This window comes from Pteronotus mesoamericanus, unplaced genomic scaffold (assembly GCF_021234165.1).
Source record: "Pteronotus mesoamericanus isolate MK-2021 breed Mesoamerican mustached bat unplaced genomic scaffold, CSHL_Meso_final contig_52, whole genome shotgun sequence".
In the NCBI taxonomy this organism is placed as follows: domain Eukaryota; kingdom Metazoa; phylum Chordata; class Mammalia; order Chiroptera; family Mormoopidae; genus Pteronotus; species Pteronotus mesoamericanus.
In genome coordinates, this window is record NW_026555189.1 from 14722773 (window position 1) to 14794861 (window position 72089).

Genomic DNA, 72089 nt, shown 5'->3' on the forward strand with positions numbered 1-72089 from the left:
TTGTCTCCTCCCAACTCGTGCTCCTCACGCTGGGGAAAGAAAGGCAAGGCTGCCTGCGTTACTCTCCAGCAGGAGCATGGCAGTGCCTTCAGAGTGCTTTTAGAGTAAATAACAGAATATCAATAATCCTAACAGGGCTCTGCAGGACCTGCCACTTCCCATGTCTACAGTGCTCCATGCAGCTTTCCTCCTGACCTCTGAGGCCCAGTGACATCAGCCTCCTTTTAGTTTCTCAAACACCCCATAAGCCCTTGTCCCCTCATATACCTACCCTCAGCATAAATCCCATCTGTCCTTTAGATCTCAGATCTGCCCTCCCTCCTCCAGGGACACTTGCTCTGAAGAACAGCGTAGGCCGAGGCTCTCTATCATGCACTCTCAAAGCACCCTGTACTTTTTCTTTATACTACTGAAATTCTGGTTAGGCAACAGACATATGTTTGTGTATTCCCCACATCTATCATAGTGCCTGCAACATAGTAGGCACTCAATAAATATTCGTTGAATAAACGTTATGGAATCATGGAATGTTATCTCAAAAAAATGGGAATTAGGGTCACAAGGGAGGCAAGTTGGAGAGTTACCATATTAATGACCAAAATTAGTCCATAAGAAAAAATGATCTATGTTTCTACATGTGTGCAAGAGCATGTTCGTGTGCATACGTGCAAGCGCACACACACCCCTTTCTGATTCTGCCTTGGTAGTCTCATCTATCCAGATGCATCATGAACATGTCATTAATTTCAACATGAATATACAGGAAACAGCCCTAATTTGAAGTCAGGGGACAGTTTTTAGATTCTGATTCCAATGTGACTAACTGCATGACCTCTGTTTAATTGTACTATCTCCCTGAGGTCCCTATTTCTCATTTATAAATAATATAGTCATCACCCAACGGCCTTAAGGAGTCCTGCTCTGTGAAAGGTTGGCCTATGTATTTAGTGAAAATGGAAGGAAGGAGCTCGATCTCAGCTTTTGGGAGCCTTCCCATTTAACGGGAAATAGGCATATAAATAAATCTTTAGAGTAACAAGGTAAGTGCCATTTCCAAGATTTGGACAAAGGGTTTCAGGATCCGCAGAAGAAAACAAAGTCAGGGTGCTGTCTGGGAGAGTTGGGGCAGCTCTCCTGTGAAGACTACCTGGAAAATTAAGTTAAAGGATGATCTCACCTACCACATAAAGAACAATAATGGGCACCAGCCCTGGGGCCAGAAAGTACTTAGTGGAAATTCTACGCTCCCTCTCACTTACCGAGAGCAGGATTCCTACTTAATCCTCTAGGGTCATTTTTCTTAGCCACAAATGGAAGTAATAAACTCTCCCTTGCCTTTCTGGGGTGAAATTTAGAGATACTGTACACAAAGCACTTCTTATCCCAAGACCAAAACTCATAGTAGGTGCTCAACAAATGGTAGCTAGATTTATCATTCTTGCTATGTTCCATCTCAGGGACTGGCAGGTCAGGGCACGTGCTTTCAATGGATTCATAACGTTTCTGTGGCAAGTGGTTTGTCTAACTGGGCTGAGGGGCGAGGTGAGACAGCTGAGTGTTGTCTTTTGATCTGCTTTTCCCGAGGTGATCTTCACAGGCTCCCTGAATATCAATTTCCTTGCAATATCAGGGAATTAGAGAATGTCAAGGGGGTTTTCCAGGGGGAAGCAGCCCCTGACAGCTTTGGTGAACCCAGGAGAGATTAGATGCATGCAGATTCCTGGCGGGCCCACACCAGGGCCGAGGGGAGGCAGTGAGGTCCGCTTTGTTTATTATCCTCAGTAGCTTGAATGGACGGCCTTGACCCTTTGGGGAAAACGAAGGATGGCTGAACGGGGATGCGGGGAATACAAAGGGTTTTCACAGAGAGAAGAGAAAATCAAGCAGAGATAACAGCAGTGTGCATATCAAGGGTCCAAGTAAATTTTTAAATTTCTGGGCTCAGATTTCTAAGCGATTTCATGAGGTGGCCATTTGGGCTGTAGACACTTCTGTATTAAAACAATGAGGCCTCAATTACCAGCGACTTTCATCCATCACTCAAGACTCACCTCAAGCATTTCCTCCCTGAAACACTCTCTGATCTTCGGGTCAGATTAGGCCTTGTCCCTGCTCTTGTCAATCCACTGTGTCATTTGTAGGCATCACACTGAAGGAGGAGGACTCATTAGGGTACTTCCATCTTTGTATCCTAGGGTCTCTCCAAATCAGTGCAACCTCTTTCTCTGATGCTATAGAAATAGGGCAAGTACCCCAAATTTTCTTGTAGGCCTTAGCCCATGCAAACAGTATCCAGGTTAATTCAATTCGCATGCAATAAATAAACAAATAAATAAATATCCCACTTTAACAAGCAGAACATCCAGTTCCACGGAATAATAAAAACTTAACGGTCTCTTATTGGGATTCCTCCCCTGCACAGCTGAGCTTCATTGTAGACTTGGAAACTTCAGTTCCAGGTAGGGTGTAGGTGGCCAGTCTCTTCTGTCTCTTCTTCCCCAGTGCGTGCACTCCCTCTCCCTTAATATGCCCACTGAGGTGTCTGAGCCTCACCAGGGTGGGATGATGGGAAGGGGTGTGGCATAGCCATCATGTGATTGACCTGCAGTCTTGTAAAGCTGTGGCATGTGTGATTTTCCTATTTAAAATCAACTTTCTCCAGAAACACTTCTTGGGTTCTTCAAAGACCCCCAGTCTCCTTTGGTGAGGCGCTCTCACCCACTTTCCCTGGCCAGGGAGCAATGCATCTCTGCTCTGGTTGGACAGTGACTCTTCTGGGATCTGCTTAATCCACCTTGGAGGCAGGCCTGGTTGGAAGTAACCTGAAAAGATCCCGCGTCAGATCCCTCTCCCTGTCGTGCATGCGAGGAAGGGGTGCAGGACATCTTCTAGGTTGTGACAAACACCCAGACAGCATTTGCAGAGCCCACGCAAGGAACATAGGCCACTCAACACACAGGTTTTCCCTTTGCCCCACTAGTGAAGCTGCGAACGGGCATTTCTATATTATTATTGTTGTTGTTATTGTTGCTTTCAAGGCAGGTGTCAGACACTAGGTATGTGCAAAGCCATCAGAATTTCAATAGCCAGTGTATCAATTTTCAGAGTAGTCCTGCCAAGGCCCCTCATGGAGACTTGAAGGAAGGCAATGCCCTCCTCCCCCTTCCATTGAGGGGAGCGGGGAAGACTCAGCACACGAACAGCTCTCTCCAAAAGCTGCTTCCTTTAAGTTCCCAACATTTCTTTTGTAACTGAATCATTTGGTGGTAATATCATTCTGGTTTCCTACCTTTAGAATACTTTCTTGTCTAGAGATCTCAGCCAAAGTTTCCATTTGGACATTTCATTTTAACCATGACCACTGATTAATAATAATTGCTCCGCACCAATGGGGACTTAATTATAAGGAATCACAGCATGTGAATCTGCACTATGTAAACTGCCTTCTTTTTTTTCCAAACTGGAGAATACAAGATTGAATTCCTTTGGAGGAAAATCATATTGAAAGGAAAAAAACCAGGAAAGTGGGGTTGAAAATGAATAAAACTATGCAAAGGCATTTAAGAAATACTCCTAGAAATGTGTTAAATATACAATTACAAAGCATCCTAATTATTCTGTAATTGTCCAAGGCTCTCGTAGTCAAGTATGTTCCACAGAATCAAAGTGAAATAGACACTTGGCAGTCCGGCCAGACACACTCTTTAATCCTCCTTAATAAGCTTGCATCAGTAACAAAGCAACATAAATTTGAAAGCATTTCAGTAACATTATATGGAAATAATTGTAAATGGAAAACAAATGCCAGCTTAGTACCTGAAATGGGAAAATTTCACTGATACCTCTTCTATTTAGTTTTCCATCTTAAATATGGGCTTTCCTACATAAAACACTACCAATTAATCCATTAGCATATTCTCCAAGCATAAGCCATGTTAGGTTTCAGGGTCATGACATTTGTTCCTGGGAACAGAAGTTTGGTCTTCTCTGTTTTTCTGACTAAGCTGGGCACTCTTATCTCTGTACCCCCAGTGCCTGGGAAAAAATATGCAGAATAAACAGTTACAGAAAAAGAAATGGATCAAATGAAGAGTGAATCCCTTAGTGCATCTCTATGTATGCACAGTGATGCATAGATAGAGACCCTGAACTCAAGAAACTCAAGTCTAAAGGAAAACAGAAGTAAGTGTTTTTAAATGATGCAAAGATAAGGCAGGTCAAGATGAGGCCTCCCTGCACGGAGCTCAAGGGCTTGCAAAGCCTTCGCATTTCTCGTGGACCCAGTTTGGCCCTCCACATGGGGCTTCGGTGTGGGAACACTGAGGATGACCCCTGCCCTTTGCTGCCGAGGGGCTGAGTCGACACTTTCCTGGCAGGTCTGGCTTGAGAAGGTGGTGAGAGCAATGATAGAGTGGTCTCCTCTCCAGGCGTCAGCACACAGCGTGGTGTGTGACCGGGGGGCGGGGGCGTGGGGAGGTGGATACAAACAGTGTAGCAAACACTTCAAACACCAGCATGAAGGAAAATTCACCATCCATCCATTCACTCAACAAACATTAATTGAGCGCTTACCATATACCAAGTTTTGTTCTAGGCCCTAGGGATACAAGTGAACAAAAGCAGACACAGGCTTTGTATGTAGGGAGTTTGGGTCCAGCAAGGGGGACAGGCACTAAATGAATAAGCATAAAAATTACAACTATAAATGTAAAATTGCCGCTGGGATAAATACCCTAAAATAAGTTTTTAGAGTGTTAAGAGTAGGTTTAAGTAGGTGGCTTTGAATCAGTCAGAGAGGACAGGCAGCAGAGGGAAGCAAACTTTCTGAACTGGAAGTCTGAACTGTTTCTAAAGCACAGTTTAGCAATATGTATACAGTTTGTTGCATAGTCTCCATTTTCCTTCTTTCCCCCCAACCCCACCTCTTTTATATCCTCCCATCCCCATTCACATATCTGTCTTCTGGGTCTGAGTAAACATTTTTATTTTTTATAATTTGTGCCAAACGTTGTGATGGTTGATCTCATTTCACAAAAACACCATGAAACAGGGATTAGAAAGGATGGTGGAATCAGGGCTTAATTCGAATTCTAGTGCTGTATGCCTTTGAAGAAATTGCTAAAACTCTTTGAGTCCATTTCCTTGTTTAGAATCACTTTTTTTATAAAATAATTTTTTGTGTGAGCCACATAAGAGCAATTTGAAATGGAATTTTGAAGAACAGAAAGGGAATCCAAGATCTCTTCTATGCCCGTTTTTGTTGTTACCTCTTTGCTGTGTATCTTTGTAGATGCAGGGTACGATTTGAGTATAATCTCAACGTGCTTAGCACTTCGAATTCTACATGCAAGCTTCTATATAAATGGCCCAGTTAACGTGGGCCTTAGTCTATGTGACTTTTGAAACTTTCTGAAATTCCTATTTTGGTAGAGGAGACACAATGCTAGAATCTCAAAGTGTGTCCCTGGAATGCTGAGACAATGAGTGACCTGGGGCATGTCCCTGGAATGGCAAGACATGACCTGGGTTCTCCCTGGATCTTGAGGGGGACGGTGGGAGACTCGGTGGAGAAGGGTCTGGGAAGGCTTCAGTTCTACAGGAAGGCCACGGATCGAGATAAAAAGAGCACAAATTGGGTCAGTTATTTTGGCTCCAAATGCCTTGCGGCTCTCCCCTGATTATGTCTCTACTTTTTCCTCTCTCAACAGTGAACTTTCCTCTCATAAGAAGGTAGAAAGACATGGACAAAACCAAAGTGGGGAAGGATTGAGGGTGGAAGGTGGGGGTGGGTGGGGTGGGGGAAAGTGGTGGCAAGAAAATGAAGACAACTGTACTCAAACAATAAAAAATAAATTTAAAAAATTAAAGAAAAAAGAAAGAGGAAAGAAAGAGCAAGCAAAAGAGATAGAGACAAGGAGACAGAGGCAGACAGAAGACTGACAATACAACCCTGGTAAAATACGGGAAGGAAACACAGACTTGGGGGCGGCCAGGAGTGAACGTGAATAACAGCATCTGTGGGGCTGGCCTCACTCCTCGGGATAACTGGGGCCTCGTTTGATTATTTTAGGTCTTTCCTCAGTTGAGAGTTTTTTAATTCATTGAAAATGAATCTCATATTTTTACTTTGGGGTTTAATAATAATACAACTAGTATGTTTGTTGTTTACTAGTATGTAATATGAAAGTTAGAAATTTGAGTTTAATTTAAATGTTACCATTGAAAAATGACAATAATTCCCTATTTCAAAAATAAAACATTATTGGTAGCAACAACATGAAGGAGTGAAAAAGACATTGATAGAAAAATGAATTGCATATATATTTATGTAAACATATATATGAACTTCGCAAATATGCAATATTTATCATTGCGTTATGGGGTATGACAATTTTACTTTTCTATTTATACACTTCTGATATGGTTATTGTATATAGATATACTTTGATTTGCAAACTTGGGAAATTTCATATATATACAGTTTATTTCCTCTATTTTCCTTTTGACATTACATGGAGAGCATTTTCCTCTGACGTTAAATATTCTTAGGGTATAATAACTTTAATTGATGAATTTCGATATGTTATTCTTTATTGAAACATTTACTGAATTTTTCCCCTTTTACCAAGGATTTAGGTTATTACCAACAGATCTCTGCACTAGGCAACACCATGTTGAACAGTCCTGCACATGTGACGCTACCTGCAATTCATTCTTGGATAAATTACAAACAGATTACAAATGTGGGTATTTAAGGCTCTTGTACTTAATGCTATATTACTTTTTGCAAAAATTTGTATTTCCATAATAAACATATGAATATCATCTCACGAGATCCTTACCCACCCTGGATATGTGTGTGCGTATGTTTGTAATCATCACAAATTGGTTCCTAAAGTAACATCTCTTATCAGTGAGTTAATTCTCATTGTTCTTGTGTATTTTTCACACTTGTGCTTTTATTTCTTTTGTAAGTCTTCTGTAATACCCTATGCTCATTTATGGAATTTCTTTTTCTACCTATATCATTTATATTCTACCTTCTTTCAAAAGGATTGTAAGTAACTTATGGTAAAAGACAAAGATGCTATCAAAACGTTAAACCCAGGCCAAACAAAGCATGCCTCACACACGTTGCAGGAATACTGCAGTTCCATCAGCCCTTTCCGCCACATCCTCCTATCTGGTCTTCACAAGCTGTCTGGGAGGCCTGGGTTTTTACAACCCTCCTTATACAGATGTGGAACCTGACGGTCCTGGCGGGGAGGGGCTGGCGCGGGAGCAGAGAGCCGCTGGCTGTTCGCACTAGCACTGCCGCTGCAGCCGGCTTGCTCGCACACCCACACTGTCACCAGGCCCAGCCTCTTTATTCGGTAAATGACTATTGAGGGCCTGCTCTATGCCTGGCACTGTTCTTGGCATGGGGGACACAGCAGGATACAAAAGAGACAAAGTACTGTCTTAAATGTTAGAGTGCAGGGGAGAGAGGCAACAAGCAAAGGTGTGTACTGTGTTGAGTGGATGAGAGCTAGGGAGAAAAGTAAAAATAGTAGGGAGAACAGAGTGAGGGGTTCAAAGCAGGGAAAATGCGGGCATTATTGATAGTTATGTGATCTTATCTGTCCCTCCAGGACGAGCAAAGTTTCCAAGCACAGGATTCTCCTGTGCAACCACACTGGGGCTCTTTTATGAAGACAGGGAGAGAGGACTAGGAGGCTGCAGGCTGTTGCCCCCTCAACCCCTCCCATGGTGTAATGCAGCCAAAATGTATTCAGAAGTCGGAAGTGAAATTGTGCAAATCCATCATCACACTGCCTTCAAGGTTGCCTCCAAGGGAGCTGAATGCACCCCCACAGGGGACGGAGAACAGGCAACCCAGGAGCATGATGATGGGGACAGGGGTTCTCGGGGAGTCAGAAATGGCAGCATCTGCTGTTACACGACACCTAATGGGAAAACGCCAGAGGAGGAGAAGGAGGTGGTAGAGGAGCCACTGCCCTCTCAGAGGGTTCAACCAAATAGCTTGCCTGCTCTTACATATGAAATGCCAGCCCCTCTCCCTGCTTCTGCCTGGAAGTGCAAGTCTGATTATGAAACAGCCGAGGGATCCCAGGGCACCTACTGCAAAGCTAAGGAGTCCCTGAAGGACCACAGCGTTGGCTCCACAACAATCCCGACTTCTAGCGTGAAACTGGGGAACGAGAGCTAAGGGGTGAGAGAAGGTGTGTGCATGCATGTCATGGAGCTGTGGCGGGAGCCCAGAGCTGTGCCCAGAGGCTGGGAGGTCAAGCGTGGAGATGCTGACCAGTGTCATCATGACAGCTCAGTCGTGCGGGGACACTGAGGCTCATCTCCATGGCGAGAGACAGAGGAACCCCCAGGAGGCCTGAGTGGTTGTCTGATGTTCTCTTAGGATACTAGGTAACCATCTGGTCCTCACCGGTCCCCAGCAGATTGTCTGGGAAGACAGGGCCTTCACTGAACCTCTCTGGGTCCGATCCACACAAAACAAAAGGTTTTATTTTAATTAAAAAAAACTAGCTTCTTTTTTTAATGGTGGTAAAAAAAAAAAAACACCACAAAATGAGATGCATCCTCTTTAAACTTTTATGTACACAGTACAATATTGTTAACTATAATTACAATGTTGTACAGCAGATCTCTAGAATTTTTTCATCTGGCATGACTGAAACTTTATAATCATTAAACAGAAACTCTCTATTTCACCTTCTCCCCAGGCCTTGGTAGGATTCCGTTTATATCTAAATATAAATATATTTAAAGTAGTCAAAATCATCAAAGCAAAAATGGAAGTCAAACTAGGCTCTGAAGCTTCCAGCTTTCAATTTCCAAGTCTTCTTTGCATATGCTGATATTTTAAGGAGCGAAAAACATTAATTGAGCACGTACTGCATGTCAGGCATTAAAAAGGGCACCGCAGAAATGTGTGTTACTTGCTGAGAAGGAGGGAACAGCTTCAGTGAGAGCAGCAGAAATAGCTACCACAGCATCACCATTATTACGCACAAAGGCCTCTCTCAGCACACGCACGCCTACATACTCACAAAGATCATCGAGTCAGGGCCCTGAGTTTGCACACCTCCCAGCAAGCTGGGCAGGCCAGCGGGACCCTGCAGCCAGTCCTGTCCCACCCGAAGGCGTTGCCGTCACTGCTGCCCTACAACCTGGAACTCTCGATTCAGCCAGGGCTTCCTTCCATATTCCATGTTTACTAATGTTATGCATTGGACATCTAACCATTACACCGCCCCTCGTCCTGGGGATACAACGTCAAATAAGTCAGAAGAAAAACCTCACCCTGTTGAATTTTCCATCAGGTTGGGAAAGTCAGTATCACATCACTCAGTTTCAAAGAAGATCCACCTTGCTCTAGAGAAACGCATGGTGCTGCGTGAATGGTTTTGGGGATTATCGGGGACCAAAGGAAGGATCTCTGAGTGAGTGTTGTTTAACCTGTTTCCTGGATGGGTGTGGGGGGGTGTGTGTGGGTGTGAGAGAAAGAGAGACCGTGCTCTGAATGGGGTGAGAGAGACAGAGAGAGAGAGACAGAGAGAGAGACAGAGAGAGAGACAGAGAGAGAGAGAGAGCACGCACTCGTCAGTGCTGGAGCTTGAGTGAAGCCAGACGCAGGGCCTATTTCCAATGTAAATTTCCCCCGCCAGGGCCCTGCCTCGCTGTCTGCTTAGCACAGGGCAGAGCCCAGGCCCCTTCGTCCAGGTGTCCCTGACCTCACTCTGATCGCCTCCTCAGCCTGGCTGGGGGTTTTCTCTAATACAGACGGCAGCCTGTTGTCTAAACCTCACACATAAAAACATTTGGCTGCACAATCTAGCCAGATTGTTATCTCCATCAAAGAGAAGGAAAAGCTGAACATGGAACTTGGTGGGGGAAAAAGGACGAATGTGGGTGTTGAAGGAACACAGATGGTCAGTGTGAAGTTTCGCTCCAGGAAGGCTCTCTGTTTGTTTGTGAAGAGAGATGGGGGCAGTCCCTGACTGCCAGGCACCCCGGCCAGTGCCAGACGGGTCTGCATCCACCTCGCCCTGGCAATTAGGCCAGAATCTCCTTGCATCTTGTGGGCTTTTGCTCCCCTCTTTCCATGTTTTTTTTAATAGCAGGACATAAGCTATAACATTATGTTTTGTAGTAAACAAGTTACATGCATTTTGTTTTAACCCTAACAACTTTCTTCTGTTGGAGATACTATCACTATACTTACTTTACACAAGAAGAAAATCGGAGTTAGCGAAGTGAGATCCTTACCCAAGATCCCAGTCAAGCCTTGTTGTGAGAATCAGAACTCAGATTCAAGCCCAAGTCTAAGTCCCCGATCTATATTCCCCTGGAATGGCAAAGTGGGAACGATGTTAAGAAATAACCCAGAGGTTTAGCTATTAACAGAGTGACACTTTTCTTTCCAGTCTTACATTTTTCTTTTTGCCTAATTTTTACATAGTAGATATTTATTTATTTGTGCATGGGTATAATTTTACATATTGCTTCCCCCCACCAAAACTGTAATGTCATGAACGTATTAGTGTCAGAAACTCTTGGTAACAGTAACTATAGAGGATTTCATAGTCTGCACAATATTGATAAGTAGTACAGATGTGCACACCATAATTTATTCATGCCAATTAGCTGTGGGCACATGTTGGATTATTTACCTCTTGTTTTCATTACTTTGGGACTATAAAAAAATGCAGCAACGAGCATCTTTCTCTCTCTCTCTCTCTATATATATAGTTCACTTATCAGAGTCCAAAAGTAATAATGTATTAACTATCTTGAAGTGCTTTCAAGAAAGACCTGATTCCCTTCTTAATACGAACCACATCTTAGCAATTGTTCCCTCAAAGGGAGAAAATAATAGTACTCAGCGTATATGGTTTATGATCACTGGGGCATCCACGTGCATGTGTGTGTCTCTGTGTATAAGTGCCTGTGTGTGAATGTGTCTGACATGGTAAAACTGCATAGTGCTGGCTGCTGTGAGGACAGTGTTGATCATGGTCGTTTCAGTCACACCCAGGGCTCCTGGCTCTCCCTGCCGTTCAGCTCTCCAGTCCTCTCCTCCGGGTACTTGACAGGAAAGACAGACATTTACAACAAATAAGCACCTTTTATGTACAGCCTCTCTATTAGACACTGCGCACATCGACTCCTTGACTTCCTGCCACTATCTTGCAAGGAAGAGCTTTCGAGGGAAACAGCTCAAAATGAAGGGACTGCTCCAAGGATACACAACCAGGGAGTATAATCCCGTTTCAAATGCGGGTCTGACGCCGTAAGCCCGCGGTTTCCTAGGATGCCAGAGCACCCTCTGAGAGGCCTTCGTGACAAAGCTTTAATGAGCTGCATGTACGAACCTGTTGTGTATATATTATAAACGCACTTCCGCTCCTTTTGTGACAAGTCTGACATGCTTCCTTCTTCAAGGCTCTTCCGAAACATCTCTGTCACATGTCAGGGGTGCTTCGTCTAGGCGGCCTGCGCGGTTGCCTTTCCTAGACGTCAAATACCCCCCGCCCCCACCTCCCACATCCCAGTTTGCTCCCAGAGATGTAGGGAAGGTCTGCAGCCTGCTGTGCTTGGCTGTGGTTTCTGGGGAGGGAGGTTAAGCCGAGAGGCGCCAGGCACTGCTTCAATTACACTTTGCCTGTTCCAAGGGCTTTAATCATGACCTCTTTCTCAATGGGTCCTTTCAGAAAAGCCGGTGGGGAGAATAGGCAATTGGAAACCCTGGTAGTAATCAGGGTCCCAGACCTCCAGCTCCACTGAGAAACACAGCTGGGACATCGGATTCATTAGGAAAAAGAAAACTAAGCGGGACTAGCCCGTCCTGAAGGATCCCTGTGTACTGGGGGCAGGATGGAGAGGGCATGGAGATCATAAACAATAAGTGGAAAGAGTAGGTGACATAATTAGTCTGCGGTTTTAATTAGGCGGTCTCTTGGGCCAGATGTTCAGTGACAAAGAATGAAGGCCCCTCCTGAGATATGTAATGAAACTTAGACCCCCATGGTGGAAAAAGGGTGAGATGCTGGGTTTGGATGCATTATAGGCTTCCAGGCCTTTAACCTGAGGCTTCCTGCGATGGGGGAAATGGAGGGGAGGGAGTGTGTAATGTTGGTGGAGCACCGCCGTCTAACCCACAGGCCCAGGCATCTGTACTCTCTCCTGAGCAGCCTGTTCAGCAGTGCATGCCTGCCTCTGGTTAACATAAGGGGGACAGCCAGGCCACCTGCCTCTCCGCCCGGCTGGGCTGTCTCAGGAATCTGGGCTTCTGTGCGCTGCCTGGGTCTCTTTGTCATGAAAAAACAATGGGTGGCAGTGGCACCTTCCTTGGCACTTCGAGCCCCTACCCCGAGCAGGGAGCGACGCACGGCCAGCCGTGGCCACAGGAAGAGGGGCCAGCTTCAGCTATAGCACTGCCAGCCCTCTTCCCGCTCAGACATCTTCCTGTCCTATAATTTAGCTTCTGTGCACCAGATCAATTATAATACCATGAGCTACCAGCTATTAAGTGCCAAGCCCCTAAATGAAGAAACATGGAGATGGACATTTACTCGCACAGAAGGATGGATGACAAAAACCACAGTCATTGTAACAGCAGCTAACGTCCACTTTTCTAAGCTGTTTCTAAGGAGTATCCGATTCAAGTCCCAGGATTACACTGCAACATGGTTGTATCCCGTCTCATTTTCTGGAGAAGGAAACTGAAACTGGGATAATTTATGAAACGTGCCCAAACTCACCCTTTTAGTGAGTGGCAGAACTGGGATTTGATCCCAAGCAGAATATGCTCAGAATTGGTCTTGAAGTTCTTGTAAAAGGAATTGAAGAAGAACAGTATCAAAGGAAAGCGAGAACTGGGCAAATGGACATGGATGGTGGAGGCAGAAAAGAAATTACTTTCCTCTGGGTCAGGGGTTGGCAAGCTTGTTCCGCCAAGGGTCAGAGAGTAAATACTTTATGCTTTGCTATACAGTCTCTGCTGCAACTCCTCAGCTCTGCTCTTGTATAGTATAAACAGTCAGGAACAGTATGGAGATGAATGGCTATGCCTGTGTGCCCCTAAATCTTTATTTACAAAAATAGACGGGTTTGATCCCTGGGAGGTAGTTTGCCAATCCCTGCTCTAGACCATTATCAGCATTTCACGTAGGGAAGGGCATTGAGAGAGGACACAATTAAGCTTCCTCATTTACAGGCCAATACAATGAGGTTCCTAGAACCCAAGGACCGAGATCTTGGAACCACTGCATTATTCATCCATTGGTAAGTTTGCCCAAGATCCCACAGCTGGCAAGAGGCAAATTCTGAACTTGAACCTACATCAGTCTAACTATGAAACCTTTACCATGGTCCACAAGATTCTACTGGCTTTGTTAATTCTAGCTGAAATAAATGCCTGATGGATCCGTCTCCAGCATTTTCCAGTGTTGGGCAGAGTTATGTATGGTGAATGATACTCTTGTCTTCTTCCTGCTGACCCTGTGACCTTGGACAAGGGATTAGCTTTCCTGGGAGTCAGTATTATCCTATTGTTACAAGGGATGTTCGGAAGATCTGTGACTCTAGGGAGAGGACCTTGTTCTATCAGCTTTGGGGTCTGTAGCTGTGAGCTCTCAGGGAATGTCACCTTCTCCTAGGGATGTCACCATTGCCCTCCTTTCTAAAAAAACTCCAGCACTGTCCCCACCAATACCTATAACCTGCAGATCTGCAAAACGCTGCAGACCTCACAGGATTGTTTTGCACACCCCTCATCATTCATAGCTCGTTAGACTTGACCCAAGGCAAACCATTCAACTGGATGAACTAAACCAATCATTTTTCTCTCAACACTTGCAGTAAGAGACATCCTAAGAGTGGGCAGCTGGATCATAATAATGGGGGATAGAGGCACAAGGTCCTAGAAACTCTTGATTCTGAGGTCCTTGAAGGCATACTGGCTCCCAACCTTGCCCAAGACTTTTATAGTTGTTTGTTCATTTTGTTTTTGTTTTTTAGTTTTGATTCTTTCATATTTTGGAACAGTTCGTTATATTTCTACTTTTTTTAAGGAGCAAACTAACCAAGTTTGTCCTGATGAGAGCTGATGTAAAGAGGCCAAAAGCATAGATCTGACATGTAGTAGGTATGAAAAAATGTTAGTTTCGTTCTTGCCATTTACTTTCTGAAATGCTGATTCAAAATCTGTTTTCAAGAATTGAAGTACAATGGTTCTCTTGGAATCACAGACCCAAGCAGACTTATGAACAGGAAGAGAGTGTGACCAACTGCTGACTCCATCTATTCCATTGAAAGCCCCCTGGCCGCTTTGCCTACAGACTCCCTTCCAGTTCGCGCTTGGATAACCCCAGGGGAAAAGAGCTCTTTCCCAGCATGGTGTCTGCCTCCATTGCTGGATGGCTTTGATGGCAAGGTCCCTCCTAATTGTAATGTGCTACACATGTGGAACCTCTTATTAGTAATGAGCTACACATGGCCTCCCTGCGATTTTCACCACTGGTCCTCTGATTAAGTTTTGGGGCCGTAAAGAGGAAGTACATGTGGGCTGCAACTACGCAACTATGCAACCCACATGTACTGCAGAACTAAAAGGGAGTATGTAAAGTACATAAATATGTTTCATGTTGAAACCACGAAGATCTATTTTCAAGTTCTCTAACTTGGTCAAAATGTCTCATAATTTTTAGTGGCAGAGACACTTTAAGATTGAAGGGGATTTTGCACTCTGTCTTTCTTAAGCTACTTATTGCCCAGTCAAAACATCTCCAAGTCTTGCCATTGTCTTTCATGAGATATAATTTCCGCCTCTGGATTTCATCTAGTTTATCAACATCTTTTGAAAACATGGAATTCAGAATGAACACAATAGTGAACCTATGAGTTGACTGGGGTTATCGCTTTTATTTATTTTTCTACCTACTTTGCACTAAGTCCACAGGACACGGGAAAGAGTAGTTCGCCCAACCCAACCCCCTCCTCTTCTGATTTCAGTGGGCTGTATCAGTAGAATCCAACCCAAGTTGAATAACAACTTGTGAAAACAGTACAAAGCCTTCATTTTAATGACCACCCTGGGAAGCCTGTGCCTAAGACATGATAGTAACTTCATTTCTTGTGATTGTACCCACAAAGGCTCATTGTCCTTATGGCATCTCTTTCTTAAACCATCTCCCTGTATCTCAGCCTATATGAAGATTCTGTAACTTTCATTCTCCCACAGGAATCGGTGCTGGCTATTGCTTGGAAACCAGCTAGTGTCCTCGGACTGCTTGAGCTGTTTTCAACTCAAATTTCCAGTTTCCTAATTTGAGGCCCCCCTCCTTTTTTCTTTTGACCATACTCAGGTAGAGATTTAACCTTTTTAAAGTCAAAATTGCCCTGTTTGATTATGAAAATTGGAAGCTTACATGTTCTAGTGTTGGTATTTCAATGAAGTTCTAAAACAACGATAAGTAATTAAGTTCCCAGTCTGACCAGAACTTCTTGCCTTAAGTTGGGCCCACTGTAATGATAGGAATAGCCCAGAGCATTGGTCCATGAGTATCTGTCCTTGGACTATGGCCCAGGATGGAGAGCACCCATTTGGATGATGATAGGTTATTGGAGGGATGATTTCTTTGAGATCCAAGTCCTAGGGCCATGATGGTGCCTGCTGAGAAGCCACTGAGTAAGGAACTCAGGATGTCAAGACAGGTTTTGGTTGCCTCAAAGAAACCATGTTCCACTCCCTTGTCTCTTGGCAACTCACCACCTGCAGCCGCTGAACCAGAGGAAGTCAGGCGGAGCCATGCAAAAAATTATTTCACTGGGATTTGTTTTAATTGAGGACAGACAAATCTCATACTGCCTAGGCCAGAAGACTCCTGAAGGGCTATTTCTCTGTTCCTGAAAACTAGAGCTTTAATGGAAAGGGACTGGAAGAGACTACAAAATCTCTAGAGACTAGTATCAGGGGCCGCTTCAAAAGACAGCAGCATGGTATAGGGCCATGGTTCTCGAACTTGAGTGTGCACCCATATTCACGTGGAGGACTTGTTACAGCTCAGAGCCCTGGGTATTTAGTAAGTCTGGGGTGAGGCCTGGGGATCTGCATTTCTAACAAAGGCTCAGGTGATGCTGATATAGCTGGTCCAAGGGCCACACTGAGAAGCACTGATGTAAAGGGAGGAATAAGTTCAATGTCAAGATTACAAAAGCTGAAGCCCCTCTGTTGCCACTTGTAACCATGCGTCCTTGGCCAAATTACTTCACCTCTTTGAACTAAAGGGTATTATTGTTCTTGCTGCTGCTGCTGCTGCTGCTGCTGCTCATAAAATGTTGAAAACAGATGAGTAGGTCAAAATATTTTCCCTAGGAATCAGTAAAATATTATGTGTCAAAGCACAATGTACACACGTTGAAACTTCAACCAGGGCTGGATCCCTCAGTTTCTTTTATCCTTCCATACCCGCAAAGGTGAGGCACAAGGACATGTTGCTATCACTTCATTTTACAACCACTTCCCTGCCTTTTTACTTAACAGAACTTCTTAACATGATCTCCATAAGCCCACATTGTCCACCACAGCAAAGAGCACTCAAAGCCGCTAGCCCGGCCAACGGAGACAGGATGTCCCTGTTGTCTCGACATCTGGCCTCTCCAGCACAAGCCTCTAATTTTCTGTGGCTCTCTGCTGGCCTCCCTTCAATGTGGGAGAGTGGTGTGGATAATGAGCCCCATCTGTGAGGCAGCTGGGTTCCGGAGGCCCCCCTTCTCCAGGCCTTTGAAGAGTCCATCCCTGTTCTGCCTCGTTCTCCCATTGTGGCCAGCACCTCTGCTCTCTATTAGCAGTGGGGAGAGCGTCGATACGCTAAAAGGAGGAAGCAAATTAATGTCCTATTCTGAGATGTACTGAAAAAATAAAGGCATGGAGGAGGGTACCACAGATGAGAATGTCTTGGACACAGGTATTGCTCAAGGAGGGGAGAAAGCCCATCCGAAATGCACTCATTTCTCTCCCATCACTGCGGAACCTGCTGGTGGTAGGAGAACCATCTGATTTAGCGTCAAACATGGGTTTGAATTCAAGCTCTACCAAGTCACAGTGACCCTTAGCCTTAGGGTAGTTGGAGAACTTACGGAAAAGTCTACAGAGGACTTTGAGTAAGATCCCCACTGTAAAATAACATTATCTTTAAAAGCAGAGACAAATAATTAAGGAAACTTTAGTTTAAGATATTAAAATCAACTGACCATTCTAGACATACAAATTTGAGTGCTTCAAAGGTGAGGCACACAAGTTAATTTCATTTCCTAATCTCTACAGTCATCTGTAAGGCGACTGTCTCTAAAATCCCAAAGAGGCTCAGCTGAAATCCTCTCTGAACCTGCATCAATGGTGTCTTGAGTTGTTTCCATCTCAAGGATTCTGGTAGGATTTTGTGTGAACTTGAGCACCTTGGTTTCATATCACACCTTCAACATTTGCTGATGGGTCAAAGACATTAATATAGGACCTTTCAGGCTGCTACTAAGCAGTGAATTTCTACCACTGAACACTTACGTAAGTTTGGGTGAGATATTTAATCTTGTTGAACCTCAGTTTCCTAATGTATAAAAAGGTGGATAAAACCTACCTTTAAAGGTGTAGTGAGGATTGCTTAAGAAAACATATTCCTGGTACATGGAAGAAGCGGAAGGCCATCTATCAGCAAGCCCATCCCTGCCACACTCACGCACACGCACGCACGCACGCACACACCTTCCTTGACTATGAGTTTATGTCTATTGAACGTGGGTGAGCTCTTTCACAGATGAATGATCTGATCTTTTCTTTTTAAAAGTATTTGTTCATGGTTATTTAAACTCAGAGAAGGCTATTTATGTCAATGCCTATTCAGAAAGTGGTCACAACAGGGGTGTGCTGGTAAATGATTGGCATCTGGCTCTTCTTGGGGAGGGGGTGATTGATCACCTCTGCTGAATTCCACAGTGTAAATACTCCCACCACAGCTGATTTCAAGCTACCAAGGACAGACATCAGTGATCACAGCTGGGAAGAAATGAGTACAATTGGCTCTTCCAAGCTCATAAGAGCCAGCTTTAGTACATCATGGGGTCCCAGGATAAAAAAAATTGACCATTTCAAGACAATTATTGGTGAAGGTAGGAGGGAAGGGCAGAGATAGCACATAAATAAACAAGAAGAAATAAGAGAAAGAAAGAACAGCAAGGAAAAGAAAAGGAAGAAGCACAGACCATATATAGCATTCCTTCTGGTTCTTCTATTCTGCCAAAAGGAAAAGGGAGGACCAGAGAGAGGAAATAAGCTTCCTACGGTCACCCTTAAACTCAATGGTGGACTTGGGACACTAAGCCCAGAGCTTAAAATGTGTAATTAGAGACCAAGCATTCCAGAGGGGAACTAGAATTAATGAGTGTAACTGAGCAAATAACATGATAGTTTGAACCAAATAAAACATTGCCCCACAGTTAAATCTACAATGTTATAATGACTTCCCTGGAGAAAGCCCATCACTCAGTCACTTCAGACTCAACCGGGCAAAAGACTGATTTCAGGAACAGTCTACGTGGGTGGAGAATGGGCAGAGTGATCCGGCAGGTATCTCCAGCCCCTAGTGCCTGTAATTCTGTGACCGAAGGCCCTGCCATTTGGTACTTAGCCGCCACACAGGAACCAGTATCATTAACCTGCAGCTATGAGCAATTAACATGTGCAATCTTGTGAGAATTGCGGAGAACTTGGGCAGAATGACTCTGTGATTTCTCCCTCTAGCATTCGTTTTGCAAAGGGAATAATTTCTGTTGTGTTTCAGGTTTTATTTCTTGTGATGTCAACATGTATTTAGACCAGATGTTCCAACCATCTTAGAAAATCCAGAGCTGCAGATCCTTCTTTCCCAAATTGAAAAGCTCAGCATTCGGTTAATGACACCAGACTCCTGTCACAATGGTGTGCAATTATTTTGAGTGAGAAAAAGAACTTAGTTTTAGGGATCCCCAAGAGGAAGTCCCCTCAGTTGGCCTCAGCCGCCCCAGAATTCGTGTCTCTGTCACTTACTAGCTAGCTAATCTCTTATAAGTCTCCTAATTTCTCTAAACATTCCCCCCTCTGCTCATTTGTAAAATAATGATATTGAACTAATTGCCAAATAGTTTAAAGCCAGAATTCCAGAGCGAGAACATGAAAGCCTGAATCCTGGCTCTGCCCCATAAGAACCTTAGGTAACAAAATGAACATCTCTAAGCCTCAACTTCTCATTTGTAAAAACAAAACAAGATAAAACAACAACACAAATAAACAAACAACAACATAAAAACAACAAAGGAAGGATAAAGATGCTAGAAAAGAGGTTTTTTTTGAAGATTAAAGGAGAAAATATGCATAAAGTTCTTTGCATGGTGCCTGGCACAGAGTGAACACAATAAATGTTGGCTTTAAAATCTTAATATACTTATGAGAAAACTAAAAATTTGTGACCCCATTATGTGGTTGAGAATACATATGTGAAAAAGAGAACTGACTTCCCCAAAGACATAGGATAGAAGCTCAGGCCTGACTCTAAATGCTGTATACTTAGTGTGAACATATGTTTTGAAAAAGTTATCTCATAGACAATAGGGGAGTATGTATTCTTAATAACTGTTACAATTGCTCTTCTTTCTATATCTTTATGACTGGAAATCCCTAAACCAGGTGGTAAGTCAAGCAGCAGGGCAAAAAGAAAGTTGAAAGTTCTGGGATAAATTACCTAAACATTGTCCAGGCAGTAGATTTTGCAGGAAGCTGGGAGCCAGTTTTATCATTGTTATTTCTGTCTTTCTCAAAGGGAAAGGGCGAGAAGATTAGGGAGAATTCTCAAACTTAAATCAGTTTTTAGGATTCGAATGACCAGTCTCATATTACAGACAAGTATAAAAAATGGTAACAAGCACTTTGTGAAACAACACTAAGCAGTGTCTTCCACAGCCTGTGAAGTTCTTGAACTGGACCAGCCGTTTATTTAGAGGGGAGAAAAAAAATATTCTGATGAGAACCATTTTCTAGTTGGCCAATTTTATTTTAGTGTTACTTGATCTACTTTGAAGCCTCCTGGGAAATCAATGCTGCATTTGACTTCTCTTCATGTCATCGTGTTAGCTATTAGATAGCTAATTCGCTTCACAAGATATGCCAATATGAGAGGCACTCGGCTCATATTAGGAGTAGAATTTCACCACTCAGTGGTCAGATCTTTTATGATTAAGGCAGAAGAGCAATCCAAACACAGTAGCCAATGAAAATGCTCTCCAATCACCTGTAATCACTGCCCTTGGGTTTCTAATGGAAGTGGTTTCATTTAGCACCGATCATGCCGCTCTAATTTATCCCAGAAATAATAATGTGCTTTGGTTAGGAAGGTAAGACTATGGAAGCTCTGTTCTTTCTCTCTCTCTTCCTTTCCTCCTTATTTTTTCTACATTTTCTTCATATAGTATAATGAGGACATACCATTACTGTAGAGCATAAAAATGGCACAATGCAAAAACTAAAACACTATTTTCCAAGGAAGTTCAGTGAAAGATGCCCATTTGGGGGTCATATAATAATCAGAGATGCTAAATCCCTAATTTGTTATTTATTAGCCACGCCTTTTTAGACTAGTCAATACATTTAATTATGAGCCTTAGTGTCCTAATGTGTCAAAGGAAGACAGTTCAGAGAGTTTTCTCAAGGGAGAATTGGAATAGTGAAGGAATAGCATCGCAGACATGATGGGAACTATTAGAGAATTCCTAAGGAAATATACTGCCTTTACTATTCTTCACTAGAATGACATGACAGCAGGAAGGCGAAGCTCAGCAAAAATCAAGTTCATTTTCAGATTGTAAGTCCTCTGGGAACCAAACACCATGCATTGTAGACCTTTGCATCCCCTTATTTGAGAATTGGAATTAGGAAGCATGAGCCAAACCTCAACTCTGTGGTCTTAAGATGCTCTCCCAGAGACTGAAATAGAAGAGAAGTTCTGTGTGTGTGTTCTGTGTGCGCATGTGTGCATTTGAGTCTACCAGGGAGGAAACAGTTGAACACATAGCACTCCATTCCACTCTTGACCCAAGGCAGGAATTGCCTATGAGGTAAAAAGGAAAAGAAATAACACAAAAAGGGAAAAAATGACACAAAAGGGAGAAGTCTTGGCTTCTGAAATTACACAGTTCTTATGGGACAAGAGATGAGTTGTCTACCTTTCATTGGCCTTGGTATCCATTTCCTAAAATCTTAAGGATCACCCCGACAGTCCGACTGTCCTTCCCAACTGTCCAAATACCCACTTTATCCATCCTAGAATAAGGTGAGAAAAAAGTACAGAAACCATTATGAAACTTGAACGCTTTTCAAAGTAAATTCCATAAAGTTCATGGCTGAGAATCCAAGGAGGCAAAAGAGGATAATCTATACCCTTCACACACGTCTTTATCCTCCCTCACCCAAGCTTTGTGTGGAGAAAGTCCTTGGTAAGCAAGAATAAAGTGACAGAGACTTTGTTAGGATGGAAACAAAGAAGCCATTCCCCTCAAAAGATGGAAAGGTAAGTTTGTCTTGTAGCTGCTCTAGTCTGAAGCTCCTGAAAGAGTGAAGCCCTTAAGCATGACTCGCAGCACACACAAGGTGGGAACTGTTAGAACACTCCTTGGGAGATACACTACCCCCACTACTCTGCAGTGAAATAGAATGCTGCGGCACAGGGCAAGGGCATGCGTACTGGGAACCGAGTTCATCTTCAGAATGGACCTCTGGGAACTGGACAACTTGCATTTTGGAGCTTCTTATCCTCTTGTTTAAGAATCGGGATTAGCGCAGGTGGGAACCTCAACTCGGTGAGCAGGGCCCAGGGTGGGGGGCAGACAGAGGCATAGAATAAGACCCAGAGTAACAATGGCTGAGTAGAAGAGTGAGGGAAAACAGGAAGAAAAGGAGTTTGGAGCACATGTCTAGGTGGACCTGTGTGGGCTGAGGGGAGATGTAAAACGGTATATATTCTTAGGTCCTTTGTGAATGAAAAATGTATTTCAGCTATTAATGCATCTTTGCTAATCAAACATACCAGCAATGTCCACCCAAATGTTTGGGTATCATGAAGGGATTCGTCAGAATTTACTATAATAGCTGTTGGCTCAGCCACCAGATAGGTGGGTAGCCGGGGGAGGGAAGAGGCCAGATGGGCAGAACCGGGTCAATGGTCAGGCAGCCTTCTGAAAAAGTGCTCAGCAGAACACAATGAAATAATGGTGGCTCTGTCCTCTGTGTGGGGAACCCCAGGGAGACCTGTGCTTGTATTCACAAGCTAAGATCGTATACCAGCCATCACTGGGTAGGGGACCGGGGTAGGGTGGCATTTATTCAAGCATTCATCCATTCAATTTATTCAATTTTTGAATGAATAAAATAGAGTGCCCTACAATCAGCCAGGATATGAAATGGGTGAAAGGGATGGCCCCCCACTTGCCATGGCTTGGTAACTGCTTAGGAAGTGGAGTGTATACCAAGCAGACTTTATCCAGGGAGAGATAAGACTGGAATTAGAGGTTGTCGCCAAGACCAAAGGGGGAAACGCAAAGCAGCTGCTGGTGAAAGAATGCAGAGAGGTGTGCGCTGAGGCACCCTCCTCTCCTGCCCAGAGACAGGGCACACTCTCGGGCAGCAAGACTAATTCCGAACTCCCTTCGAAGGTGGCTACCAGTCTCAAAGGATCTTCTCAGCCTTCCTCTGCATTGGCCTAAAGAGTGGGTGGGACAGAACCCCAGGGTCTTCCGCCCCTGAAACTCGGCCAGTCTAGACTGGTCCACAGAGCCAATGACCAAATCATAGATATTGATGCATCTGAATATGTCCTCTTGCCCCCAACCACCAGAGAAGACGAAAACAAAGCAAAACAAAACAAAAACCAGAGTAATGTGTTTACAAAGAGAGGCTGTGCAAATGACCATGCCTGCTCTTCATCTGTACGGCTGCTTGTGGGGAAAAATGGGCTGGTGGTGCAGAGACGGATGAAGGAAGAGGCACCCGCGCCGAGCGGGGGAGAAGTCCCAAAGAGGCTGCGCGTGACAGTGTCCACCCATTCGGAGTGGTTGTGAGGAGGAAAATAAACAGACCAGTGTCATTTTAGAGGTGTTCGCTCTCTCCATTCAGCCACATAATGCAACTATTTTGTAGTTCAGGATTCTTTTAATTCTGTTTGAAGAACTTCAGAGGTTAAGGGCTTGAAATGATAAATGCATTATTAATGTTGCCTCATAGAAACATCTAAGTCTATAATTTCTGAGGCAGGGAAAAAAAAGACTAACAGGTTTTTTTATTCACTTTTTTCCCCCCTGGTAAATTAACCTGCAGAACCTGTGAGAAATGTATAAATTAGACATTATTAGAGAGAGTAATAATGGACCAAAAGCCATCATTGAAGGTTTGATTCATTAGCAAGTGTGATGCGTACAACTTTAGTTTGTGAGCCTCTTTTCCTAAACATGTATAGCTGGGAAGAAAGGGGTTAACAGCAAAGGAAGGGAATGAGTTCCCACCAGGAAGGCTATATTCTTCTGTATGGTCTGATGGGATCCCCATGAGGCGGTGTAATAATTACAGAAGAAAAGCGTATGGAAACAAAGAGCATGGGCTTTGAAATCTAACAGACGTGCATTCAAAGGGCAACTCCTCTGACTATAGATTGTGTGACCTGGGAAAACCTACCCTTCATTTTCCCCACTTACAAAAAGAGATGTGGTAATTCCTCACAGGACTTTTATGAGAATTAATGGAGATCATGTATGTAAAGTTAAGCATGTGCCTGGATTATTGTAAGCATTCAGTAAATGAAAACTACTAGTGTTACTATTAGCATTAGAATTAAAGTTGGTATTAGGATTAATATTAGTGTAGTATCAGCATTATTATTTTAGAATACCTCTTACAATATGCAGTTGCAGCTGAAATTTAGATGAGAGAAGTGATTTACCCAAGATCAGAGGGTTGGTTGGTCTGTGGCATCACCAGAAATTTCTTGCATACCTTTTACAGTATGTTTACGTTCTATGGACTTCACCCATATACATCTGCAAGGTCAAATTCCTTGTTAAGTCCTTTCTTTAAGCCTCTTCTGGACAATAGTAATGCAATGTTCACTATGATTTTCACTAACGGTATTTCAGAAAAATTGGCAAAACTCGTTATGAGGCGTTATGTTTTAATGGGTAGCCTTTTCCTTCCCATGACAGTGTGACAGATACTGGGCTCGTCTCCCCAGTGTAAACAACTCTAAGGCTGGACAGAATAATGGGGGAAAAGTTTTCAGGCATAAGAATAGAGTAGAACTGTGATCCCTTAGAGAAGATAAACACTAGTCTACCTCAGACTGTAACTGGATATTTATTTTCATCCTGGTTTGTCTCTGGGGTAACCAACCTGAAGCTAACCCCATCCAGAGACAGTGGCAGCTGCTCTTCACCTGAAATTTACATGAAGAAACTTGAGCCTTTGGGTCAAACACCCAATTTAGATTACAGCCCAATTTCTATAGTCAGGCATCTTTCTACTGCAGGGGAGTGCCATATAACTCAAACAATTTTCAAATTAAAAAAAAAAAAGGATTTATTTATTTACATACCCAGGAAGTCAAGGTATCCCTTTTGCAAAGAAGGTAGAAATGCATGAAGAAAGGACACACAGTATGTGGTTGACTTTCTCCCTGGAAATTCCCTTTAAGTTTGACTTCAATGCCACATCACTCTGACCATGTGGTATTGTGTTCCATAAACTTCTCAAGTTAGAGAGGCACAAATTTTGTGATATGATTAAAGGTTTAGGAGACAGATGAAAATGAGTCCAAATTCTTATTTCAGTGACTTAGTAAAACGTGAAATAATGAAGTAATGGCTGTTTGGGGCTGAACTAAGGCCCACCAAAATTCGTATGTGAAGACCTAACCCCCAGTACCTTCCATTGTGATTGTTTTTGGAGATAAGACATTTAAAAAGATGACTAAGTTAAGATGAGCCCCTCAGTTTGGGCCCTAATCCAATCTGACTGATGTTCTTATAAGAAGAGGAAATGTGGACACAAAAAGGGATACCAGAGTCCTATGCACAGAGAAAAGATTTCATGCAGACACAAGAAGGCGACCATCTGCAAGCCAAAGAGAGAGGCCTCAGAAGCAACTACCCCTAGCAGGCTAACACTGTAGTTCCTGGTTATTAAACACTTAGAGGATTCTAATGACTATATGCACTAAGTGCTCTTACTGAGATCATTTAAGTCTAATGTCGCTCTTTAGAGGCATTATTAATATACACATTCATCATATTTTACAGATGGAGACACTGAGTTTCAGAAACATTATCAGCAGTCTATTCAAGGTCATGCTGAGAGTACATGGTTTGGATGAGACTCCATCACTGCTAACTTGAAATCTTCCCTTGATCACCTAAACATGACTAAAAACAAACTCAAGGTCTAGTCGCCAGACCTGGTTTTCTTATCCAATGTTCTCTAATCCAAAGAATCTTTTTTTATTATTTATATTACCAAATTCTGCCTTACCCTTCAAATCTAATCCACCATGAAAGTTTACTTATTTGACTTCATCTTCTCACACAGTGCCCGACGCAACAGACACACAATAGGAAACTATTAACTTTGTGGAAGTAGAACTGACATGCTTGGCAATAGAATAGATGGGCACCAGGGTACACTGGAAGGGAGATCAAAGATTGTGCCAAGATTTTAATTCAAGGCACAAAAGGGAGTCTGTGGGAACTACAGTGAGATTAGCCCTAAAGGAACTCAGCAGCCAACACTACCCTTCTCCCTCTGTCCCCACGCAGGCTTCCCTACTGCTCTCTGAGCCCAGGGTAACTGCCTTGGTCCAGCTCGGCATCCCTTATCTGGGTCACTGCAGTGCCTCTCCGTGCCTTCTCGCCCTGTCTGTTCTCATTTCCACTGTAGCCAGAATAATCAGTTGGACCAAATTCCCTCTAAAACCCTTCATGGGCTCCTCCACTGGATAAATGTTAGGCATATGACCCACAATGATCTTACTGACTCCTACTCTGACCCAAAATAATGCTCAGATGGGGACAATAGGCAAAGACCTTAATTTGGCCAAGGCGGAAACCCCAGTTGTGTCCCAGTCACAAATTGGCAGGTTGTTCTTTCTTTGTCACTGGAAGCCTGCTTGCACACAGCAGTGATATCCAGAACAGAGGCGTCTTCACCTGGGCCTGGAGGACATCGGCAGGACTCTCAGAGAGCAGGTCTTGCCTCAGCAATGACCTCAACTGTGAGTTTTAAGACGAGCCAGGCCCCTATAGTTTAGTTGTCTCATCTGTAAGACGTAAGGTTTTAGGTACTGATCTCTGGGAGCCTTTCATGACACACAAATTATTAAATCACTTGCCATATTGTTGAGTAAGATCCATCTCAGGATAACTAGAGGCAGAAAAAAAACAACATCGTCATGCAGTGGGGAATTTGAGAGAAACACTGGTACTGAAACAGGACTGTTTGGATGCATTGCCTCAGAAACCAGTGATTAAACAAACTTGGGTTTTCCCGCACCCTCCGAGCTTTCTGTACACTTGTCCAAGAAATGCCAAAAATAAGAGCTGAATTTTCTCCAGAAGCAAATGGGATAGAAACCAGGACTGAGACACACCTCTTCCCACCCAGAATCAGCCAGAATCCACCCAGGAGTTTGTGGCTGTGAGGGTAGGAAGTTGGGGCCAGAACCCTCCCTATCCATTAGCATGGCTGTCTTGGATATCACACAAGGCATGGCTAGTTTAAAAAGAAGAAGGAGAAGAAGAAAAAGAAGAAGAAGAAGAAGGAGAAGGAGAAGAAGAAGCACTCACTAAAAACAAACAAAAAACTACCATCAGATTCTATGAGCAATAAGCTAGCTTGGAAAGCAGCTGGAACTACACACACATTTCTCAGATGAGAAAATAAAGGCACAGGAAGGTCAAATAATACATCCAATACAGCTGGGGAGAGGTAGTCAAACCCTGGTCTTTTGGACTCCAAAATGTGTTCTCTTGTTGTGATGCAGTTTCCTAAAGATGGATGCGATGAGTGTCTGGCTGACATCTTTGGCCTTTTCAGAGTGGAGACAGGTCACATTCACGGCTGCCTTAGAGTCTCTCCTGAGGCAGAGGCAACTCTTTACCCCTTTGGAATTGAGGGGCCACATGGGGAATTCTGGATTTCTTGTCCCAGTTTATGAGTAAGTTATTTTTGATGTTGAGACCCAATTCCCTACACTGTTCTGGTTCTTTTTCAGGGTATTGGTGTTCAAGATTAATCATCTCCCACTTGAGAATCGTTATCTCATTTATCAGGTGCTCCACATGTATTATTTTAGGGAGTCCCTTTCAACCTTATGAAGTGGGTTCTTCTGTGATTCCTGTCTAACATATTAGGAAACTGAGCCTGAGAGCCCAGGAAGTGCTAGACCCAAGAGTCAATCTTAAATTGATCTGACTCCAAAGACTGCTCTCTAAAACACTCTGCCTTCTTAAGCTACCTGAAAAGTTACAGGCCTTTAGGCGTAAAAGGCATTCTCCTCTTTGGTATACATATTCTTTTTGGAATTATATTATTGAGTCATTCAACTCACTTTGGCCAAGTTGGGCAAGACATCACATTTCCTGACCTATGGTTTTGCACACCTGCCTCTTCCCCCAAAAGAAACCCCTACCAAGTTACTCTCTCAGAGAGTGGGATCAGGTCCCACAAGATGACAACTACAGCAGCTGTTGAGACAGAAGCTCAGATCTTCAAGAGGCTGATTTACAGCTGAGAGGCCAGGAGGATCCCAAAGTTGGGAGGAAGGAGCATGGAACTCCTCAAGTCACATCATGGATCCAAATCCTACAGGCTTGATTTTTAAACCTGTATCATACCATATCAAGCCACAGAGTTTAGAGGAGAGGAAAAAATGAATGCTGATGGAGTTCCATTTATAACTCACTGGCCAGAACGCTGTCTTCACTGGAGACTGGGAAATATCTATAAAGTAGCCGAAGCCAATAGGGAGAAGGGGACCAGAATAAATACTGGGTAACCAATCTATAGTTCCTGCCCCTATCTTTGACAGCTACCCTGATAAAATCCTCAAATAAATGATATACTTATGTAAACATGCCCAACCCAAGGAAAAGTCAGAAATTGGGAGGCAAAGAGAATGTTGGAAGGTATGAATTTATCAAGATGACCAGGGTGGATCTGAGAATGACATAACCAGGTTGGCATATCTAAAACTTTAACACAAGCTACAGGGTGACTCACCACATGAAGCAAATGCTTAACTCAATCACTGACAGTAAGGAAGGGCAGAACCCATTGGCCATGGTTTATTCCACGTGGCACTGAATGCACAAAACCCCATATCCTGCAACAGACAGAATGTGTTCTGCATGAAGAGCAGAAGAAGGAAGATGAAGGCAGTTCAAATGGTGGGTATCTTTCGTGGAATCGAAACTGACCTGGAGGACCACCTCATTCTATCATCTGGGACACATACTCTGATGTGGGGGAGAGTTATTTCACAGCCCCCCGACCCCCGCCAAGAGCCCAGGAGAAACAGGTCACAAAATTGCCCCATTAAACTACTTGCTGAATTTTAGGTTGACTTCTCACATGCCTGAAATAGCATATAGGTGTTTCTTGGCAATGTATAAAGAAGGTTCCACAGTTAAAATGATCAAATTTACATGCGGGTATCCTGTAAACTTAGATGGCATGAATTACTTCCATAGGTGTAGTCAGCTCTGAATGCCAACACAAGGCCAAACACAATTCCTTGGGCCTTGCGGATCCCATCACATGACATCCCCCCTGTAACACCGCCCCCCCCCCCCGATATACCGCCCCACCCCACCACACACACACTCGGTGGCTTTTTCTGTATGGTCAGTTATACACTTGTTGCCTTTTCTAATTGCAGCAGAAGGCAGACTGAAGCTCAGGAACTGAAGGGAGGACTCTCGCAGTCATAGGCACCCCAAGGTGAAATGCACTGCCTGGGGAGGCACTGGGTTCCCCATCCCTTGACATAGACAGGCATGGTTACAACACTATAGAAAGATTCTCAGCATCACAACAAGAATTGACTTTAAATCCCTTTTGTCTCCAAGGTCCTGTGGTGCCCTGAACATTGCTATGTCCATATTTTTTTGAGTCCATGTAAAGCTTAGACACAATTAGAGGTGTGTTCACACATTCATTGACTTGTTCCCTCATTTTTTAACTTATTCAACTAATATCTATGTGCATATAATTCACCATGGGTCATGCCATGTGCTAGGGCTGAGAGAATGGAGAAAAACATTAAGCATGCTGCCTCCCAGAAGGGGGTCCCTGGCATATTTGGTGGTGCTACGCAATGAACACACACATATACATATATACACACTCAGCTGAAGTTAGAGAAGAGTTGCTAGAGAAAAAAACATCAACAGTTTTAAGAAAAAGGATCTGTTATCTAATCTGAAATATTGAATATCTCAAGGTGTTTAATAAAGTTCATTGTTACTGTGCTTTTTCACAGAGCAGTCATTGGTGGCCATGCAGGCAAGGAGTAGTGTATATGTGAACATCAGTCTTACTCAGGAAACTACAGGCTGTCAGAAATAAAAACGTTCATAGACAGATCGCTGAATCTATTCCCTTCATCTGCCATGGCAGGAAAGTGAGGCCAAGTGAGGTCCAGTAATCTGTACAAAATCCACTGTGATTTTTTTAGGGGAGCCAAAGCTGGAATTAGGTGCTTATGACTGTCAGACTTGAGAATTGTCAACTTGATTTAATGTTTTATTTTTGACGTTGATGATGATGATGATGACAATGGTGAAGATGATGACTAACGTGTCAGACAACTCTCAAGATGCTTTAAATGCCCGCCCTGTTGAATCTGCAAAATAAGTTGTGTAGTTAGGTGTTATGGTCCTCATTTCACAAAGGAGGAAACTAAAGACTAAAGAAATTAATTGCTTTGTAAAGAAACAGAGTCAGGAAATGGCAGAGTCAGGATATGAACCCAGGTCTGCTTGACTCTCAGAGCTCATAACTGGGCATTATGCCTCGTGACCATCTGGTCTGCTCTGATGGACTGCTTGTTGATTTGTTCAGGACACCCAGGACTACAAGGAATCAAATATAAGTCTTAGACCCCAGCTTAAAGCCAGCTAATGTTTGTTCATCAAATCTTAGTGAGAGAAGGTTAGCTGATAGTGGCATTCCCATCCTTGTCTCCCTGTGATGAGAGCACTGTCCAGCCAAATGAAACAACACTGAGCAATGGAGCAGAGATAACTAATCTAGGGGCATGACCCACCCCATTGGAGACGTTTACAGCTGCTGCCATCACAAGAGCAGAAGCTGTGATAAGGAGCTGGGAAAATGTGTTACAAAGAAGGCTACACCCAAATCAGACTACAGACACAGACCAGAGTCAGCCTTGGGGACTCACACAGTGTGGGAGGGCAGGTGCAGATCCCAGGGTGCAAACTGTGTTTCCCTAATTTTTTTTTAAGAGAGAGGGGAAGGGAAGGGGAAAGAGGGAGAGAAACATCGATGCGAGAAAGGAACGTTGATCAGTTGTTTCTCGCATGCACCTTGACCAGGGACCTGGTCAGCAACCCAGGCATATGCCCTGACTGGGAATTGAATCAGTGACCTTTCGCTTTGTGGGACGATGCTCAACCAGCTGCCACACCAGTCAGGGCTGTGTTTCCCCCTTCAAAGGGCTCCTGATTCCTGGCTGAGGCGTGGTCTTTGTAACACCAGCCACACAACTTGGGAGGGGACAGGGCCCCTTTTGCATTTGGCCCCTGGCTAACTCTCACTTAGCTTTTGCTCCTGACACCTTCACTGTATTTGGAAGCCACAGAGAGCTGTATTTATAGGTGCCAGAATACTCAGTGCTATTCCTCAGCTCTGTGCTATTAGATATGCTTCCTCTGCCACTTTCTTTCTCCTTCCTCTTTTTTTTTTTAATTTGAGAATGTCTATTCATTTTCCAAGATTGATTCAATATAGCACGTTCTCTAAGAAGTCCTCTGTAACCTATAATCCATAATGCTCTACTCATCCAGATAAGAATAATTTAGTTCCTCTCTCTCAAGGGAAGTCATTATACCTTGGGCACATCTATATCAGAACACTCCCCATATCACATTAAAATTGCGGGTTCACATTTTTGTCTTCCTCTGTAGACCTTATGGAGAGCAAGGACTATGTTGTATGTATTTACAAGATGTAGTAAAATAAACATCACATTGCAGATTCTCCATAAATATTGCATGAATGAATATACAAATGTATACATGAATAAACTGATGGGCTCAAGTTAATTTCACAAAAGATGATCCTTTTATTGTTCGTAGTGTGATGATTGGGTGCTCGCACTCTTTTGTGACATGTGCCCCCCACAAATCTTGTTATAATGTTAGCATATTACCCATATGACATGAATGAATGAATGAATGAATGAATGAATAAAATAAAAGCAGCCCTGGTCTAATAAAGGGAGCCAAAAATAATTAATCTCATCCATCCCTTCTGTGGGTCTGATCCACAATATCAGGTATAGAAAGAATAGTTCTTGAATACTCATGATTCAGACTAGCTAGGAGGAGGGTCCATAAAGATGATTCAGCTCAAGCCACACTGAACGCATGGGAAACTAGGGTCTGGGGAGGTCAGGTGACTTTCCAATTACCATACATCTCAGGGAAGGAAGACTTTCAAGTGAGCATCATACCTACCCTTTTCCATCAATCAGAGACATGCTTTTGCCACCATTTCACAGATGAAGCAAGTATATTACTGAGCATTTATGATGGACCATGCTCTGTTTTGGAGGTGAGGGTCTAGTGGGAAATAAGGCAGACTAGTTTTCTGTGCTTCAGTGTCTCCCATCTGGGTAGGAGAGGGGACAGATGAATAAGCAGAAATGCAGAGTGTATGGATTAGGGCCACTGCACCTGGAGCTGGAAAGTCTAAGTTTTCCTGGAGGGAGATCCTGGCTAGACTTTGGGGGACTTAGGCCAGTGTGATTACTGAATTCAGTAATGGCTGTCTATGTTTATTATCAGTTTTTCTTACCCACTCATAATGAACCTTCTAAACTGCCAGGCCTGTATGGAGTAAGTTACATAGTTTGCCTTTTTAAACCCCTCAATTTCTCCTAACGTTAAGTTTGATTGTTCCCATTTAACAGATGAAAAGACTGAGGCTCCAAGCGGATAAGTAGTAATAAAGTCCCCAAACTAATAAGTGGTAGAGTCAGATCTGCCTTTGTCTCACTGTGCCCCTCCCAGTCTACCATGCCTTGTTTCAAATGTGTGCTCTAGGTGTTGAAGAATAGCAATTTCCAGATTTCAGTGAAAATGCTGCATTTCCCACCAATATGAAACATCAGCTAAGTACAGAAATTGGTGCTGAGCTCCAGAAAGAGACATAAGGGAGACTAAGAAGGGGTCTGATTGTTAATGGGCAACAGTCGAGAGAGAAAGGGAGCGAGAGAGCAATTAGAAGGCATAATTGCCAAGAGAGGTGGGCCAAAGAAGTGTGAGAAACATAAAAGGAAGGGACTCACTCTTCCTAGGGAGGCCAGAGAGGTGCACCCTATCATGATTGCTCCTTGTTGAGGTCTAACTCAGAGATTTGACATCAGAATAATCACCAAGACCTCCTGGTTAGCACAAAGTCAGAAAGTACAGAACAGAATCCAATGGGTGAGCTTTGCCAAGACTCGTTTGTTGGTAACCTCTGCATTTTCAAGAGCTCCCGCCAATCCCGAGCAGCTAAACTATTCAAGAAGTGGGTGAACTGACCACCTAGTACCTGGGTGGGCCTCACACTCAGCTGCACAGTGGAAGCCCCTGGGGAGCCAATGCACAGGCCATGCTTCAGACCAATTTAATCTGAATCATTGGGAGAGGAGTCACAACTGTTACCTTTAAAAAGTACATACACACCCCCTTATTGTGATTTTAATCTGCAGCCAGTTGGGAAACTTACAGCTACATGGGAAAAAAAACATCCAGTTTTGGCAGCAGAAAAACAACAGACAGGCCAAAAAAAATCCCTAAGATAAGTGAGGTAGGTAATGGCCCTTGTTGTGCAACCCCCCTCCACAGAGCCTTTAAACATCCTTTCTCTTCTGAGTGAATCATTTCCCACTTCTGCCCACCCTTCCTTCTTTTAATTAAGTCCTTACCCCGCTAACTGTCATCTCAGGATCCCTTCCCCAATGCAGGCCACCGAGTCAAGTCCCTTTGTCATCTCTCCTCAAAGGATCCTTGCCTCAGCCTGTAATCGTACAACCAGGAGTTAAATAGCAAATGAAGTCTTCTTGCCCACTAGACTGGTTGGTACCTTCCAGAAGCAGGAACCATACCTACTGAGATTTCCTATGTCTGAAATCCAGACCTAGTTCAGTTACTAGCACAGAGCGGGTATTCAATGGGTATCTGTTGAATGAATGAATAGATAGATGAATAAATAAGTAAAGGGAAGGATTCACCTATACTCTAGGTAATAAAACAAAACCTGATCAAATTTAGTAGCTTTTTTTGGGCATTGTTGTCTTTTTCTTGCCTCCAGGCTTCTGTTTTTGCTGTTTCCTCTGCATTTTAACATTAGCCTCTTCCATTCTGCATTTCAAAATCCCACTCACCTTTCAAAACCTCACTCCGCAACCTCCTCCTGCATCATGCCTTTCCAAATCACCCGGCAGGAAGGGAATTCCCTCTCCTCCACACTACTTGGAATCCTAATTGGAATGTGTTACTCTATTTTGTCTCAGACACATATTACCACTTTCAAGGGATTACAAGCAACCTAAAGGTGGTAATTGCCTAATTCATTTCTGGCCTTTCCCACTGGTGCCCAGTAAAGTGCCTGTCACACAGTAGGTATTCTGTAATTATTTGTTTTAATGACTGTCTGAATGAATGAGTACATATCACGGGTAAGTGGGCAATAGATTTCTGCATTCATTTTTTAAACGCAGGCAAAAGAACAATCACATAGATTTTTAGCTCATATGTATTCCAAGGATTTAGTCTTGGAAAAAATTACTAATCAGCCTTCTTTTTTTCTCTTTCTTTGTAGACCACACTCATTCCCCCCCCCCCTCACTGGAAGAGAGAATGAAGATAAGACAGTGATTCTGGATGAGTTTGAATAAATGTATTTTTCACATTGTTTAACAGTTAGAATTGATGACAACTGGTTATCTGAGGCACTGTGTGTTTTTTAAGAATGATTCACAGCACAAAAGTAATAATTGGATATAATTGTAAAACCAATTGGTATAGTTTCAGCACACTCTTCAGTTTATGGACCTCAGTTTCCCCATCCATAAAATAAAAGGGGTAGAATAGATCAGTGTTCTTCAGTGTTTACTTCCCCAAGACATACATCATAACTCATTCAAGACTCATTCATTCATTCATAAAGTAAATGTTTAATGAGCATCCACTATGGCAAGCCAAAAACATCTTCTAATGGAGGAGACAGGCAATTTTCAATAGCCATATAAATCTCTGTACTATTGCTATGTCTGGGAGGTAAAGTATTTTAACTGGGCACAGTATGGAGGTTTAAGCTAGTCAGAGGGGTCAGGAATAACTAAAATGGAAAAACCTCTTCCTGGAGTATGAGCATGGAGTAGTCAGAAAAACAGAAGCAAGAAGATATATGAGAAAAAGAGCTATTTTAAGTAATTGGCTCATGAGAATGTGGGGGCTGGCAAGTCTAAAGTCTATAAAACAGGCTGGCAAGCTGAAGGCCCCGAGAAGAACTGATGAGTTTCACGGTAGTCTGAAGACATTTCTCTCTTCCTCAGGGAACTGGAGTCTTTGAAAGCTTTCAACTGATTGGATGAGGCCTGTCCACATAATGCAGGGCAATCTGCTTGATGCAAAGGTCTGCTGAGTTCAATGTTTATCTCAGCTAAAAAAAAACTTCTTCACGGTAACATCAACATGGGTACTGACCAAATTATCTGGGAACCACAGCCTTGCCAAGTTGACATATAAAATTAACCACCAGAGGAGGCCAAAAAAAAAAAAAGTGCAAAGAAAGGCCAGGGTGGCTGTGGGGAATGCCTGGAGAGAGGATGGTGGGGGAGGAGACCTAGAGCAGAGAGGGGCATGGCCATGCACCTCATGAGCCACGGAATGGATGTGTGTCTTTTTCCTACAAGTAGTGTGAAGTCTTTCAGGAGTTTTAAAGCAGAGGTTTGGCGTGATCAGATGTGATTTGCAAAATCAACACTGTGATGAAGTTATGAAGTTATAGGGTGTGGGGAGACTGGTCTGTTAAGTACAGCAGAGAAGAGATGAAGAACTAAGATGGCGGTGTGGCAGGTGGGGAGATGCAGCATGAAGTTAGAAGCATCAGGTGATAAATTGACAGGTAGGGTGACTGACCAACAGTCCCAGTTTTAGCACTGAAAGTTCCTCATCCTGGGAATCTCCTCAGTCCCAGGAAACTGGGATGATTGGTCATCCTAGAAGGAAATGCCAGTGATGATATTTAGGTTTCTGGGTACAAAAGGATCATCCTGAATACCTTCTATCTTGCTAAGTATTTTGTATAGAAAAGCATACATGGATGGATGCAACTTGTTGGACAAAATGTCCTTCAAGTCCCCTTTAGCTCTCCTATTATGGCTCCTTTAAACCTAGAGAATGCTTGCAAAGGCAACATCTTTAAAAATATCATATTGAGACTTGGACCTTCAATGGACAAAGCTCTTCCATCTGAGATACAAATTTGCAAATCCTGCTGACTTCATTAAACTCTACAATGGCTTTCTCAAACCAGTCTTTAGCTAGCATCAGAAAGGAATTATTAATTCATTTATTTTATGCAAAGTTAGTGTTGTGGAAGTACCAAGAGTTATATATCTTTGTCTTCACTCAACAAAGGACAACTCAATAAAAAATTTTCCTTTATTTTACATTGTCTCATTTGTATGTTCTATTGCTCTCCCTACCTTACCTCATCCTCTCTCTAGCTCTTAATATATGTATTTTTCCTAAAGGTTTTGAGAGTGAGTTGAAAACAATTTGTTTCTTTACCTTTACATATTTAAGGTGTTTTTTACTAAGAATAATGACATTCAACATCGATACCATACTATTATCTAATTTATAGTCTACATTCAAATTCCCTCAGTGGGCCCGATAATCTCATTTACATGCCTTCTCCCCATACCTGCTACCTCCTGGATCCATAAGGCTTTGCTTACATATTAATTTATACATTCATTTATCATTTATTTGTTAATTTCAAGAAAGTATTTTTTTCATTATAATGTAAATTATGCTCACAAGAGAATGAGAAAATAAGGTGGCAAAGAAACACAAACTCTGTACCTGATCTCAGAATAGCTTTATTCATTTTTTTATAAATATCTTAAATAGCTTTACAAATCACTATATTGAACGATACTGCATATACACAATATTACACATATTATTTAACTTCACATCTTTATTTCATCTTTCAACATTGGAATATTATATCCTGTGTTGTGTCAAACTCTTTAAAAAGTGTGCTTAATAAGTGCATAATAGCTCAGCAAATGGCTGTTGCAGTTTACCGAATCATTGGCCATTGAGGAGAATCCACATTTTCATGGTTATACAAATCATACAATTAACCTATTTGTGCATCAAGCTGTGGTGTATTTCTGGTGATTCCCTTAGGTTATATTCTCAGAAGTGGAATTGTGGGGGTCAAAGGGCATTGGTAGTTTAGCTCCCAATACATAGGGCAAAATTGCCTTCCAAAAAGGCTGTAGCTCTTTCTTCACCTGCTGGAATGTAAGGAAGTACCTACGGGACGTGTGAAAACCTAGACAGGAGGGCACCACAGTTAAAGGGAGTTATATGAGGCTCTCCTCACTTGTCTTGTCCCAAACAGCACCAGAATTTTCATTTTTCCAGCCAGATGAGTTCTCACCAACAGCAGCATCATTTTAGAACAATTCCTGAAGGAAGTATTTTGTAGCAGTTACTGGAATCTGAGGACAACTTTCATGGAGTCTTTGACTTCTTTGATTCCTTGGGTAACTTTTGTCTTTGGTTTTGGCTTTGTGTTTTTTTTTTTGTAAGCTTATTTCCTAGGAAAATGCTCAGTTTCTTCAGATTCTTGGGAATATCTGTGGTTAAAACTTTGTTGCTTTTGCTGCCTATGATTCAACATTTTTTTCCTAGTAAAAAAGTACTCATAATTTTCTTCAGGAAATAACCATTCCCCACATTCAGCCTATTGGTTTGAATACAGTTGACCTGTCTTCCTGGAAAGACATTATTTGGTATAAGGATATTGGTGTCTTAAATTTTCCTAGGCCAAGTGATTGGATTAGACTGGCCAAGTGACCCAATTCAGGGCAATGAGATTTAGGCATGGAGTGCTTGATTCAACTGTTTGCTGAGAAAAAAACTTTTTTTCCTAGATGGAAGCTTTGGACTTTGTGTGCTCATCTGACCCTACTATGGTATTTAGAACAGAAACCTACACATCTTAAGAAAGGGCTTATAAATGGGTGGGGGGGTACTAAGCTCTGATGACATCATTTTTGTCCCCTGGACCAGCCATACCGAGATGTAAATCTATCCTTGGGATGTTCAGGTCATTGAGCCAATGATTTTATGTTTCCCTTAGTGGGCTGGGTTCTGTCCCAATGTGCCATCAAGAGAGACTAACAAATATAAGACACATGAAATAAATAAAATTAGGATACATTGAATTTCAACTTTCTTATTTTACATGTAGTGATATAAAGGTCCAAAGAGGGTCACTGGCTAGGCCAATGTCCACCTAGAGATGGAATCAGGATGCAGAGCCTCCTTCCTTCCAGTACAATGCTTTTATCAAATGTCATATTACCCAAGAAAAGATCAATACAGGCACACCTGAGATATTACAGATTCAATCCCAGACCACTGCTCTAAAAAGAACATCACAATGAGTCATGCAAATTTTTTGGATTCCTAATGTATATAAAGATTATGTTTACAGTATACAGTAGTATACACTGAACAATGCAATTAGGTCTAAAAAACCAACTCATATACCTTAATTGAAAAATACATTATTGCAAAAAAAACACTCATCATCAACAGAGCCTTCAGTGAGCTGTAATCTTTTTGCTGGTGGAGGGTCTTGCCTCCATGTTGATAAAAATGCAACATCTGCAAAGCACAATTAAGTGCAGTGCAATAAAACTAGCTACGCCTGTAGTTGTAGTGGCAGTATTTTCTTTATTTCTCTGTTATCTTCAACGCAGACTGGTCACTATAGAAGGTTGTGCATCTAGAAAATGTGCTATGCAATTACAATTATTGGAAATACAGTATTTTGAATTTTTGTGTCTTTTTTATAATCGGAAAGTTTTCTTTAAAAAAAATTAGAAATTCATCCAACTGCTCAGAACCAATTCAGAGTGTCTGTCTTTATGGGCTCATCTTAAGTTGGAGAAAGACTTTTAAAGGGAAACTCAATCGTTTCCTTATGTCTTTGGCAAAAGCCAGGCATTTTTAGGCAGTTGGCTTGGTTATACATTCAGTCAGTCCCTTGGGGCACGCAGGTCTGTCTCGAGGACACCATTCAATGGGGCTCTTCTGGAGCAGCTTTGAGCACATGATTCCAGTCTCAGGAGGTTTCCGGTTTCTGGTGCCATGACTTAGTGCTGACTACGGGAACTTTAATTTTCAGTCTAATCTGGAAAACTGCATTAGTTACATAACTCACAATGACTTTTTGGAAGGTGTTCCAAGGACAGAGAAGTTGACTGCACTTGTGAACAAGGGGTATAGCCTGCATTCTCACACACCGATACAATTTTAGAGTTGGAACGGCTGAGAAAACACTATTAATAAATATTCGGAGGTGGAAACTGGGGCTCCAAAATAAGAAAGTGAGTTCCTCAAGGGCACACAGTGAGCCAGTGGTAGATCTGGGGTGATTCTGCCTTTTTGCCTAACACTCTTTCCGGGGAACTGGCTACTATTTCTTACTGCCTCCTTTGTTAATTGGGGAAAGAGAGACTCTCCATTGGCTTCTGATGATTAGTTATATAGCTTACTGTCACTGTCCCATGGGTTATTGGTTTATGAGTATTATCACCTCTTATTACAATTTTTTGAAACCAGACTTAGCCATTATTAAAGATTATAACCATTGTTCCATCCTTTAGTCCTAAACCTCTGTGAGTGCCATTTGAAATAGGACAGCCCCAGCAGCTGACCAAGATTCTCATTACCCAGCTCTTTGGGGCAGACTTTTGCCAGCCTACACGACTAGCCTGTTGTGATTCATCAGACAGGAATACAGGAGGGCCTCCCAGCCAGGGCTGCTCACATTAAAGAGGCCCATTGGGGATAATCTCTGCTGTTGTTCCTGGCTAACATTCTCCATTCTCTCTTACTGCTGCCTTAAATTTCAGGATTGCAAATTTTAGTGCTATATCCCAAATGTTGTAGCTATGCATCCTTCATTTGCCTAGTTATGGTTGAGATTGGTTAAAAACACAAACAAGAATGGGAGAAGCAGCAGGTGATAATTTGACATGCAAATTTTACTTACCATTAAAGTAGCTTTGCCTTGTGCTGCTCTTCCGGGGAACTAATTCCTGAATCAGTGGGGGTCTAGTAGCCCTAAATTCCAAGATGACTGATGAATTGGTATCTAAGCCTCTTCCTTCCTCTGAGCCCACCTGATGTGGGTGGTGGCAACAGAGATGGCTTTCACAATTTTAAACAGCTCCTTCTAGACACTCTTTCCAAAAGTGTTGATAAGAGACCAAAAGACAAGATGTGGGAAACACAAAACAGAATGATTTTTAAAGCCTTTTCTGTTTGGAAGGCTCGAGTCCATTTCCAGGCTTGTGTTGACTGGCTGTTTCAATGAGTAAGAATGTCAGCCCTTCCGAGTTTCCACTTTTCCATCTACAATAAAGACTCTTGGTAGGCTTTTGTTAACGTTAAAATAATTGATTTTGAGAGCTAGAAAGGACATTGAACTCCACTGCCTCAAACTAAAACACAAAGCCAAAAGTGTCAGCTTCTTCAATCTCATTCCAGAGTAGCTGGGCAAAATGTGTCCTGCGAGGCTGAGGGAGTGAGAGTCAGGACCAGGGAAGACCAGTTCACTCCCTAGGGGCTCAAACTGGGGGTGACGTCCTGGGGACTAGGATCAAATCCAGCTGAGGGAGCGGAAGAGAAGGCAAAGGTCTCAACCAAGAAAGGCAGGCTTCCTAGTTTCGTCACTGCCCTCTCAACCTTGGGGATAAGGGCTCCAGCCCCTTCAGCGAAAATTAGCTTTGCGCCCAACGTCAACAACAGGGTTCATTTCTCGTATCTCTTCAGAGACAGCCATACTGGGGGAATTCAATGAGGCTTCCGCTGGCAAAAGAATTCTTTCTCTTTCAACTGGGGGAGATAGAGAGGATTCAGATCATACGTTCGATTGGGAAGCCAGAGTGAAACAGGTCAAAGACCTAGCTTTCACACAGACTGTCATACTCGGAGAGGCTAAAATAAAGTGTAGATCTCGAAGGTCCAGAGCTAAGATGTCCAAGGTGGAGAGAGTGGGTGCACTCATTCTATACCAGGAGGGAGCAACCTTCAGAGCAGTCTGGGGGGCTGCTGATGTAGTCACAGTGTCGCAGGCGTAGATGGGTCACTGAGTTCTCAGCACCTAAGATGAAACAGATGCTGACAGGATTGTCTGGGACTGTCACTGAAAGCTGGATAACCCACAAAAGATGTGACCAAGCAGAGCAAGACAACAAAATCTGTAACTGACTTGAGGGGAACAATTAAAAAGGGCAAGCAGAGATAGCGTTGGTGAACTATGGCTACTGGAGGGTGAGTTTATTCTCTATTTTCTAGTGTTTCTCATCGACTCAATTCCAAGCCGTATTCAGGATCACTTGCCCAGTGTATGATTCGCTCCCATTTCAGAGGAAACCCCTTTTGTCTTCTTCCCTTCTCCCCTGTATGCCCGGGATCCCTCCTTCTCAGTCAGCACTTCCAGCTCTTAAGGGTTTGATTGCCCTGTGATTAAGGAGGTTTGTTGGGGTCTAACATACTGAGAAAGGGATGGGGAGAAGGCAATAAATATTTAATGAGAATTTTGCTTCCAAGACTTCCTCTTAAAGGGGAAAATGGAAATCAAAAATCTTCACCGGAACCCCTGTTGTTGGAGGACAAAGAAATGTTCTTGCACTGCTGTGAAAATGAGCTGCTGGCACCTCAGCAAGAGGCAGCCCCGAGAGGGGGGGTCTTAATGAATCACAGAGCAAAGAGCCCTTTCCTGGAAGGAATTATCCCCAGTGCTTTCTCTAATAACACTCCCAGGCCTCCGCCTGATGGATGTGGAGTTACGGCTTTGCAGTAAGGCTCCCAGGTCGTAAGGTTGAGATTTATGCAGCATTCTTGGCCAGGGCTCCCCACCTCATTCTAAAAGCAGGGCCATCACGTTGGATCCTTGCAGTTTGCTGGCCCACACGGAGGGGCTGCTTGGGGCCTCAAACTCTGACAGACTTAAGGACAAAGCTTTCTCAGAGGAAGCCTCAGAAATTGTGGGGAGACGCATTTGTGACTTTGGACAAGTCAAGGAACCCCTCTGTTCCTTAGATTTCCACACGTACAGAGTAGAGATAATGCTAGTACTTGCATCATTGCAATATTCTTGACAATTTAATGAGATATTTTTAATTTTAATTTTTTAAGTTATTGATTTTAGAAGGAGAGAGGAAGAAAGGGAGCGGGAGAGGGAGAATGAGAAAGAGAGAGGAACAGCAAGTTGCTGCTTTCCACTCATTTATGCATTCATCAGTTGATCTTTGTATGTGCCCTGGCTGGGGATTATACTCACAACCTTGATGTATTGGGATAATGCTCTAACCAGCTGAGCTACTTGGCCAGGGCATGAGATATTTTTTAAAAGCACTTACAATGGTTGACTTATAATAAGCACTGTATAACTGTTAGCTATTGTTTTTCTTGTCATTGTAGTGGTGATTTTGGAGGATGTTGGAGCTTGAAAGCAAAGTGGAAAAGAGCTATGTGGAAAAGGGTAGGAATGTAGTTGATATGGGGAAGGTGCCTTCTTAGTAGTAACTGTTGACATGCACTGAAGGTTTACCATGCTCAAGGGATTTCTTATTTATTACCTCACTTAACCCTCACAGTTACCAATGATAAATACGTCATCGCCAGCAGCGATATTACCACCTCCATCATGATGGGAGGTGGGAGCCAAACCCAGCTCTGACAGACTTCAAAGACTGTGTTGATACTCTTTTCCCTAGAGCCATCTCTGCCACCCACTTTAAGCCTTCCTTTTATTCCAATGTTGGGACAATAGAATGTTATTACTGTAGCCTATTCTGCTGGCCTTCTTCCCACCAGGCCCTTTCGGGTGCCCTCAGGGCTGCCACTGATGATATTGACCTGTGTCCTCAATTCGGCTCCTCCCGAAATAGCCCTAACCAGTATCATTGTCACCGTGACATTAGTAGGTGTCTTGTTGCCACGGGCCCCAGCTCTCCTTGGGCCTTGGGAAACTCTAGATATCAAATCTTCTCCTGTTCTTTCCTTTGGTCCTTCTGCCTCAGTTTCCCTCCTTAGCAGTTCTGTTCCTATTTAGACTTGTCCTAAAACTTAGCCTCATAGCTGCGACTCCAGGTATCTTTTCCTTGTGTATCAAAGTCAAATTTCTGCCTGGGATCCTATTCCTAATTGTCTAAAATTATGCCCCTACCACCTATCTTGCTATTTGCTCCCACATGCATGCCCCAGACACCGCACTGGAGATCCCTGGCTGGTGAAATGGCCTGAGAGAGCCTGAGATCACCATGCATCCCAGGCCACCAGGAATACAGTCTGTCTTTGCCCCTCGCACTATTGTTTCAGAGTTCAAAGCCAATCGGCCCCAAATAAAACAACAGGTCAGCTCGCTTACTTCCTCTGCTTTATTCAGATTTGGACAAGGAAGTGGAAATGCTTACTGCGGGACAGGGACTTCACTCCTGAGGCCTAATTTCCCTCTATCTAGTCCTTGTCTGGTTTCCTTTTTCCTGTTTTAAAAATTCTCCCTGTATTCCATGTCCACATCCTCCTCATGCAGCCTGATCTTCCAAGATTTCCTCACCGACAGTGGCCCCCACTTCTGCTTTGTCATTTCCATATTGGTGGAGATAATCTGCTGCCCAGAATGATCTCACCCATACTTTCCCACCCCCCGCCTCTGCCCCCGCTCAATCCCTCCATGCTCTTCTTGGCTGGCTCTACCACTTCATCCCTCAAATTTAGGCCTTCATTTGCACCCCTTTCATGTTCAAAAGTTGATCTGATGTGGGAAGATGAAGTGCATGGGCGTGTGTTGAGTATCTTTGAGGATCTTATCTCTTTCTTCTCCCCATGGACATCTCTGTGCACTCACTGTTCACAGACTAGCATGGGTGGAGCTGTAAACTACCTGAGGACAGAAACATTGATGGATTCATCATTGCGTCACCAGCACCAACAGTGCTCACAAGATGCTGGGGTCCTGGCTCCCCATTTCTCCTTGGGTTCACCAATCACATTGGGAAAGGGGATGCTTCCATCCACCTACCTGCTGATCCATTCCAAATCCTGGCCATTTGGTTATTGTCTGACTGTTCACAGGTGATTGTCAATGCTAATAGCTCTCGTCAGAGGTTCTTCCCTGGTGACTTCCCTTTCCCCACAAGAACAACATGTTAACTGTAAATAAATGCATTAATGGACAAATGAATGAACCGCAAGTGAATGCACACATACAGAGTCTGCTACAATGGTCGGCTCAGCTTCAGGGGGACCACTGAGTGTTATCCTTTGGGGAGGAATAACAGATTGAGGGTCTCACAGGAGAACAGATGGGAGATTTTGGGGAACAGATGTAGGGCCAGGAAGGTCAGAAATAAGAGGTTAGGGTCTCTTGGCTGCCGGTGGCATTCAGGGTGGCTGCAATCATACTCCCTTGCCAGAAATTCTGTGAGTCAACAGGGTGCATATCAGAGTCCCCCTCCCCTTTTTTGCCGACACTCATTGGCAGTTCTCTGAAGGGACAGCTGGACCTAGTCCAGGTGAGCCAGGAGCCCATATTGTGCTCACCTTTCTTTCCACTACAACAGCTGGCTGATTGCTCTGGGTTGAAGAGGTTTATGGTGACCCTGTTAATTGATGCACAAAACCACCCATCAAAAGGTAAACTGATAGCACCGCTCCCTGAGGCAGCAGGAAACCTTAGTCTGCAGTCTGCCTTCTGTTACCTGTTCTATGGCTGAAGTAATAATGCTTCCTCAGTAAACACCAGCAGGGAAACAGTTAAATGCTGTGTGGTATATTTCACTCCAGGAGGGCAGTTCAGTGTGTGATTGAACATTCCATCATCATTTGCCATCTTCAAATTGCCCATAAGAAACCCCAACATCTAGATGCAGTGTTAGAACAAAGAGGGCTGGGTACTTTGCATTGTAGGCAGTGGGCAGCAAAATTTGAGCCGAAGCATTAGGATAAATGGGATGATCAGAGGGATGAGAGAGAGAGACACTTTTCATAGACTGCTTTTGGTGGCGATTTTTCTTTTTAATGTGGAAAGGCCATATTTTCTGGGGGAAGAGCAAAGAGTCAAGAAATGTGGTTTTTGAATCCCAATTTCCTTTGATGAATACAGCATTTGCCCCAGCACCTTTCTGCATGTATATGACAGTGCATAATACAAATAGATAGTCAAGAAGTGATCTCCGTTTCACCATCTGAGAAGCCGGAGTCAAATCTTCCTTTTAGGGAACGGGTAAAGTATTTCCAATAATTTCCAATTTAAAATTTTTTTTGTTTTGTTTAGCCAAGCTATATTCATGACCTGGTGCTATATTTTTTATAGCCATTATTAGCTCATTTAATCCTAGCAAATTATCCCAAAAATAAATAGTATACCTGTTTTATAAATGAGAAAACCAAGACCCAGAAACTGAAGTTGCTTACATTGGCCACAGGGTCAGTGGGTCAGTATATTTTCGAGCTGGGCTTCCAGACTGTGGTGATTTAACTCAAGGGCTATGTGAAGCAAAACAGGAGAGTCACTGAGGGCATAGGATACCTGGCCAGGTTGAATATGCTGCTACCAAATACCAGCCTGTTGATGTTAGGCAATTTATTCAGCTTCTCCAAGGTTTAGTTCTTTCATGTGTAAAATTGAGATAATGAAAGCACCTTTCCCACAGTTTTAAGGTTATTAAATAAAATAATATCTATAGCACACTAAATAAAGACCCTGGCACAGAGTAAATGCTAATGTCTGGTTACGATTGTTCCGATAAAACTACAGGATGCCTAGAGCCTTAGTTACTATTAGTGCCCTCTTATTCATGGACCTGGGACTGGAAGGTCTAAATATAGGTGACCAGTTAGGAGATAGGGTCAATCTTCCCTGAGAGACAAAATAAAGCCAAGGTGGCAGGAAATGAGAGAAAGAGGTGGTGTCCAAGGAGATGTAGGTGGAAAATGGGAAGGCTCGTGACATTATTTACCAGGCAACGTATAAGAGAAGAGCGGAGAACAACTCTCAAGTTGCTGGCTGGGTCAGGTTGTTGGTTGGCTTGTCATTAACCAATGTGGCTAAACAGCTGGAGGAGCAAGTAATAGTGACATGCCTGTAGAGACCTCTTAGCTAGAAGGGCATGTATCCAAGAACCATCGTCTTGTGGAAATACTAATCAATAATTCTGTCCTTAACTGAATTTATATTTTATTATAAATAAAGAACAATCAGAATCTGGCATCCAGCTACGGTAGAAATAGCTCTTAGAATTAGCGATCAGGAGAAAGCACCATTACACTCTCTCCGTTCCTGGAGCCTGTAGGCTCAGAGTTCTTATTTATCATGAACGAAAGTTCTGCATAAAGTTCTTAGGTACCAGTTTGCAAAAGCCCCTGCATAATTACATTAAATTCGCTTTTGCCCTGCAAATTCAAGGCAGAAGAAGGCTGAGGTATGGATTGGACCTGAGTAGAGTGGCCTCCTCCTGAACGCAACAATTGTGTCCCTGTCCTCTTTGCACAGCGGTGAACATGCGTCAACGTCCTGTCTTCAGTTCGAAATTTAAAAATGATGCTGAACTCTAAGCAGGCCAGAGAAATGGCTGAGGAAACATAGAGCCATTTTTCCAAATCAAGAGTTTCTCAAGTGAGGGTTTTCATAAGAGCCCGGTGTTGGCCATTGTTCCAGAAAGGCACTTGATTTGCATCTTTAGGGCAAAGGCACGTGATTTGCATCTTTAGGGCAAATGTGCTGCACATGGAAATTCTTCATTTTCCTTGAGCAGTAGAAAATATTGCAGAAGTCAGCACACTGAGGACCCCTGAGCTTCAAGGCACAAGGATGGTGGATGAACAGGCAAGGAACTTCAACCCTGTGCTGAGCTCTAAGATTCATTCATTCAGCACCTGTTTATTGATTGTCTACAAAATGTTAGGCACTGAGACTGGTACTGGGGACACAAGCCCTTGCTCTGATGGAACTTACATTCTTTAGCGGGGGGGGGGGGGGGAGGGAAGCACTAGTGGCTAAAATGCAGCCCTTGCCTTTCTTGAGCTCAAAACTGAAGAGATGTTCAGATTTCAGGCAAGAGCAGGGAAGAGATAGCACATCTTGATTGAGGGCACAGACTTTGGAATCTGATAAACATAGTTTGAGTTCTGGATCAGGCCATTTATCTGCTAATTTGTCCTGGGCAACTGACCTTCATTCTCTGAGTCTCAGAGCTCGCTTCTGAAGGGCTGTTACAAAAGGCACGTGAAATGAGTTAGGACAGCGATTTTCAATCTTTTTCATCTCAGGGCAGAGAAGAACTAATTACTAATATTCTTTGACACAACAAAAATATATTTCTTGCCAATCTGACAAAAAATTTGATATAATTTTGATTGATTTACAAAAAAAAATAGTAATTACCTACCCTTTTTGCTCCAAAGTGACTTTTTAAAAAATCAGGTACCTGTACTTCTATATTACGATTTCTGGTACCAAGAATTAACCAAAAAGACAGAATCTTATAATGTAACATGTCCAATAAGATGCAACTCTATTATATGACCTATATAATTATGGTTCAAGATGGGGTGTTCACACGGGACAGCTATTGTTGTGTTGGTTGTTGTCATCGTTTTAATTTGACAATCTAAAAGAAAAGGAGTCAGTGCCTTTGACTAAATAGTCAGCTACTGAATGTTTTACAAATTCTTGCAGTGCACTGGTTGAAAATTGCTGACCTGGGGAATAAGCACAAATGTGCTATATATAATATTACATATTGTATAAGTTAAAGATGTCACTATTAGCCTTAGGCAAGTTATTTAACCTTTCTGAACCTCAGTCTCCTTATCTGTGAAATAGGGATAATCATGTCTTCTGCAGGGTGCAAGGAAGATTAAATTTGGTACTTTCTGTAAGGCACCTAGCCAGCACTGGAGCTCAATATTTAGTAAACATTATTGTAAGTATTAATCAAAGCACAGAATGCTGTAAGCTAAACACTCCAGAATCAGTGTTATTTGCCCCCTCTATGGAGAGTGGAAAAGTTTAGAATGGGATTTTAAAAAGTCTGCCAACTGGAAAATTCTTTAGAAAATCATCTCCTAGGGTGTTGTTAAAGATATATTTTGATGAGGGCATAAACAATTCACAGACCAAGAAATTGTATTTCCCTTGTGGTAAGTGTTATCCAAAAATCTAATGGGGAAAGGATTGCGGCAGACATTCTGAACACATCCACGCAGAGAGCAGCAAGTTGTAATAAAAAACACTATCTGAGGTAGGAAATGTGTGTTTTCTTTTACAGGATAGAGAGGGCCATTTTTTGACATATATACCTGTTTCTCAGAAAAGCAATATTAAGTAACTCCCACTTCCATTTCCAAGAAAGCAAAAGAGTCCCTTTTAGTAGATACCACTTATGAGTTGGAGATTTTTTTTATCAAATGAATCCTGTTGCAAATGGGCCACTCCTCGCAGGAGCACAAGCCAGAACCCACTGGGGGTCTCCGTGGCTGCGCTCCCCCGGTCCTGCTGTCACTGCTGGTTTCCCCAGGTACTGTGAGGGTGACATGGGGTCCGTGTGTGTGTGTCTGGATGTGTCTCTCTCTCCCTGCCTCTGCCTCTGCCTCTGCCCTGTCTGTACCTCTCTTTTCCTGTCTACTTCTCTGTTCTCTCCCTCTCTCTCGGCCCCTGGAGGCCTCTGGTTCTGTCTTTCCATCCCAGGCTCTTGATTTCTGACTCAGTCTCTATATTTTGGGCTGTAATTTTCCTGGACGGTAATTTTCTCTGTTACTGACCCTGTTTCACTGTCTCTCTCTGGGCTGTGTCTGTCTTACTATCTCCTCTTTTCTTCCCCCATTCTTTCCCTGCCTCTGTCTTTTTCTCCATACTTTTTTTTTCCACCTCTCTTTTTTCTCTTTAGCTATATTTTTTGAAGATTCTTCCCCCTCTCTCAATCTCTTCCTCTGTTTCTGTCTTTGTTATAGGCTTTTTCTTTCTCAGCCCCTCTCTCTGTATAGTTTTCTCTTTATCTCTACCCTTGTGCCCCCACCTTTCTATCTGGTTCCTTATGTTTCTCACAGTTTGGCTGAGGTTCATTTTCTCTCCCCTCAGCGCGCGGCGCACACACACACAACCCCCGCCCACTCGTTTCTGTCCTGCACCCTGACATCATGGATCCATCCACAGAGAGCAGGCTGTAAATTTAAAGGGACTCCACAACACCAACGCCCCAGTGGGGGCTGCTTGGCTTACAGTGCCTTCGTGAAATCACAGAGACATATTTCATTTTAGCAGCAACTCCTTTCGGGGTGGCTCAGCACTGCACTTGGCACCCAGACATCTGCAAGTAGCTACCCGCCCCCTGCCACGCTTGCGAGACGCCCCCAAGCCCAGCATCCGGGGCCTCCTCAGAGGTGTGCAGCCGAGGGCTCTCCTCTCCCTCACAGCACTGTCCAGCCCCCGAGCCCAACCCAGCTCGGGGGCTGCAGGGCACTGGACTTGGTCAAGCCAATTTAAATTAGGCTGGAAGAGTCAAAGAGCAGAAATAAAAAGAAGCCATCACCTATTTTTTTAAAGGGGTGGGTGGGTTGTGTCTGCTCCAAGAAGGTAAGCTGCCTTGTGGGATGGCCGCTCCCAGGAGCCAGCAGTGAAGAACACAGGTCCGCACCGACGAACGGGTAAGACGGCTTATAGGCCAAAGGGTTTGCAAACTCAAGCTTTGGGAAAATATTTTTCTGTCTAAATTAGGAAAGTTAAGCCAGACCATTTTTTAACATCTATAATTCCTTGAAATGGGCAGAAGTTTTTGTTTTTAATCTTAAGGAAAAGGGAAAAAAGAGGACTGATTCTAAATGATGCTTCCCCATCCCTACCTGTGAGCATTAAGGGACATTCATTTTAATGCCTGTGTGATTCTTCTCTAAGGACTATGACCATTCAGAACATTCCCGGTCCTTAGTCCTGCTCCAGCACGGTTCTCTCTCCTCTGATAATCTCATGAGCTTTGCTCACCTCCCTGAGAATTATCCCCTCCAGGGATTATCCCCTCCGGGGCCAGGGTTTCCTCTTCCCAGGTACAGACCACTGACTTTCAGATTTGTATGGGGATGGGGTCTGAAATGAATTGGGAAACATCATTAAACATCGTTAAGAATCTTCTCTATGACGTAACTCCAGTCTCTGCTTAAATAGGCTCATTGATAAGAAATTTAATGTCTCCCCACACAGTGCATTTTATCTGGAGACAACAATGTGCATTAACATTAAATAAAGCATAGCTGGCAATTCTCCAATGTTCTTGGTTGGCATGCCACCCTGCACACACTGTATCTCCTTTAATCCTCCCCTGAGTCCCGCAAGTAGCTGTGCATAAACCTGTTTTATAGGTACGGAACCTGATATATAGATAAGCAAAGTGAGTTGGCCAAGACCCCAGGACTATTAAGGGCAGCGCTGGGGATTAAACCTGGGTCCAGAGAGCACGGCCTCCATTCTGAAACGCTTTCCAAATGAACTCTGACCACACACTCTGCATCATGCCTGGGGAAGGGCTCTGCCTTTTTGTGTTCCCACAGCCCCTTTTGCAGACCTCAGGGCGAACCCCTTGGTCTCAGGGCGGCCTCCACACTCGGACAAGCCTTCCTTGATGGCAGAGCCTGCTGCAGACCTGTCTCCAGGAGGCAGAGGCCCTAGCCCAAGTAGGTAAAAATATGTGTTTACTGATACATGCTAGACTAGCACTGAGGTCAGCTTGATCTCCCCTACAGATTGTATAAGTAACATACAAATTAGCTCTGAGAAATCCCCACAGGGCTTTGAATCTTGGATTAAGATAAGCAGAACTCTGAAGACCTGCCTTCAAGTCCAGGTTTTGCAGCTACTGGAACGTGAGAGTTCAATGAAGGGTGGTTTCCCTGGGCTCAGATTCCACGGACACATAATTTAATAGTTACTATATATTAGAAAATTCCCCTTTCGGTCCTTAGAGCAGTCCTGTGAGATAGGGGGTATGGTTCCTACTTTATAAATCAAATCAAATCAAATCAAAATAAGTTGGGTGACAGATATCTGAGTAAAGACGCCTGCCTCTCAGCATTGCTGCTTCTGCTGATGCGAGAATACAGATGTGTTTTCCATGTGGAATGAGTGGGAGGTGCAGACATTGCTGTTGTCCAGAACCCATGACAGAAAGAGCAGATGATTGTGACCTTGACTTGGTCTTTCGGCATCTGAATTGGAATTTACCCACCATGGTGCTTGGAGAGGCGCTGTGATGCAGAGGCACAAGCAGGACCCAGCTGAGATGAATGTGTGTAGGCACAGGTTCTAGGGAAGCCATCCCAGGGGACAGGGCACAGGTTCCAGGCACCTGGGGCTATAAGCCAGTTGTCCTCTTCATCAAGGAGGCAGAGACAGTGGGGTCTGAGCTGGGACCCCTGTCCCCATCTGCCTAGCTCTGCCTAGGACAGGGATCAAAGTGGCAGCTCCTGAAGCAAACCAGACTTATCTTATGCACGAGAAACCAATGAGCCTTCCCCAGGTATTTTTCTCACAGATTTCCAAGCCTGGCTATTGGTTTTCTGTCAGTTGTTTCAGGCCTGATTAACACAGTATAAAATTGAGGGGTTTCCAGCTATTCTTCAAAGAGGAGGAGTCGCTTTCTTTGCTCTCACTCTGACAATAAGCAATTGCATTACCTCCATATGAATGGAGGTTGGGGATGCAAGGAGACGGGATCGATACACAGAAGAAGGCAGAAGCTGAACTAGCAATGGCTGCAGGGCAGCGCTCAGGCTGAGTTGCTGAGTCCTCGCATCCAGGGGAACTCAGAGCGGACGGTCAGGGATGATGTGTTCCCCTGCCTGCCAGTCGAAGGCAACGTTGGAACTCAGACCCTGGCAGGTAGGGATGGTAATGATGGTCATTTTTATTGGGTACTTTGCCATGTGCTGTGATAAGTGTTGGGCGTGATTATCTCTCTCAATCCCCACAAAAAACCTTATGTGATAGGTACTGTCATTGCCCCTGCTTTACAGATGATGGAAACTGAGGCGCAGAGGGCTGAGTGAGTTACCTGAGGTGTGTAACTGGTGAGCGGTGAGGCCGTAATAAATCCCAGGCACTCTGAAGCCAGGGCACCTCCCTTGATGAACACCCTCTAATGCATCCGGGGTTGAAGCCAGAGGAGCTTCCTAATTGGACCGATTAGCTCAGCCTATTCTGGGATATAGGTGGGGAAATCTTGAAGACTCAATAGGAGTGGCTTCCTTTGGAGCCAAGAAGCAGTCTCTCTTACTGATGAAAGTCTAAATTGAGATGTTCCCCCAGGGGTTAGCATGGTATAGGGGAAACAGCGTAGAGAGAGAGAAGACTCAATTTGAATCCCAGGTCCATTCACTGCTCTGGGACTGTGAGCCAATAACTTGACCTCTCACGGCCCTTCCTGATTCATAAAATGAGTATGGTGATACCTATCTTTCAGCAAAGTGCATAGCATTATACGTGATTACCACGTGTTGGCTCCCTTACTCTTCTGGGGGGCCTAGGTCCCCTGTGGTCTTTGGATGTATCCTCAAGTCTATCTTCTACTTTCCATTTTCTAGGAAGGAGGGTAGAATGCATGCACGGATGCAAACACCTGTGAGAGAAAAAACTCAACACAGAGGTTCTTTGCCCTGGGTTGGAATTATGTCCCTGGTTATATCCTGCTGAAGAGAAACTCCACTTAGTAGACAGGAAGGCTTATGATGAAATGTTTTGTCAGGAAAACGCATTCATTTTGTAAGGAAAATTTTCCAACATCAAATGTATGGGTCACATAATTCCTAGGGCAGAGTTTTGTGAACATCTGCACTGGAGACTCCTCACCGACTCACATTCATCCTTCTGCCCTTCTTCTCCTCCCAGCTTCTTCCTCTGGCCACGCTGCCCGCCTGCAGAGCACCCAGGCTAGACCTGGGGCAGCTACCTTCCTTTCTCCTTATACCGATTGAGCCATCCTGCCTCCTTGGACCAAAACAGAAAGGAGATCTACTACAAAGTAAATGACTTTAAAAACCTTACCATTTCTTAGTTTCCATGTAGGTAAATTGACGATTTTGCTTAAAATGGTCAAAAGGGTAGCTTGAGGACAGACTAAGATCTGCCCCTGGACAGACTGCATTAATCTTCTGTGAAGGCTGGCAAGACAGGAGTCCAACGGTTGGTCTCTGACCCACACCTGAGCTGTTCATCGCTACGACACTTACCTCTACTGAGGAGGTTCTCAGTGCTGGCAGCACTTTAGAACCAGTTGGGAAGCTGTGACAAATCCCCATGCTCAGGCCTGTCACCAGATCACATACATCACACTCTCTAGGGGTGGGACTCGGTCATCAACATTTTTGTTTAACTCCCCAAGCAACACCAATTTATTGCTAAGGTTGAGAACTACTATTTAATGGAAAAAAGAACTAGAATAGTTCAGAGGAATAACATTTGTCCTAAGCGCCACATCTCACCCTTTCCCATGAGTCTAGAATTAAATTCCCTGTCAACACCAACTCCCTAAGACCTTCACTGAGTTTCCAGGTGCCTTCATTTCTGAGGTTGGGCATTTTGGGCTAGGAACTGATTGGTCAATGATGTGTGCACTCCCTGACAACAATTCGACAGCTTTTCTTGGTCTGTTTGAGCTTAAAGAGCTGAAAGATAAAGACCTTACATTAAACTAAGGGGTCTTAGTCTCTCTCCTCCAATCTCCCCAGGCTGATAAATAATGGATAATGAAGAACAACAGTGCTATTACGTGCATAAAGCACTTGGCATCTGCCTCTGAGACAGCACTTCCCATCTAATCTGAGGTCCAGTTCAGCATCAAATCTGTTTGGTGGAAGAGCCAGGTCCTTTTGGAGGGTTCTTTGATGCTGCCAAATTATTCAATGGAAAAAGGAAATGATTCAACTCCAGAATCAATCATAGTGCTGGTTTCTAAAAGGCCAAAGGATGGAATTTCTCTTCCTTTTTTAGAGCATGACATCCAGCATCCATGTATTTGTTAGGGGCAGAGCAGCAGTCTCCTCAGAGAGGCCATCTAAAGTTCAGCTTCTTAGCCACCTTTTATTGTTCTCCTCTTTATAGCAGGTATCACGGCCATCCAAGCCTGTTTGCTTCATTGTTCTTGGTGCCCTGCACTAGGGCTTAAACTTCACACTGGTGACATGATTTCTGTTTTGTACCTAACACAGCACCTGGCATATAGTAGGCATTCAAATACTGGCTGAATGGATGCTGGATGTACAACATGTAACATCTGCTTTAAACACGAGTTTCAGGGCATGTTTTGCTTTATTGGTTATAGATTCTTTGTACCTTTTGCAGAAAGTGGGGCCTTTCAAATGGTGAAGTGGTAGCAATGCAAACTGGGGAATAGCCTAACTCCTACCCGGGTACTTATATGTATAGCCTTGGAGAAGTCACACCCTCAGCTTTGTGGACAAAAGAGGGATTCCATTCCAACCCCCCCCCCTCCCCCCGATCATGCTGATGTCTGAGTGAGAGAATGTGCCGGAGGAGGTGGCAGCGGCATTCTCTCCCATGGGGTGTGGGAGAACTGAGGGCTCTAATGCAGAGAACATCAAGTATAGGGAGGGCTTTTAGGGCGGTTACCTAACCTCTCTGGGTCTCAGTTTCCTCATTTAAAAAATAACCGTGTTTAAATAGATACTTTATTAGGACTCTTATGAAAACAGTGTTTCACAGAGAACTAATTTTTCCAATGTCTTATGGATAAATCTTCAGTTTTGAAAGAAGTTTGAGAAACACTACACAGTCTATGCCTCCTGATCTAGTCAAGATTGAGCAATGAATATTGCTACTACGCATCACACATGGGATACATCAGTGAACAGAGTAGACATAAATTCCTGTCCTCATGGAGCTTATTTGTTACTAAGGGGAAACAGATATTACATAAAATAAACAAGAAAATACATAGATGATGGTAAATGCTATGGTGAAAAATATAGCAAGAAAAGTACTTAGAAAAAAAGGAGAGAAAGGGAACAGTTCTTTTTTTTTCATTTCTACAGAATCCCACAGAAGGCTCTGATTGGCTGGCATGGTTCATATGCCCAACCCTTCGGAATAACTGCTGTTGAAGAAATTTCATGGACTCTGTGATAGGCTAGGCTTAGTCATGTGTTCACTCTTGTGGCTTAGGAGAGAGAGCTGGATTTCTGAAGGAGTAAGAAGATAAAACTTACAAGGAAAACAACATCAACTGGTACCGTGGCCCAAAAGACCTCTCCTAGAAACTTTTTATTTTTTTAATGAATTAAGAATTCTGAGAAATCCTGTGGTAAATAAATATATATATCTTCACTTAATCCAGTAGTTCCCTCGATGCAGTTTGTAACACGCTTTTGTTCGTGTAATACCTATCACTGACAGGGCACCCTTTGATAAACACCTAGCTAAAAACTTATATGATTTAATCAATGATTCACCTGTAGTTCATACAATCTCATGCAGTTAGTAAACTAGAGTTTGAGCAAATTTTAAAATTTTAAAGGACTTTCTAGACTCAAAGGGTTCATCCTCTTCTTTTTATTTCCTTTAACAAAAGTATGTCTAGGTACAAGTAAGTGTCTTTCCTCAAATGTAATGAGAGATTTGAAGGAAAAACTTCTAAAGCAGAGCTGCCTCCATGGTTCAGCAAAGGATATGCAAAAAATAAATGAATGAATCAGAAGTTGGAGCACTGAGTTTGTTTTTTAATAGGCGAAAGTTCTACACAGAGGTAGAAGAAATGGGCTCAGGATAGAAGTTACAGAGGCAAAAGGGGCCCTTGAGGCTTAGGAGAGAGAAAGGTAAAGGTAACATGCCTGGGGTGGGGGTGGGGGACAAGGTGGAGAGAGATGGAAAAGGCACAGGCGTGCTCCCGAGAGAGTTGGAGCACTGGGTTTGAGTGGGAGGGAAAAAAACCTATGAACCACCAGTTGTCCAGGTCAAATTAGTCTAGGCTAATGAGAAACTTCCATGATGTTTTATTAAAATATGTGTAAAATCACAACCCTGTAAAATGTCATGTCACATTCCTGTGACTTTGGGAAATGTCATGAAGTAAGCCATATCAGTAGGGTTCTTAATACTTCCAATAAAAGTCCCTCATGGAGAGGAAGGCAGATATTTACAGTTGCTGTTGAGCCATGGGTCACAAAACATAAAACAGCTGGTTGAAGGGCAGAAGCAGAAGTCCCCAAACAATTCACAGCAGCTGTCAGTGTCCATGGGTAGGGCCCAGAGCTGACCCCATTACTAAGTCACTGCTTCACTCTAGGAATTCATGTCACCCTCTAGGAAACCTTGGTTCTCTCCCAGTGGATGCTGGGATAACAGTAATGAACTCCTGAAGTTCAGGAAGAAGGGTCAGTGAATCTGATGACTAAGAGACCACTTGGTATTCTTCTCCTTTGAACAAGTGTTTTTGTTTCTTGTTTTTAAAAGGCTCTGGGTTTCTTTCATTTTAAAATTCTATGAATAACCATTTAAAATATTAAAATGCATGAATAAAAAGGTACTCATAATGTCTCAGCTCAAAAAATAACCACTATTAAACTTTTGGTGAGGTGCTTTAACTTTTATGTGGCCTTTTTAAAATATTTTTGTTCATGTAGATATACACATATAAGTGTACAGTGTGTTTTGTTTATTGATAAATATGCAGTTTTGTGTACGATTTATCCTAGTTTTATATCATAAACATTTCCCCACATCAACAGAATGTCTTCATATGCATAATTTTAATTGCTACATAATATTCCATCTATTAAATGCACTGTAATGTATTTGCTGCGTTGCTATATTTGTAGATGCATGTTGCACCCACATCCCCATGTTTCTGCTGCTATAAATAAAACTGATGTAAACATTTGCACATAGGAATTCAGAAAATATAATCTTTTTCTCTTTTGGAAACATTAAACTATAGAAAAAAAATATGGGCTAATAATGGATGATTTTTTCCAAGTCATTGTGAAAGAATTGAAAGAGCAAAAGGATAGTATTCCTGGTTCTGAAGTTGTGTCTACTGTTGCTGCAATACAGGGATTCACTTTGATGTTAGGGAGGAGAGTTTTCTTTAAATTGTTGGAGGGAGAAAATTTCTCCAGGGGAAAGGGTCAACACTAGAAATTATTCTTTCTCCACCAGAATACAAGGGAAAAAAGGCAACAATCAAACAAAATCATTAGGAGGGATGAAGACTTTAGCATTATTGTAAGGAAAAGAAAATGACAGCATTTAGAGTGTTGATGACGGCAACCATTAGCGTTCAGCTCTTAACAGTCTTGAAGGCCCTCTAAGAACAGAAAATAGAATAACTAAAGAGGGGACAGGAGCAGTCAATCCCAATCAATCCATTCACACCTTTCATTTATATTTTCAATGATGCTAAGAATGTAGTGTGCACCGCCCTAAGTCAAGCAAATCTCCTTCCAAGGGGTGGTGCACACACAGTACAACATACAGATGATATATTATAGAATTATGCACCTGAAATGTGTATCATTTTATTAATGAATGTCACCCGAAAAAATTCAATAAAAAAGGGTAAAAAGAATGTAATCTATAACTAACAATAATGGAGATTTTGTGATACAGTGTCAGAATAGTAATCATTCATATATGTGCACACATATACGTATTTTCTCCTAAGTCATATCTTTCCTCTGTAAAATTATAATAAGACCTTTAGTAAAAACAGGAGTGCAATTCCCTTTTCTACTGGGCAAGTGTGGCAACTGGGATAATCCTGCCAGTAACTTAGGCTTGCTACAAAGACTAAGTCAAGCCAAGCTGACACTCCTATAAAAGTGCACCAACAAGCCACATGAGACAGGTACACTATGCTAAACTTCTCCATGGTAGACCTTTAGGCTGGCTTTTCAACCGTGTGGAACCTGTCCAATTAGCTCTTTGGTTCTCTGGCATGCCCCATATCTTACAATGGAAGCAGTGGTCTTCCAGCCTCTGTCTATACCACACAGATCCTTGGGCCATTCCATATAATTTACTTGGTGTTTCAAAAGACTGCCAATTTGGAAAATGTGGCACTAAACTTTGAGGCCGGATCACTTGCCCACTGCTCCCAATTACCCAGAGTGGAATTAGTTAATTATCTTGAAGGAACGATTCCCAGGTTTTTCTTTTTTTCAGGAAAGATATTTTTCTCTCCTAATGGGAGTGATTTTGATGGGTGGCCGAACATTTAGTGTGCTCTAAGTAAAGATTTAGTGTGCACTAAAATCTAATTTTATTCCCTGCTGTTCGAGTAACGTAAGCTCTATTTCCCTGCACTGACGATGGAAGGCGTCAGCGTGGCGACCTGGCCGATTTCCCATTGATCCTATCCACGTCGACAGGACGGAATGGGGAGGAAGAACTGACCTATGGAAACCTTTGGCTCAGTGCCCTCAGAAGTCAGGGTGTTAGTTTTCAGGCTCTGCCAGACACCATGGCCAAGGCCAAGGGTGCTCCGTCAAATCTATCCATTTCAATTAAAGGCTAGAGAGTAGGGAAGTAAAATAATCAATTTTGCAAACTGAACTCAATCATCCTGTCGACACTCTATCTCTGCTCCGGATATACTTGTGCAGGATATGTTTAAAGTGATTCTCATGGCATTATTCACCAATGACACTTCTTGTTAGAAACTGATCAAAGCTACTTTGTAAAAGTTATAAAGCTAAGGGTAAGTGGCAAAATTTTATGTGTGTGTGTGTGTGTGTGTGTGTGTGCATGTTATATAAAACTTTATGCCAAAGAGATTCTTATTTGTCATTGAAAGATCTCAAGACCAAATGCCAAGCTCTATTCACAAATCAGCTAAATTGTTTCTTAATGCATATTCAATCAAATTTCTTGATTACCATCTCTTTCACATACCCCATAAATATATGGACTTTTATTAACGCCCTTTCTTTTGACAATAATGCTTTCAACAGTTTGCTATCTCTCAATGCAATGTTTTGGTTATTTATTGAGTAACCATGGCATGCCAGGCTTGGAAATGTCCATACATTATCTAGTTTGATCCTTAAATTTTTAGAATAGACATTAATTCCAATAGATAATTTTGCTCAACTTATTATCTATCTATCTATCTATCTATCTATCTATCTATCTATCTATCTATCTACCTATCTATCTGTCTATCTAACATTCTACTCTATTGGCATTACTTTTATATTGTGCTCACTGAGAGGTGATCAATTCATTGAAGGCAAGAACTGGGTCTCTCTCTTTACTGCTCTCTCTTTAGCACCTAGCAGTGTGTGTGAAACTGAGTAAAGAGTCAATGTTTTGAGTAAAATCATGAATTATAATATCATTATTACCCCATTATATGAGTCAATTACCTGATGCTTAATCAGTTCAAGTAATTTGACCAAATGTCACACAATCTGTAAGGGTGAGAGCTGGGATTTGAATCTGGATGGTCTGACCCCTTCTCTCCTCTGCCTAAGACCATCACTGCCTGAGATCTCCAGGACTAATCTATTCCAAACAGGACCCATACCTTAGGCTGGAGTTGCTTTATGCTCCTCTGAGCATATGTCTTCAGATAATTCACTCTCAAGAAAAAGTGAGGTTCTGCCAAAAGGAAGAATGGAAATAAAGAAAAATGGCTATGAGTAGACAACCAAAAGTGCTTACCATAGAAAAGGAACACGGAAGTAGTTCATGGGAGCTACAGAATGACAGGTGTTATTCAGTGCATGACCTCATCTACCACTTTAACACTAAGAATGCTGAAACTTTATTTCTAATTAATGCATATCTCCCTCTACATAAGTATCCAATGGATATTCCACACTAGAGTTTTCCACAGGCTCTTCAACTCAATAAGCCCCAAATTGAATTAATCATCTTCTCCACAATATTTGTTCCCTATCCTATGGCCCCTCTTCTCTTGGCCCTCTGGCATCACATCTATCAGTTCATCTAGGACTTAAACCTAAATGGCTATTTATTTATTTATTTTAGAAAGAGGGGAAGGGAGCGAGAGAGGGAGTGAGAGAAACATAGATGTGTGAGAGAAACACTGGTCAGTTGCCTCTCACATGACCCCAGCTGGGGGCCTGGCCCATAACCCAGACATGTGCCCTGACCAGGAATCAAACTGGTGACCTTTCAGTTTGCAGGACGATGCCCAACCCACTGAGCCACACCAACCAGGGCCTACATGGTTTCTTAAAAACATCTCTCCACCCCAACTACTACCTGCCACACACACACATGGATTATGGCGCTGATTATCATTCTGAGACACAAATATCTCTTAACGCTTGTCCACTCAACCCTATAGTTACCGTCATTATCTAGGCTTATCCAGACAGCATTTCACCTGGTCTATTTCCACAACAAGTAAGGTAAACCACAAAACTGTCTAATGTTTACTGCCTGCAGGGTTTCCAGGCCACAGTGGGGGCAATGGGGGTTTAAACAGACTCGGCCTCCCTTAGTGCAGAGGATAGAATTAAGAGTTTGAGGAGTCCAAGACAACCAGAGCTCCCAGGGTAGAGCTCAAGAGCACTAAAGAGGAGATGAATGTAGAGAGGAGAAAGCTGTACAGAAAGAGCCCTGGAGATGTGCAGAGGGTCCTAAAGTCTCCATATGAGGACTGATCAGTGCTTGCATGTAAGGAAACTGTCAGAGGCTGGTGAAAAAATAACACGTGAAAGAAACAGTTGGAACAATCACTGGAGTTCACACAAGGCCAGGAACAATTTGTGCTTCCACCAGTCAGAGTTAAAAAAAAAAAGAAAATAAATAAAACCATGAAAATGTATGTGGTATCTGGTAGAGACCCCAGAAAAGGTATTGCCTCAACACTGGGGTAAAGTTAGCCTCATGGTCTTAATGCTTCTTGAATCTACTTAATAAAGTTGGAAAGCAAACCTTGAAAGTATAAAACTGTTTTTAAGTAAAGTATCTGTATCCCAGAACAAAGCTCTGACCTATTTAAAGGAATACAAATATATCCGACAGCCACAAAGGTAAAACTCACAGTGTCATTGAAAAAGTATTGGGCATGCAAACAAGCAAACAAATATCATCTATAATAAAGAGCAAAATCAATTAATAAGAACAGACATAGAAATTAAACAGATGGCAGAAATAACAAATAAGGTCATTAAAACAGGTATAGTAAATGGATTTCACATGCTTAAGAAGGCAGAAGAGAGTATGAACATGTTAAGGAAAGATGTAGAAGATACAAAAAGAATCAAATCGAATTCCTAGTGATAAAAATATATATGGTGGTTGAAGTTAAAGATACACTGAATGACATTAACATATTATACACTGATTAAGAGATTAGTGAACTTGAACACATAACAGTAGCTACTATCCAAAATGAAATGGAAAGAGAAAAAAACAAAATGACCATAACACGGCAACAACAGAGCTGTAGGAAAACTTTAAGTGGTATAGTACACATATAACTGGAGTTCCTGAAGGGGGGGAAGTTATACTTAAGGAAATAATAGCTAAAATTTTTCCAAATTTAAAATATACTTTTAAACTGCTGATTTAAAAATCTCAAAAAAAAAATCTACAAGTAAAAGAATTATGAAGAACATTATACCAATGCACATTATAATCAAGTTGCTTAAAGATAAAGAAAAAAATCTTAAAGCATTCAGAGAGGAGAAAAAGGACACCATAAATAGGGAGAAACAAAGATAAGAGCGACGTTAGAAAGAGGGCAAGCTGGAAGACATTGGCTCAACTTTGTTAAGTTACTTGCTAGAGGGAAGTGGATGTCAATCAAGAACTCTATACCCAGTGAATATATCTTTCAAAAATTAAGGCAAAATGAAGCCTTTTTTTAGACAGACAAAATTTGAAATAATCCATTACCAATAAGTCTTCATTATGTGAAATGTTAAAGAAATTCCTTCAAATTCAAGATACCAGATGGAAACGGAAATCTACAGAAAGGAATGAAAAAAACCCTTAAATGATGACTTTATGGGTAAGTACAGAAGATTGCCTTCCTATTTCTAAAAATCCCATAAAAATTTTTGTTTTTTTTAAAAAAACATTTTCATTCTCATGCAAGGACATTTTTCATTGCTTTTAGAGAGAGAAGAAATGGGGGGTGAGGGAGAGTGAGAGAAACATCAATGTAAGAGAAACACTGATTGGTTGCCTCCTTTTTCACACAATGACTGTGCCCCATCTGGGGATCAAACCCACAACCTGAGTATGTGCCTTCACCAGGAATTGAACCCTTGGCCCTGTGGTCTATGGGATGCTGCTCCAACCAACTGAGCCAAACTGCCCAGGGCTAAAACAAATTTTTAAAAAATTATGTGGCTTATAAATATGTAGAATTAAAATGTATGACAACAGCAGCACAAAGGCAACAGAAGGGAACATGAAAGAATTCTTTTATAAGGCAAAAGATAACTATCACACACAGTAAACCACTGAAAAGAAAATAAAAAGTGCTATTACCAATAAGCAAATAAAGGAGATCATTTAAATGTTTTAAAAAATAACTGAAGAACACACAGTGTTCTCCTTGTTCTTCCTGTTTTTGTGCCTATTAATATATATTTTCTCTATTTCCGCTCCAGAATACCTGGCAAACATCTGCTAATCTCTCAAGAATCAGGTAAACTAACACCCACTCTGGAGACCTCCTATGGTGCTCCTATGGTGCTCACAGTCATGCATATCTTTAGCAAAATAACTGTGTTGTGACCTTATTACTGTTTGTTTCTATAGCTGACTCCTCACTAGATTTTAAATTCTTAAGATCAGAAGTGATACACTTTCATCTCTCTAAATTCAGCAAAATAGCATAACCCTACCTCAGAGAAGGTCCTCAGTAAATATCTATTAAGTGAATAAAGAGTCTATATGCAATGTTTTTATTAACTCTAATTACCTGTTCTGTCTTACTACCCAAAGCAATTTTACCTAGCTAGTACCTGCTGACTTCCTCAATTCTAAAATAATCTGTTGGAAGACTAACAACTCATCCTTATTACTCCTGAGATTATCAAGCCCAAATATTTCCATAAAAATAATAAGACTAGCTTCAAGCAGAGTTCATGGTACTATCTTGTTCCAAGAAGAATCCAATATATCTTTGAAAATTTCTACCTATTTATATGATCAATGAAATCTTTTCCCTGTCAATACACTGTAAGATTCCACGCAAGTGGATTCTTTTCATAAAGTCTTCCCAGTGTCCCCTAATAGAAATAATCTTTTACCTCTTCTGAACTCCCCTGGTGGTGCTTTGAATATCCAATTGGCTATTATCGGCTATCCATAGGGTACAATATGTTTGGATATAAACCAATTTTGTGTGCTTTTTCTCTCTCTTCCTAGAATATGAGCTCCCTTAACTTTACTCATGTGTTCATCCCTCCCTGGAGCATATTGCCAAATTTAGGAGAAGTTCATTTACTGTCTAAAAAAATGAGTAGAGAGTTCTGAGTACAACATACGCAATTTTGATCAAGTTTGTCCCAACTATATGGAACTGTGGGGAACCGCTGCACCAAGATTTACACAGGGGGACACTGGGGCTTGGAGAGAGAACAGCAACAAAATGTCTTTGCAAACTGTCTCTTTACCAATCATCTGTAATTCCATATGTACATTATAAAATTTTACAAGGATATATTTTACTTGAGACTTTTCAGTAAGAGGCCAAGGTCCTACTTTTACTTTTTGTTTTATTTTCTTTTTGAAAAAAAAAAACAACAAACACTTTTGGAAATGTTATTAGATAACCATAACCTTTATCAACCCACAAGTCATTCTGTTAGTCACTCATTCTTTTATTCTTTCAAGGGTTCTGTGCAGGCTATCCATGGGCAAGGCAGGGTAATACCAAAGGATGGCAATACAAATACAATCTCTGCCCTAATTAGGCTTCTAGTGATGACAACAACTGACCTAAACAAATCATTAGTGATACACGATAACTGAAAGATAAAGGAAGGCACCTAAAAGGGGCACCTATGCAGAAAAGGTGAGGGGGCAGGAAGAGCACCCTGGATGACATGCCAGCTAAAATCAAACCTGTGAGATAGAAGATGGACGTCAACGTGGGTGTGGGTGTGGGGGAGAGCAGAGCGTGGAACGTGTCCAGCAGGAGAACCTCCGGAGATGTATCTGCAAAAGGAAGTAGAGCGAAAAAAAATGGAGACTCTTTTGAGCATAGGAACAAAATTCAGTTTATTCTGGAGACAGAAAATCATTGAAGTGTTTTAAGTGAGTGACATGTTTATATTTGCATTAAAAAAAAAGTCAGCGTGTTCTGTGAAGAACGTTTTGGAGAGGGCAGGGTTCCAGTGGGAAAGTTAAGGGCTTGCACTGGGATCCATTTTCCTCACCTAGAGACTGAGAAAAAAGCAACAGATGATTCCCACTGTTAATAATCTATTATTTTCTAAATGAGGCCTCTCTTTGACCTTGTTGGAGGGATTTCAGGCAGGGCACTTTCTTTCTCAGAGTCTCTAAATTTCATCATCTCTGAAACGAGAGATTTGGGCAAGGCAATCTCTGAGGCCTCCTTCCACGCAAACAATCCATGGTCCTGAGATCCTTTTCTTTCTCTCAGGTAATAACCAAAGTGTCAGAGTGTGTAAAACAATGTCCAATAATTTTACAATTACAAATTTACAGGAATATTGCACTCAGATGTCTACTCATCTCCAGCCATGAGAAACTAATTATACTGCAAGTTCTTAAAACGTTCCCCCCAAATTGATGGCTCAGCAAAAAATTATTCATTGAAACTAAAAATAAACGTGTGACCCTCTTTACATTCCCCTCGTCCTGTACCCTAGTGTGCTATCCCCAGTGAGCCCCTCCCCATTGCAGCAAGTAAGAACGATGCAACGGCCCTCACATTATTGATTCCTTATTAGAATCATGCATCTTGTTTGAACAGAAGGCTCTGCAGGTGACTGAGGGCTCCCGGTGCCCACTGGGTAATTAAGCTGGGGATGATGAAAGTTGGAATTGCTTATTCCTGCCCTTTAACTCCTGGAAGACCACTGCAGCTGGCCCTTAAATGCAAGTGGTATATACATCATTTGCCAATGAGAAAGAATATATATATTGGAAATCTCAGAAGTCTAAGCTACCTGGGTTTGAATCCAGATCCACAAGTATGATCATTGGAAAACTCACAGACCTGTATAAAACTCAAACCACTACTCTAAAAAATAGGAATAATTATAATGCCTATATCATTTTGTCTACAGAAAATACTCACCTCTCTGTTTAATACTATAACCTATCCCCCTCTGTAGTTTAGTACTTTATTCAGCTCAACTTTTTCTTTTCACTATGAATGTTCATTACTTTTAATAGGCTATAGAATGCACTAATTTATTCTTTGTATGCTTATTTATTTGGTTTACAGAAAATAAAGTAGTCAACTCCCTATTTAATACTATAACCTGTCCCCTTCTGCAGTTTAGCACTTTATTCAGCTCAACTTTTTCTTTTTACTATGAATATTCATTACTTTTAATAGACTATAGAAGGCACTAATTTGTTCTTTTTATGCTTATTTGTATGCACCACTACAAAGCATATGAAATCCATCAAAGCAAGGCTCTTTGCTTTGTCCAATTATTTCAAATTCCCAAAATGTTTCCTGGCAAATAGTAGGCACTCAATAAACAGCTGCTGAATAAATAGTGAATTTAAAATTGGCTATTAGGTTCTGGCCATGTAGGTCAGCTGGTAGCTCAGTTGGCCACAGCCTAATAGCCAATATGCCAAGGTTATGAGTTTGATCCCCAGTCAGGGCACATATAAGAATCAACCAATGAATGCATAAATAAGTGGAACAACAAATCGATGTTTCTCTCACCTTTCCCTTCTCTCTAAAGTCAGTGAATGAAAAAATAAAGTCTAAAAAAATAAGAATTGGCTATTACCATTCAATAAATATTAAATTGTCATTGATATCAATATCATCATCGAATTCAATGTAATTTGGTGTTTTTTATAGTTATCAAGAATTGCCTTGACTCTTGTTTTTTTTTCCTACTGTTGACAGCATCCAAGGTTACATTTGCAAGAGATGAGGGAGTTGGGTTTGGTTTAGTTCTCACTGGACACAGTCTGGTTGGTTGCCTGCTGCGACAGGCACTCTGCCACATGCTGGAGGAACAAAGAAAAGCTCTAAGTCCCAGTCTTAGGAGCTCACAAACAGGCACTGATTATTATCTTGCAATTAATGACCTGAATCTGAGGCCTCTGATGAATTTATTCCTTATCTAATTATATCACCTGTGATCCTCTCACACACAGAAATAAATGGTCTTTTTCTCTCTTACTTCCACATCCCAACTCAGGAACTTCAGTGCCCATGGCTTGGAAAACAGGAATAAACAGGGGCCACATAAACCACCCAGGGAACTTCTTAAACAGGGAAGGTCCTGGCTCAAGAAACTCTGACTCGCTAGGTCTGAGGCAGTGCCCAGGAATCTGCATTTTAACAAGTGCCCTATACTGATTTAAAGGGCGTGCTTTGTGTGAGGAGCGGTCATAGGGGAATGCGGCGGCTTTGGGGTCCTGTATGCAGAGCTAGGAATCGTGAGCAGTGTTTGCCGAGGGAGAGCAAGGCTGAGCTAAGTCAGTGGGTTATCCTGCTTGTTGTCAGCAGGTGCCATGGCTAGGAAATGACTGAGAAAAAAACAAGGGAGAACACCGGACGACACAGCTCAGAGCAGGAGAAACCAAACAGAAGCTACAGTGGTGCAGAGGCCAGACTGGGGATATTTATTTTATTTGATCTGTTCTTTCCAACTCTAAGACTAGCTTAGGCACCATTTTACGCTCCTCTTCTTCACTCTTTTTCCATCCTCCTTTAGATGTGTGGCATTGGACAGCTCTGTCCTTCATCTCTTCACTGCCATGTCCCGCCTCATTCACACCACTTTAAAATTTCCCCGTGGGTCTCTCTGCTCTCCTGGCTCTTGCTGAGTGCATGTCCATCAGGCTGGCAGACGAGAGTGGGACTCTCGGCACACAGGGCAATCATCCTAAGTCAACCAGCTGCCTTCGAGCTCCGACTCCAGGGCGGTGGGTTTGCGGCAGAGCACCCTGGCAACTTCAAGGGCACGCAGCCCCCTGCCCTCACTCAGGGCTTCCAGAGAGGTGGACACGTGGCCTGGGAAGTGCCAGGACACCAGCTGCTCGGTGGAACGGTTTTCTGTTTCTTTCATTATGTTTTCAGTCTCTCTCATTTTTCTTTTTTTCCTTTTTTTTTATATCTACCTGTTTGAGGAGATGTGAGCACAAAGGGGCTTCCTGAGATAGACACTGATGAAAATGAGGCAGACTTTCCTTCCCCCACAAAAACAACATATGAAGATAATATGCATAGAGATGTCCTGAAAGTCCTGGCCATGGCGGCCCCGGTTTACAAACGGGAAGTGGAGTCGAGGGGGATGGAGAGACAGTCCGTATTCCTAGCAGTGGTCTGAGAACCCTGTCTCCGAACCAGTCCCTTGGGGTTTTCTTTCCCCACCAAGCCACAGAGAAGAACGTACTCAAGCAGTATTTTAGAACATGAAACTATTAGTTGCAAGCTAGTAAATGATCAACATTTTGATCCTCTCACATGTAAAAAAGATTCAAGTTTCAATGTGAACTTGCAATTTTCAGAAAACAAAACAAAACCTGACTCTGAAGGGTAGCTCAGGTTAGTTCAAAAATCTGCTTGTCAGAACCTTGTTGGCCAACATCTAAAGAAAATGCTCCTATTCCAACTAGCAGAAGGCTATTATTGCCAGATTTATTTTTAAATGCCATAATTAATGATGTCATTTCCAAAATGCACAGATTAAAATATCAAGTATATGATATGGGCAGTGATAAAATACTTACATTCTCAGTGTGGCCACCACAAAAAAGAGTTCCTATGCAACCACTTATTTATTTAATATTTATTGAGTACCTACTATGAAGCAGGACTATTATAAGCTCAAAAGATACAATCTTAAACCAAAAGAACAGTCTGCCTTCGAGGATCTTCATTCTAATAGGATAATAACGAGTGGTTCCGTGTGACGGTGAGGGCTAAGCAAACTAAGGGAAGGGAAGGGAACTGGAGAGGGAATGGGTGCTACTCTACAAAGAAGGGTTAAGGAAGAACTCTTGGAGGGGCTGGTGGCTTAGGAACAGAGTCGGCTGCAGGGAGACGCGAATGAATGGCAGACTATTTAGGTGTTTTTTGCAGCCATCCATGTGAGAACATGGCGACTTGGAATAAAGAGGTGGAAGGGGGGTGGTGCGACCCGGACCAAAATGGGATGCACTTTGCAGGCAGAGCTCATCAGGGCTTGCGAATAAACTGAATGACAGGGTGTGAAAGAGAGGATTCATGAACGGCCCACAGATTTCTGGGCAGAGCGACTGGGCGGATGGCAGTTCACTTACTGGACTGAGAAACTTGGGGAGGGAGATGGAAGAATTGTATTTTAGATGTGATCGCTTTGATGCTCACACTTTGACTTTACACCAATCAGGTAAGTTACACACACAGACACAAACACATACACAGTTTCTTCCTAAAAACCCTTAACCGATTCATTTCTTTACTGCCTTATTATTATTTGCACGCAAGTTTTTGTATTAGTATATATGCTGTCACCTCCATATTTGGCTCTCCAGATGTTAGGGATGCTAGAATCTCAATATTCTTTTTTTTAAAATCACCTTTATGAACTTTAGTTTCTTTATTTGTAAAAATGATTTAAAAAGCTATTCATAGGGCTGTTGTAAGTAGTAGTATTTAGCAACTAGTAGACATTCAATAAAGTGTATAAATTGATAATAATAATGTACAATAAGTACATTATTGTATATTTATATTGTATATTTGTAGTCCAGATTGATTAGATCCCACTTAGCTATTTACTTTTAAAGGATTTTATGGTATATAAATTATATCTTAATTAAAAACTTGGTTAGAATCTCAATATTTTTATTTGACATTTTAAAAAAGAGAGAGAAGTGTGTGAGAGAGGCTGATCCTTGTGACTATTAAAGAAGGTAAGTTCCTCAGGGGGCCAGGAGTTCAGTGCTCACTGGGCAGAGAAACGACGTGGATGGCGTTTGTTAAGACAGCGCCTGGCTCCATTGTGGGACACCAAGCAGGAGAACCCGGGACCCAGTGCACTGAACCTGGAATCTCAGTGTCCCCCCTCCAAACTATGTCCACTATTAGCATACTGCCTGCTCTCGGGGACATCTATCTATAATCCTGTCCAAGTCTTCCTCTGTGCCATCTGCACAGGTGGAGTCTTGGAGCAGGCCAAAGAGCTGCGTGAACCTTATGTGATTACAGTGTTTTGCTAGCAGGAGGAAACACTGTGTGGATTTCTCCGTGTGACACAGGGACCAGAGAAAATTCCAGGTGTTCACATCAAGTTCAGATGTTCCATTTCTGAAAAGTTGTCAAACTCTCCAGGGCCTGCCAGAACCAGTGTTTGCTCACAGCTGCTGGATGGTTTCGTTTACTGTTTCCCACTCTCTCCTCACCCTCCCCAGCCCCCCACAGGCCCTCAAGGAAGGCTTCTTGCCGTAACTTCCCTTGTGCACAAGTTTAAAAACTTGATGGGTCAAATGCCATTCAGGACCATGTCACTTTTCTGAAGGAAGAGACAGAAGTGCTGCTTCCATCTGCAGTGATAACACTTTTCAGCCAAACCTGAATATGGTAATTGTACAGGAAGCAGCCACTTTCGCAACATTTCCCATGTGACGTCCACTGCGGTTGGCAATCCTCATTTCTCACTACAATTCAGTGGCACAGTGATTTTTGTGGAGGCATAAAGGAGACATTTCATGAAATCGGTACAAACCACACTAGGTTCTTACATGTATGAGGCAAGGTCATAGGCTAACTTGTCCAGACAGGCATTTCTTTTTCCCACTGACCTTCAGGTCAGGATCTGATATAACTGCTTCATTTCTACCATGGATATCACCATTCTCTTTTGACTTAGAATAGTTTGCCTTTCCCTTTCCTGTTTGATATGTAGAAACTATCCAACTAAAACAGTTGTTTGTACAATTGATGCTGGCTAGCTGGAAGTCCATGGAACAACAGGGATTCAAGCACCATTTTCCTTGGGGTCAAGGTATTAGGTATGCCAGAACTCATCTGAAAGTTTTCCAGTACTTACGGGCAGTACTTGTACTATATGTCCCAAGAGCACTAAGGATTGGGATTTCCAGATTATAAACGAAGGCTACACGGTACCTCTCCCACTCGTCCCGGGAATGGTCCAACTTCTTGGCACAAAACTGGGATTGGTGTGTGTTGGGAGGCAGCCAAAATCAGAGAAATGTTATACAAATTTTGCATTGGGAAAAAAGGTCTTGGACTTTAAAAAAAAAAATGTGCTCTTTTGATCCCAGGTTACGGTGCTGCATGGTCTGCTTCTGTGCCATCAGTGGGCATTTATAAGGTTAAGAAATATGCCTGAGACTTTATGAGCCAAAGACATCCCTGTTTCAGAACCAAAAATGTGTTTATTATTCTTATTGATATTTTTAATGATGTCAGGAGTATTATGGGTAAAATAAAAAATAATAAATCCACTAGAGTGATAAATGATTATATGATCCTAAATAACACACCTAATACACAAGAGACTTACAATAAATCTGGATCTCAACATAGTCTTTAATGACACCAGAGCACGGGCTACTGTGGCAAACAGCAACGCAGCAATCTGGCTGCTCAGCCTGTCGTCTCTCTCTGATGAATGGGGGGCTTGTGGGAAAATTTCCATTAATACTCAAGAGGCCGAGTAACATCAATCATATCTGTCCCTCAGAGGAAATATTCAAATATAACAATTTCCAGGTAGAAATATTTGAATTTAGAAAAACAATAACATTTTTAAATAGTATGATACTTTGCTGGAGTGGCAGTAGCCAGGAATTCTGAGTCAATTCTCTCAGGGTGGGACATGCAGAAATCCAACAGAATCAAATTAACTTGATGTTTAATCAAGACGAATAAAGCTGTAGAAATGTAGGGGTTGGCTCAGTCAAAGGACAGTGTCTTCAGGTGGTGGCTGATTGAGGAATGAAAATGTTGCTGATAAGAAAATAGATAGGGCCTTTTATTTATGAAATAGCTCAGCTCCTCCCTCAGGACCCATGCTGCATCTGATTTTCAGTTTTAAACCAGAAAATATATAGGAAATTCTCTGTAAATGAAAACTTTATGCAAATATGAGGTAGCTAGGGTGGTATTTTAGTAGTAGAAATAGTAGCTGCGGCAAGAGTGGTAGTAATAGCAATAATGCTAATAGTGGTAGCCATCTTGGAGATAATAGCAGGAGTGATGGGAACAGTACAAGCAGCAGCTTCTATTACAGAAACACAGCTGAGAAGTTTGGGCGGGCACCTCCCAGCTCTCCCCTCTCATTGTATAGATAGAAAGCTAAAGTTAAGAGAGAACAAAGGGTTTATATAAGGCCTTACTGTCAGTAAACAGAACATCCAGGAAGAGAATTCAAATAAAATAGAACACAGAGCTATAACTCTGCAATTCTCCAAGCTGTTCGAGAGGTAGAAAATCTGGAACTCTTGGCAGTCTTTGTAGAATATCAAGACATGTTACAATAGTTTTTTCCTCACGTACACCAAGAATAGTCCCAGAACCCCCCCCCCCGCCCCACAATTGTGCTCTTTGCCTACAATGCATTCATTGAAGCAGGGAGGCAGAGGATGCTAAAGCAAGCCTAATTAACAGTTTCTGAATCTTTATTAACCTTTGTTTCCTTAATGTGCATGTATTTGGATATTTTTAGGAGCTCATAGGACAATGGGTTGTGGAATATATAAAGAACATCTTGAGAGGTTGCAGTTGGAGAGGTTTTTTATGTGTCAAAAAAAAAAATCTCATATGTCCATGCACGTATCCAACGGAAGACCTATTTTGGCTTGGATCTAACTTTAAAATTACTCTTTATGTTAAAGTTTTGGCACTGTTGCTGTAAGGACCCAAAGACCAGAGAATCCAGAGTTCTCCAATGTGAGAAATCCTTAAGATTGAGAGAAGAAAGAACAGCCACTCCCCAAGATGAGTGAATGGCAACAACCTCGTCTGCAGTCATGTTAGAGGGAAGCCAAGTCCCCTTAGCAATGTAGTGAACAAAGAGAGGCTTTCAATGAGCTCTGGAAAGGAGCTTAAAAATAAAACTTGATTGAAGAAGTCAACCACTGCAGCACCAACAAGCATGGGATAAGATTTACCTGGAATATATGGAAGGGAATCCTCAGAAGATGGACAGCCTAAGGCCAATCTTCAGACTTCTATTTTAAGCAGTTCCATGGTAAAGAAGGATTAGAAGTTAGTATTAGAAACCCC

At 42.4% G+C, this 72089-nt stretch overlaps 1 non-coding gene across 1 annotated transcript; it reads left to right on the forward strand.

The window, feature by feature from the left end:
- Window positions 1-31436: 31436 nt before the first annotated feature.
- LOC129075332 (small nucleolar RNA U13) lies at window positions 31437-31539 on the forward strand. The gene has a single exon (XR_008529636.1). It is a non-coding gene; the product is annotated as a small nucleolar RNA U13 (small nucleolar RNA).
- The last annotated feature ends 40550 nt before the right edge of the window (window positions 31540-72089 follow it).